Here is a 72,089-nt window from a genome sequence, read left to right as displayed (position 1 = left end):
CCTTTGTCCCCCTCCAACGCGGGGTCGGCTTTGTTATTTCGGATTTGGCAGTGTTAATGGCAGAGGGTGGGCGGATGCCCTTCCTGACGCCACCACAAACCCCCCGGGGTGGAAGTAATGTACTCCAGCTGTCTACGTCCAGTGTAAGTCATGAAACAGTGCGAACGTTTTCAAATGTCCGTGAGTCGTGTAACTGAGGCGGAACGTGGGGACCAGCCCGGTATTCACCTAGTGGGATGTGGAAAACCACCTAAAAACCACATCCAGGCCCTCATCGTAAATCCGCCGGGCGGATTCAATCCGGGGCCGGCGCGCCTACCCGAGTCCAGGAAGCAGTGCATAAGAGCTCTCGGCTTCCCTGGCTGGTTAACTCACCACGTCAAACCTCAAAGGTAATTAACTCTCACGATCGGTACAGCATTTATTTAAACAAACCTGATTATATCCTCATAGTGGCGCTACTAGCGCCAGTCTTATGCGACTGGCACGAAATTTGAACAGACATCGTCTTGGAGATGTAGAAACACGCCTACCAATTTTCGTTAATGTCACACAACTCCTTATTGGTACTGTGATTTTTTTCCGTCAGTGTAGTAGCAGAGATCAAAGATCGGAAATGAAATAAAAGAGTGATTCATGTGAAACAGCCGCGCGGTATTAGCCGAGTGGTCGAGGGCGCTGCACTCATGGACTGTGCGGCTGATCCCGGCGGATGTTCGAGTCCTCCCTGGTTCATGTGTGTGTGTGTGTTTGTCCTTAGGATAATTTAGGTTAAGTAGTGTGTAAGCTTAGGGACTGATGACCTTAGCAGTTAAGTCCCATAAGATTTCACACAGATTTTGAACATTTTGAAACATTTGTTGGGCATAATGAGTGTCCATGGTGTACCACTTGAATACAGTTAGGAACACCCCCGTTATATCCTTTATTGGGTTTTGTGTGATTTACCGAAGGCGCCAAACAGTTAATTAGTATGAATATATTGAAACGTCCCCTTTGAACAATTTTACATGTGAAACGTCCACTTAGAACAATTGTACAAGACTGTGCTTAACCTGGCACACAATAATTTTAGCGCAACGCAATCTGACTATCAAAAATCCCTGCAAAAGAATGGCCCTGACAAACATTAAACTATACCTTTCACAAATCACTTACCTCACAAAAATCTTCGCTGCTCGAACTACTGCAATACAGCGAGAGCCACTACTGCCAGCTAAATAAAAGATACAAACTACTGAAGGCACTAACTACTGATAGTCTTAGCAAATGAAAGATTCTAATAGAGAACAAACAATGTATTTACCTCAAGATTCATAATATATACAGCAGTTCATGACATTTTTCAAAACTCCGCCATCTCTCTCCCCACATCCACCACTGCTGGCGGCTCACCTCCAACTGCCCAGCGCTACGCGCTGTTCGCATCCAGCTATAGCAGTTCATGACAACAATGGCAGACAACAACAATGCAAACTAGCCACATACTGCACACAGCACAGCCACAGAGAGCGCTACGTAACGTTGCCAATAAGAAAACATAAGCATCAAACTTACATAAAGAAAACATAAACAGCCTACTTACATAGAGAAAACATAAACAGCCTACTTACATAGCCCCCATGCTCCCCACAAAAAATTTTACAAAATGTTTTTTTTTTGGGCAGTGGCCAATAAAGATTTGATAAAATTTTTCATAATTAAAATAACAAAGATATCAAATGCACACACTTATTGATACAATGTTGGTCAACAGCTAAAATTTTTTCACAGTCAATAAAGACAGTCCTGATCATTCATCATAAGAGTAAACCTGCAGTTTGTTTGCTCAAAGTCTGAGCAGTAGAATACAATGCACACGGAAGTAGTGGATTTCCATGCAGTCTTGAAGAAGTAGTATTGTCCTTCCAACGGTAGGACAGTGCTGACTCTTGACATGCTGACAGGTAATGGGCCACAACAGAGCAAACCCACAGCAGAGTCAGTCGACGTTTCGAAGAATATTGGTAGGTAGGTCATCACAGAGTAGACCCACTGTAGTCCTGGTAGAGATTGTGGTATTGGTGGGCCACCAGAGGTGCAGACCCACTGTAGTCCTTGTAGAGATGGCCAGCAGCCATCTGTTGCGACTGTGCAGGTGCACAATCACCATTGAAGAGTCTTGCGGATAATAGAGCAAGTCCATAACCACCACTTGTGCACTCACAAAGTTTTTGGAATTGTCCTTAGAACCAGCAATGCTGTTATCCAGTCCCTTGCTGAGTTATTAACACACGTGCAAACACTAACAGTCCCTACTTCTCAATATTGTCCATATACTATGACCAACAGAAACGTGTGCAGTGAAATGGAACTTACAAGTTACTTGATGAACTGCTGTCAATTACAATTTTATAACGTAAGAATACAATTACAAAGGTACAAAATACATCATTAAAAACATAACAATACAGATAACATTTGTAGTACAGGCTTTACAAAAGAATAGAAATAAACATATACATCAGTGTTACAAGAATTGTGACATGAGTACAAAAATAAAAGATCAGAATCACTTTTAAAAATTCAACTTCACACATGAGCATGAAAACAACACAGAATAAATAATGTCTAAGCATCTTTACAAAGAAAATAACAGAGTATTAGAAAAATTCTACAGCATAGCTTTCATCAGCTAAACACATAAAGACAGGAAAAACACAAATACACACAGGTACCCAAACACATAGTGGGATAACACAAAAGGAAAGGACAGGGTTTGTTTTCAGTGTAACATTTGGTACTGCAGTCCACCCCACAACTTCATTCGATAGATCTTTCGTCTTATTTCAACATTTGTTTCCACCAAAAAAATCCTATTTAAGCATGCTTTCTGTATTTATATGTTCACACATTGCTTACCTCATCATTTATTTCCAAGAAAATCCTACCTATACCTCCTTCCTGTATTCTATTCATATTTCTTTCAAAATGATTATTTCTGATTGTACAACACTCATTTGGGCCCAAATCTTTTTCATGTAACCTTGCAATGCATACTTTACCTATTCTCCATAGTCAGTTTCTTATATAGTCTACCCCCTCTTAAGCTAACTTAAATCTACTGAGCTCAGATATATACCAAGGGACGAGGCAATGCAGCATCACAAAACACAGTTAATATAAACAGCAATGAAAAAAAAAACGCAGATTTGCAAAGCAAGCAGCATTAAGAAATTAGCAAAAGTCAAATTCAATAACACTATGCCTGGCAAACAGCAGCAACTTATACCTAAACATGACATAGCGCAAGCAGAAAAAATATTACACTAAAATGGCCATGTCTAATACCTATGTCACATCTTAACATTAGAGTGATGCATCACAAAAACTTACGCTAGTAGATAAGTTACCAAATCATAAAAAAATAATTTATGCAATTCCTGTGAAGGGAAATGTCTTTTTGTGCTCCCTCATTTTTTGGATAGATCATAAAATTATTTACTGGATCTGTAGGCATAAAATATTTATATTAGTACATATATTAAATTTTATTTTAACCAATGCTGCAGTGCAGCTAGAAACTTGATATTAAACAAAATATGTAAATAAATACATAAAGCAAGCCATATGGCATTTTTCTCAACTAGCAAGACAATAGCTGTGAAATGTTTCGCATCGTTTCATTAGGCATTTCAATAAATATCATAAATTACGAGCTCCACAGTATGCTTTCAGTAGCGCGTACAATGGCCTTCCCTTTCTGTTTTTTTCTACCTGTGCTTCTAACGAGGCACTCAAACTAATGGCTTGTTCTCCAGGTGTCTGACACAGCTGTGTGCCCACGACGCACATGCAGGTGGTCACTTAACATTCTTATGGAAATATTTACGACAGCAGTTTCCACTACAGTGACAGTCTCATATAAAAACATTTCACAGGTCAAGAATTTTATTGACATAAACATACCTCAACAGCATAATACACATCGTCGTCGTAAAAATAACATCATAACACCTCAGTCAAATGTCAAAAACGTCATAGCTTCCTCCAATGATTTCAAAACCTAAAGAAAATTCTCTGCTCATTTCGGTAGTGTCATCTACCTCAAACGTACTTTAAAAATTATGATCTCATACCAAAATACATCATTCAAAGCTCTCATAGTATCACAATGGTACCAAAAAAATATGAACAGTGCAAAAGGTACAGACAAAGTACAATTTCTTAAGTGTGAAGTAATCCAACTCTGTAATTGCGTAAACATGTGTCACTGACATAGTAAAAAGATGTTTGTTTCTCTGTTAAATGATCAGATAGCTGTGTAATTTATGTGTTAGAGAAATATGGTACCGATGTGTTAAATTGTATAAGCAAATACCATATTAGCTAGGGCTCCTTGTGCTTGCCAGACACATGGTACACAAAGCAGGCGTGTACCCCCCTGAGGTTTATTGTAATTGTATCCTCAGGTATTACAGCTTATAGCAATGAAATGAAATGTGTCACGAAAAACTTTCTTTGTAATTCAAAAATCTCTAAAAATAAATGTCTTAAGTACAAAATTAATCACTCAAATACGTGTCCAGTAGCGCTAAATGTGCGTCTTGCTCTAAGATAATCTCTGGGAAGTGTCGTAGTTATTGTCCTCCGAAAGCTAAGTTCTGCAGAAGTCAATGTACTTACCTCATGATACACAAAAGTGGAATGCTTTGCGTATAGATATCATACTTATTACGCTTATTGCCGTGATGAAGAAAGAACTGTGCTGTAACGTATTGTTGTGCTACAGAAAAGGCTGTCTCATTGTAGCAATAGCACAAAAGTCACCACTAAAACATGTCTCACTTTATAGAAGAATTCAGAAAAAACTGTGCAGATATAAAACAGATACACCGCAAAAGCGACATTGTAAATTGTCACTCATTAGTAACATCGTGATATAATCGTGTAGCTGTCACATAAACTAACCACTGTGTCATCTGGCATTTCACATAAAGCACCTCAAATCCAGAATCCACTCGTAAGCAAACCAAAATGTTGCATGTTAACAGTTTCTCAGTGTGACAAATTGTACAAGTAGCGTGAAGTGAAAATTGCAAAGACTAAGTTCAAAAGCAGATTATCTGTCAATAAATGGTTTTACATGAGAAATGTGGTGTAAACCTTTACTCTTCCTAGTACGCAGAGTTTCAACTTCAACGCAATTATCATGTGGTATACGTCGGATTCTGTAAGGTCCATTGTAAACTAGAAAGAATTTGTGACTCAAGTGTTTCTTCTTATGTGACAATGAATGAGCTTTAATGAGAACTTTCTGACCAATATATAATTTCTTTGCATTTGCTTTACCGTGTAGTTTTCTCCTTTTGTCTGCTGCAGATTTTATATTTTTTAGAGCCAAATCAATTATGTCTTTGTGTCGAAGTTTACGTGTATTCGGGAAAGGTACAAGCTCTCTGATTCTGTTCGGAGGTTCTTCATTCTTCAGTACAAGAGTAGGTGGTAAAGCAGTGGAATCATGAGGCATTTCATTCAGCACATTTTGAAATAAGTGTAAATATCTGTCCCAATGCTGATGCTTTCTGTGACAATAAAGTCTGCAAAGCTTATTGATTTCTTTCATAATCCGTTCAGACGGGTTACAATGTGGTGAATACAATGAAATAAAAACAGGTTTGATTCTATGATTCCGAAGCATGCGTGACCAAACAGCAGATCTGAATTGCGGTCCGTTATCTGAAATGACTTTACTAACGTGTCCAACTTCACGTAAGAAATTTTTAACAAAGGCGTTGGATACAGACCGTCCAGTGGCTTTACGTAACGGAGTGAAAGAAACAAATTTTGAAGTAAGTTCAACAGCGACTAGAACGTACGAAAATCCATTCGATGTTCTGACAAGGGGTCCCAAGAGATCAACAGCAGCAAATTCTTTTAATTTAGAAGGAATAATAGGAAATAACGGAGCACGATGTGAGATAGTAGATGGTTTCGCCTTTTGACAAAGTTTACAAATAGACAAGACTCTTCGAATTCGCTTTTCCATATTGTTAAAATAACAAGTCGTTCGAAGAATATGATAACATTTTCGTGGGCCAAAATGTGCGTAGCTGAAATGAATGTACCAAATGAGCTTATTAACAAAATCGTCTGGAATGCAAAGTACCCATAGCTTGTCATCAACAGTGCAGCGTTTGAAGAGTATGTTGTTTCTAACTAGGTAATAATGCCGAATCTGAGTGTGTGTCTTTTCATGCCATTTACCTTTGATGTCTTTCCAAATCGGATCTTTATCTTGTTCATGAGCAATGTCCTTTAAAGATGTGGTGATGAAGTTTTCAAAGGCGACTTTCTGAATGTAAAGAATACTGAAATTTTTCTCGAGGTTGCCTTCTGTGTTACTTTTCTCAAGCCCAGCCGGTGCGCGTGACAGCGCGTCCGCAACAATGTTCTCCTTGCCGGGAATGTAGACTATTGTGAAGCGGAATTCTTGCAGAAACAATGCCCAACGTTTTAGCCTGTCATGATTTAATTTTGAAGACATAAGAAATTGTAATGCACGATGATCACTGTATACTTTTACGTGCTTACCAGAAAGAAAGAAACGGAATTTGTTAAATGCCCAAACGATAGCTAAAGCTTCTAATTCAGTAACGGAATAATTTTTTTCAGATTTTGTTAGCACTCGGCTAGCAAAAGCAATGGTTTTCTGAACAGTAATGTCATCTTCTATGGCTTCTTGAAATAAATGGGCACCAAGACCAACTTTGGAAGAATCAGTGCTAAGGCAGAAATCTTGTGACAGATCTGGATGAGCTAGTATTGGCGCGTGAAGTAACGCTTCTTTCAAAGAATTGAATTCCAACTGTGCTTGTTCGTCCCAGTTCCAAATAGTATTTTTTCCAGTGAGAGAACAAAGTTTTGGTGTAACTAGAATTTGCATATTCAGAAAACGACGGTAAAAATTTACGAGACCTAGAAAACTGCGGACTTGTCTTTTTGTGGATGGAACTGGAATGGCTCTGATTGCTTCTAACTTTTCAGGATCCGGCTGAATGCCTTCAGAAGAAATAATATGTCCCAAAAACTTCACCTTTGACCTACCGAATTCAGACTTTTCCAAGTTAACTGTAATTCCAGATTCTGCAAAAATACGTAACAAACTGTTGAGGATGCGGTTATGTTGTTCCCATGAAGCTTCTGCTATTAGAATATCGTCCACATATAAGGTTATGTGACGTTTTAAGAACTCAGGTAATATGGAATTTAACCCACGAATGAATGCTGCCGAAGAAATGTTCAAACCAAAAGGAAGTTTCCGAAACTGATAACAAACGCCGAAACAAAGGAAAGCTGTGTATTTTCTGCATTCTGGATGAAGTTCTATCTGATAAAAGCTGGATCTGAGATCAATGGAAGACAACACTTTTACACCATTAAAATTTTGAAGAAGTTCTTCCATCGTCTGCGGCCTGTCTGTTTCAGGAATAATGATAGTATTGATTTGTCTCGAATCTAAGACAAGTCTGATCGATCCATTTTTCTTCTCAACAACATGTAACGGATTGTTGTATGAGCTTGCTGCAGGCTCAATAATGCCCTCGTCAAGCATAGATTGTATTTCTGTTCTAACACGGTCCCTATAATGTGCTGGAATTACGTATGGTCTAACACAAAATTTAGTATGCTCACGAACACGAAATTGGTATTGAAATCCCTTGATTGTTCCTGTTTTGTGAGTAAAAACTGTGGAATGTGCTTGTAAAATCTCAAAAAGGTCCTGCCTATCAGTGTCATTACAATTCTCAATTGTTTGAATTTTATTCTGAATTAACTCATTAATTTCAAATATGCCGTCGATGTCATCCCTGTCAGTACTTGCAGAGTGATTGTTAGTGTCTAGTTCCGTATAAAATTCCGAACTGTTATCTAACAGAAGGTAAAGCCGATTAATTTCCTCATCATGGTTTGAGAGCCAGTCTTCAAATTTCAAAGCTATTGACTTACCTTCTTTCTCTAAACTTATTTCAGCATCGTGAAAGCTTAAGATTGCTTTATATTCATTCAAAAAGTCTACTCCCAGTATAATTTCCGTCGACAATAATGGAACAATAAGGAAGTTCATAGAGAAGCTGTGGCTTTGACAAAAGAATTCTAAATTGGTTTGTTGGCGTACATCTACACTTTTTCCAAAGATTGCACCTTGTAATTTAATCTTACGTAACGGAAGTGTGGGGCAATCGTTCGCTTTGTTGCATTTGCTAAAAGCTGTTTCGCTAATTACTGAAATGGGACTGCCAGAGTCAAGTACTGCCGTAAATTTTACGTCATTTACAGTAATGTGAATCACAGGATATGCAATGGTGTTACGTGTTACGTCGTGTTCCTGGAGTAAGATGTCCCTAATGTCTTCCATTTTTACGTAATTACTAGCTACGGTAGCTGCGTCATCAGTTTCATAAGTACGTCTTGTGGCTGCCAGTGGTGTGAGTCATCGCCTATTGTCTCTTTGTTGGCGCGCGTCGTTATTGGGATTTGGAGACCTAACTTCTACAAATTCATCGTGACGAGAGTGCTCTGCTCTATTTAAATCTCGCCAGTTCTGATGCAATTCAGGTCTGTCGTTACGATCATATCGTCTGTCGTCATGTCGGTAGTTTCCATAGTTTCTTTCTTGTCGGTCACATGGTGGAGAATTTCTCCTTGAATCGTAACTACGCGCTGGACCGTGGCGTCTAAAGTTATTCTGTCTCCCTTGATAATAGTTATTTTGGTTCCCATATTGTCTGTTTCTCTGATTGTCTCTGTGATAGTCATTACAGCGGAAAGGTGATCTTTCCCTGTAACTATTACTCTGCCAGTGGTTATCATATGGGTGGTGTCTGTTTTGGTCACGATTTACGTTGTAAGAATAGGTTTGTCGTGGCCATTTATTGTTTCTGTCGTCACGGAATTGTGACGGATGTGACCTGTAATGATTGTTTTCCTGTTTTCGCATCCCGCGACTGTCTGTGTCAATTTCCAGTTCTTGTAACAGTCCCTGAAAAGCTTCAATGTCGTCTTTGCAACGTCCTGCTAAAATAATATGTCTCAAATGTTCAGGCAGTTTGATTAAGCAAATGCGGATGAGTTCTGAGGGGCTGTATGGGTTTGACAGGTATTGATTCTTGTGCAACATGTCTTCAAAATATTTCACAAGACTGGAAAATTCAGATTGTTCAAAGTGTTTCATCATCATGATGCTATGTTTTACGCGATCTTGTGTAGCTTGTGACCAATATGCTGAGAGGAACGCATGGTAAAATTCTCCTTCACTGTGACAATCGTGAATGACCGATCGCATCCTTACAGCTGGTTCATTCTCCAAGTAGCCACACATAAATTCTAATCTGTGTTCTAATGACCAGTTGGGAGGAAAACAATGAGAGAATTGATGGAGCCATGCTTGTGGATGAATGTCGTTGGCAGAATTCTTAAATGTTTTGAATTTACGTGTAGTAATGAACAGCTTATAGTCAAAGTCATCATGTCGGCGAGTCACATATCGCTCATTGTTACGTCGTGTCGGCGGTTCCATCTCAAAATTCGGTGCACCTTGCCAATTCCTTTCATAATTACCGAAATGCCCTGTGTTATTATTTTGTGGCTTTTCCGTATTTATATGTCCCTCTTCCCTTATTGGGGCGCGAGTGTCCTCTGAAATACGTAATTCTTGTATTACCTGTGTCAGCTGATCTTGTACTTCCCGCATTTCTCTTTTGTATTGCGTATTAATTTGATTCTGATTTTGTTTGAATTTTCTTATTTGTTCATACTCTTCTGTGTCAGTGAAGGCTACGGGTCTTGTGTCATTCAGATCATCATCTACCTTTGTAGATAAGTTAGTGACCTGATCCGAAAGTTCAGCTACTTTCTCCGATAGTGAACACATTTCCTCAGTGTGTTTTTCTGAACCAAGTTTCAGAGTGTCCATTTGTGTTGAAATCGAATCTACTGTGTTCTTTAAGTTGTCCTGAGTTTTTGCCAGTTGCGTAACCGAATCGGTAGATGCAACTGAGTCAATTTTAGCCCACAAGGTCTCATGATTTTCATGAACAATGGTTTGCAGCTCTTTTATGGCTGCTTCGTGATTCTGTAATGCATTTTCATGCCGCGAAAAAATAGGCTGAAAATGCTCACAAATTTGTGTTTTTACGTCATTACAGACTTTTTGACATTTCGATTCAATGTTATGTAACTCAGTAGTTAAATCTTCACGTGTTTGTTCAAGTGTGGTGTCTAACTTCCGAAGATTTTGTTCCATTGTGTCTAACTTTTGCTGTGTTTGTCTCTGGTGTTGTTCCATTGTGTCTAACTTTTGAAGATTTTGTTCCATTGTGTCTAACTTTTGAAGATTTTGTCCCATTTGTTGCATTAATTGCAATAATAATGTATTAGTGTCTGGAATCTGTTTCTCTATGCTTTTTGGCAGTGGATTTTCACCGGCAACATTCACATTTTGACAAGCAGAAAATGTGTCTTGACTCATTTGAGAAAACGGTGAGGACGCAAAACCTGAATCTACAGTATTTGCAAAATTGTGTCCTATCATTTCGGATTCCTGAGGCGAGCTGTTGCCGACCGATCGATCGATAATGCTTCCCTGTTCACTACCTGTTTGACTGTCTACGCCATTGTTTGACGCCCGCTCCATTTCCCTATGCACAGTTACCAAATTACTACTTTGAACATTAGTTAACTCATTACACAGTGGCGCTAACACATTGCTTTCGTCTTCACTGTCGTTTCTCAGTTTACTTTGGAGCCGAGTGTTACGTTTTTCACACGCCATTATTGTGACAATATTTCACACGATAACACAGAAAAGCACAATTTGAATAGCAAAAATAAGAGAACACATTAACATAGCACTGAAAATAATATCTAGTTAATTGCAGCTGCGAAATACTTGGTGCAAATCTACATGCATGCCACAACTGTTTTACATTACCACAATGAAAGACTGCAACTACAAAGGAGATTCTCTCTACAATTACGCGCTAGCAATAAACAAAAGCTACACTAAATACACAAACTACAAGAAAAAATCAGAAGATTCCAGTGAGGTATCCTAGGCTAAGGGTCGACATATGAAACGTCCCCTTTAGAACAATTTATACTGACTGTGCTTAACCTGGCACACAATAATTTTAGCGCAACGCAATCTGACTATCAAAAATCCCTGCAAAAGAATGGCCCTGACAAACATTAAACTATACCTTTCACAAATCACTTACCTCACAAAAATCTTCGCTGCTCGAACTACTGCAATACAGCGAGAGCCACTACTGCCAGCTAAATAAAAGATACAAACTACTGAAGGCACTAACTACTGATAGTCTTAGCAAATGAAAGATTCTAATAGAGAACAAACAATGTATTTACCTCAAGATTCATAATATATACAGCAGTTCATGACATTTTTCAAAACTCCGCCATCTCTCTCCCCACATCCACCACTGCTGGCGGCTCACCTCCAACTGCCCAGCGCTACGCGCTGTTCGCATCCAGCTATAGCAGTTCATGACAACAATGGCAGACAACAACAATGCAAACTAGCCACATACTGCACACAGCACAGCCACAGAGAGCGCTACGTAACGTTGCCAATAAGAAAACATAAGCATCAAACTTACATAAAGAAAACATAAACAGCCTACTTACATAGAGAAAACATAAACAGCCTACTTACAATATGACCGTGTGCGTAATGGATGAAAGGCCATCGGTTTTTCTGCTGTGGTTTCGGGGGTATTTCAGCAGAGTGCGGCTGTTCTCAGACGGAATAGTCAATGATTGAAAGTTTTTCTATTATTAAAAATCACAAAAGTTGCGATATACGAACTGATATGTATTTTCTATTAACACACAAATTCTGAGGCAGTTGCTACCTTCGTCTTACATGTTTAATTACGGTTATGTCTTTTATTGGTTGCTGATTTTCAGTACCTCGTCTCACGCCATGATGATGGTTAACATTCACAACAATCCTCACTGCAATCCATGGCTGTTGCTGGCCGACGCGGTTGATGCGAAACACGTAACTCGGCACTTGTCACTTTTGGTTTTATATCACTCGCGAATCGGTATTGATGAGGGTCAACCCCACGATGATAAGGGGACGCGCACTCCGGTGAATTTACAATTTACTCCTCGCTCGGCACATCCACCATTGACACCGTACTCAGCTCGACCGCCATTCTAATAAGATACCGAGTCTTCCCAGTACTGCTTTCACCCGACACTAATCTCACTGCCTCCTGCAGCGCTCGACAATCGACTCCTGTCTGCTATAGACCTGGGTGTCGGATACTAATATCTATGTTCGTGGGATCACGGATCCCTTACAAGCTGTAATGTTACAACAGAGGCTCGAAGTCTGCACCATCAGACGCCACGCATGCCTGACTATTATGGACCACTGACTGCCGGACATGCTCGACCACACCGGAAGTTTCTTTTTGTGGCAACTGCGCAAACGATTCTTGCGACGAGATCCGTTTCAGACTCCACAGGATCGCTATACATGACACAGTGCACTGCTCCCCACAGAAAGAAATCAAGCCTCGAGAAATCCGGTGAACGTGGGGCCAAGGAGCTGGTCCACCACGCTCAGTCAATCTCTGCGGAAATTACTTGTTCAAAAGCCTACGAAAGGCCAGTCCAAAATGAGCGGACACCCTAAGATGTTTAACCCACATGCTGCGCCTCGCATTTGCTGGAATATCTACAACCATTCCGGGAAGGACCTGTTCCAGAAAGGCCTGATAATTCGCGTGGAGGCTTTATGGTACCCACAAATGCACAGTGTGGTGATGCTATCGCTAGTGAATGTGGCCTCATCAGTGAACAACACATAATTTGGGAAATTCACCTCTCGGCCACTTTGTTGCTGAAACCACAGTGCGAAAAGTACACGTGCACGATGGTCATGCTCGTGGTCGTGTGGTAGCGTTCTCGCTTCCTACGCCCGGGTTCCCGGGTTCGATTCCCGGCGGGGCAGGGATTTTCTCTGCCTCGTGATGACTGGGTGTTGTGTGATGTCCTTAGGTTAGTTAGGTTTAAGTAGTTCTAAGTTCTAGGGGACTGATGACCATAGATGTTAGGTCCCATAGTGCTCAGAGCCATTTGAACCATTTTGAACGATGGTCATCCCGGTGCAATGACAACATCCTTCGGAGATTAAAGGTATGTAAGGACTTGGCGTTCATAATACGCTGACGCTACTACGATATATTCGTGCGTTCGAGACAACGACACGTATGCTGATACTTGGATAAGTTTTCAAGGCATCCAACACGCTTTCTTCCCTAACGATGGAACGCGCCGACCGTGATCTGCCCTTACTAGCCCTGCCACTTCTTAATGACCTGTACTTGCGCAAATTTCGAAGTAGACGTGCAAACGAACTGTGGTGCGGGTGATGTCTGTCCGGAAAGCGTTCTCCATTCATGCGCTCAGCAGCTCGTCCATTGCGCACAGATATTCATACATTAAGTGAAGGTCTGCAGGGTCACCGTGTTTCATTTCAGTCTGCGTCCTTATTTGCCTATGCAGTAGTAGGAAACAACGCCGCTTTCATGCTATATCCATCACGCTGCATATATCTCAATCTGACGCGAAATGTGCCAGTTACTGTACACAATATTATATTAGTTCATTACCGGCACCTCAGTTATTACATATTCTCCATTTCCACGAGGGCTTTGAATTTACATCAATATCACACTTAAATAGTGTACTGTGATCCAAAGCATTAAGGTCAAAGGTATGAGGGTGGTAAAGAATTCTAAACTACAGGGTGTCGCAAAAGGTACACTATAACTTCAGTGTGTTGTAGCACCCAGACTAATTAAGATATTCAGGCCATATTTAGCTTACGTGACTGAGAAACTCACAAACTTTTGTTTGGATGTGATCCAGGGTGTAGTGAAAGAAACATAATGACAGAGGTTCACGAAAGCCTCAGTATGTGGATGGTTTATTCAAGCCAAATCGGACACGCAGTTTCAAAGGACCTTCCAAAAACAGTATAGGAAGCATCCACCCACGCTGATACTGATAGGCCGGTGGTAGGGGAATTTTATGCAGACAGGAAATGTTGATGTGACTCCCTGAAAGTGAATGTTTGGTATTGTTTGATAGGTAATCGCATTATTAGACCACTCATTTCTCAGATTAAAAAAAAAAATTAATAAAATAAAAAGTTTATCCCAGCACTTACCTTGATAAGCTGCAGCTATTTTCGTTTCCACAGTTGGCTAACCGCCAAGACACAGTCATTTTCCAACAATTTATTGTGTCGCCACAGTGGGTTCAGACTGTGCGAGGTGTTCTAGACCAGGGTGTTTTCTGATCGCTGGATAGGCAGAGGTGGCCTCATAGGTCACCTGACATCACAAAAAACTTGTTCAAATGGCTCTGAGCACTATGAGACTTATCATCTGAGGTCATCAGTCCCCTAGAACTTAGAACTACTTAAACCTTACCAACCTAAGGACATCACACACATCCATGCCCGATGCAGGATTCGAACCTGAGACCGTAGCAGTCGCGCGGTTCCGGACTGAACCTGACATCACACCGATGGACTTCTTTCTATGAGAGTGTGTCAAGGACAGAGTTCAACAAACGCATGTAAACCACACCAGTTGTTTAAAGAACGGAATTGTTGCAACCATTTCCGCAGCTGATGTGGATAGGTAGTGCCGAGTATGAATAGAGCTTGAACACAGAGATTGGATGTTGTGCGTGCCACCAAAGGTGCATATGTTGAAACTGACTGAAAGGCATAAAAAATTTGTGAGATAGTGTGTCATATAAACCAAACATGGTGTGAATATCTTAATCAGTTTGGATGCTATAACACATTAAAGTTGTACCGTACCTTTTGAGACACCCTATATTTTGAGGCAAGGAAGACACGACTGTAAACGAATCTTTCGGTCGATTTAACGTCTCCAACGAACGATGCGCGTCAAACACGTGTATTTGAACTGCGTATATCCTTAGTGTTATTTACCACCGTTTACTAGAATGCTGAAGATAAGGTGGGTAGATCACGTAACTAATGAGGAGGTATTGAATAGGATTGGGGAGAAGAGAAGTTTGTGGCACAACTTGACTAGAAGAAGGGATCGGTTGGTAGGACATGTTTTGAGGCATCAAGGGATCACAAATTTAGCATTGGAGGGCAGCGTGGAGGGTAAAAATCGTAGAGGGAGACCAAGAGATGAATACACTAAGCAGATTCAGAAGGATGTAGGTTGCAGTAGGTACTGGGAGATGAAGAAGCTTGCACAGGATAGAGTAGCATGGAGAGCTGCATCAAACCAGTCTCAGGACTGAAGACCACAACAACAACAACAACTATTTATGACACGCCGTATTACTTGGAATATTACTTGTTACAGAAATTTACAGACATGCGTTTGATGTATGATGCAGCAGGAGGCTATGCACAGTAATGTTGTAATAGAAGCGTTTATATTTTTACACATGAGTTTTCATATTTAACGACTTATGTATGGAGAATAAAATAGCACGAAATATAAGAGTGTCGGCAGCGGCAAGCAATTCTAGAAAATATAGGCCACATTTAACACAGGACATTTGTCAGTTGCTTGTGTGAGGGCCTACCTACGTGAATGCGATTCCGATTTGACCGGAAACGTCTGAGGCGGGTAAAACCGCACATTCGGCACCCTCTGTCTACAGCAGGAAAATACTTCGGGAACTCAAATGGGAATCACTGGACGGAAAAAGACATACTATTCGGGGAGCACTACTGAGAAAATTTAGTGAATCGGCGTTTGATGCTGACTGCAGAGCGAGTGTACTGTCGCCAACGTACATTTCGCGTAAAGAACATGAAAATAAGGTTAGAGATATTAGGGCTCGTACGGAGGCTTATAGACTGTCGTTTTTCCCTAACTCTGCGAGTGGAACAGAAAGCAAAGTGGTACAGGATACCCTCCGCCACGCACCTTAGGGTAGCTTGCGTAGTGTGTAAGTAGATGCAGAGGTACACAAAATCCGCCATAGTTCGTGAGTCGCCATGTACAACCGGTAAAAAAATTCTGGAACGTTGGACGAAACGATTGTAATAAAAGACATTACCGTTATTTACACTCTCGCATAACCACAGCTGCGGTCCTGTGTTCGCAATAGTAGTATGTAGTGAAATCATGGTGACGGCACACTTCGATTATACAGGGGAGAGATCTGTGCCTTGGCACACTATTCATATTTTGGTCTCTAGCCGGCCGTATGATACAAGATTAACATTTTTTTAAAATTTCATTTTAGAATGATGGCATTCACTTTTTATGTGCTGCAATCTTTATCAGAAATTACAAATGACTATTCCGGAAGGAGTATATTCGCAGTGACCCAAATCGTCTACCCTGTACGGTCAAAATTTTATGACCATCAAGTAAATATAACGTCTACGGTTCGTATCACGTGATGTACGTTACGTGCTGGTTCAAATGGCTCTGAGCACTATGGGACTTACCACCTGAGGTCATCAGTCTCCTAGAACATAGAACTACTTAAACCAAACTAACCTAAGGACATCACACACATCCATGCCCGAGGCAGGATTCGAACCTGCGACCGTAGCGGTCTCGCGGTTCCAGACTCAGGCGCCTAGAACCGCTCGACCACAACGACCGGCTTATCTCAAATTACAAAATTTTTTTTTCAACTTATTCAAGTATATGTTACAGCCTACTAAACACATGCAGAATCGAAAGCAAGTGACGCACGGAAAGGACATGGTGTAAATTATTAAATTATTCCCCCCCCACAATGAACCATGGACCTTGCCGTTGGTGGGGAAGTTTGCGTGCCTCAGCGATACAGATAGCCGTACCGTAGGTGCAACCACAATGGAGGGCTATCAGTTGAGAGGCCAGACAAACGTGTGGTTCTGAAGAGGGGCAGCAGCCTTTTCAGTAGTTGCAGGGGCAACAGTCTCGATGATTGACTGATCTGACCTTGTAACACTAACCAAAACGGCCTTGCTGTGCTGGTACTGCGAACGGCTGAAAGCTAGGGCCGACCGGAGACAGATTAAGGAAAGACAAACCTACGATTCTAGCATTTGTAGACTTAGGGAAGGATTTCACAATGTTGACTGGAATACTCTCTTTCAAATTCTTAAGATGGTAGGGGTAAAATACAGGGAACGAAAGACTATTTACGATTTGTACAGAAACTAGATGGCAGTTATAAGAGTCGAGGGGCATGAAAGGGTAGCAGTGGTTATTCAATCTGTATATTGAGTGGGCAGTAAAGGAAACAAAAGAAAAATTCGGAGTAGGAATTAAAATCCACGGAGAAGAAATAAAAACTTTGAGGTTCGCCGATGATATTGTAATTCTGTCGGAGACTGCAAACTACCTGGAAGAGCAATTCAACGGAATGGACAGTGTCTTGAAAGGAGGTTATAAGATGAACATTAACAAAAGCAAAACGAGGATAATGGAATGTACTCGAATTAACTCAGGTGATGCTGAAGGAATTAGATTAGGAAATGAGACATTTAAAGTAGTAAATGAGTTTTTCTATTTAGGGAACGAAATAACTGATGATCGTCGAAGTAAAGACGATGTAAAATGTAAACTGGCAATGGCAAGGAAAGCGTTTCTGAAGAAGAGAAGTTTGTTAACATCAAGTATAGATTTGTCAGGAAGTCGATTTCGAAAATATTTGTATGGAGTGTAGCCATGTATGGAAGTGAAACGTAGACGATAAATAGTTTGGACAAGAAGAGAATAGAAGCTTTCGAAATATGGTGCTACCGAAGAATGCTGAAGATTAGATGGGTAGATCACATGACTAATGAGGAGGTGTTGAATGGAATTGGGGAGAAGAGAAATTTGTGACACAACTTGACTAGAAGGAGGGCTCGGTACGTAGGACATGTTCTGAGGCATCAAGGGATCACCAATTTAGTGCTGGAGGGCAGCGTGGAGGGTAAAAATCGTAGACCAAGAGATGAATACACTAAACAGATTCAGAAGGATGTAGGTTGCCGTAGGTACTGGGAGATGAAGAAGCTTGCACAGGATAGAGTAGCATGGCAAACCAGTCTTAGGACTGTAGACCACAGCAGCAACATACCCCACAATCAGGAACAGCGAGTTTAGTTTAATCCCAGAGCTAAAAAAATTAGAAGTTGGATGTAGTAACGGTACTGCATAAGGACTGAGGAGGGTAAGAAACACTCCAGCCGGAAAGATGTCCTCCTTAAAGGCAAAGGAAACGAAACTTACATACAAACATAAATATCTACTACGCTCGTCGAAGTACATAAAACAAGCTAGAAAAGGAGGAATGATTGAATAGACTAATACTGAACGAAAACAAACAAAATTACAGGAAGTGTTCACACTGCAACACCTATGTAACTTGGGTGCCATCGTCTCAAGCTCACGTTCAAAAATATTTGGCGTAGTACATACGATTTCACGTGGCAGATCCTCGCGTTATTGGCCTGGTGTTTCATGAATCACACTCCCAGAAATATGCGGGGGGATCGGAGGGTTGCGTTACACGATCGAGGTGACAAAGCTACAGGCCTTCAAAGCCTCAGTTTTCTGTGTAGTGACTGGTCGAGGTTTGCAGACATTGGTGTCTACCTACCAGGCACTCTCTGCAGTATCTGCTAGTTTTTCTGTATTACTATGAAACACTACACCATTGTTTTTAAATGGTTACAGACTGCTAACGACACATTTCATAAGGAAGCAAATTCATTGTTAGGCTGTCCAGTTACTTCAAGAAATGTGTTTAGGAAGACTGAACAGTGAAGCTGCAGATGGTCGTTATTACTTGTTTCAAGTCAAAGTATACTTTCAATACACAAAGGAATTAAAGAATTAGCTGCCTGTGGGTACTGATTTAAATCAATGAAGAAAGTTGAACATTTGTGCCGGACTATGATACAAACGCAAATCTGCTGCTTGCTAGGCGGATGCGCTGACCATTACGCCTTCCCGACGTAGTGGTCACCGTAGCTGCTCGGACTACCTTAGCAAACCTCGTGTCAAACCCAAATTCTCAACTTACCACACGCTACTAATGTAGTGCCCCTTGTCCATTATGCTCATACTTGCGGTATTGCGTCGATTCCCGTAAGACTTCGATCATGGTGTGCATCTGCAGGAAGGAATCATTGGCTGTCCTCGCCGTAATTATATGTGTCGTGTCTGTTCTTTCGGACAAGTCCGATAGAACAGACACCATATATAAAAAGTATTCTTTGTGTCTATGAGTGAGTATTATTCAAATGGTTCAAATGGCTCCAATCACTATGGGAGTTAACAACTGGTTCAACTGGCTCTGAGCACTATGGGACTTAACATCTGAGGTCATCAGTCCCCTAGAACTTAGAACTACTTAAACCTAACTAACCTAAGGACATCATACACATCCATGCCCGAGGCAGGATTCGAACCTGCGACCGTAGCAGTCGCGCGGTTCCGGACTGAAGCGCCTAGATCCGCTCGGCCACCACGGCCGGCGGGACTTCACATCTGAGGTCATCAGTCCACTAGACTTAGAACTACTTAAACCTACCTAAGCTAAGGACATCACACACATCTATGTCCGAGGCAGGATTCGAACCTGCGACCGTAGCGGAGTATTACTCCACATATCATATAAATGAAGAGGGTGCTCTAAGTAACATGGGTTTCTCACTTCTCACCACCTTGTATTACGTGGCAACCAATTCAGTTTTTCATCGATATGCATATTGAACATACTGAGTATCCTATTTTACATAATTCGTCCCCACTGGTCACAATTGTCGACTAAGTTACATCCTGTCTCGTGAACAAGCTCGTAACATACGTTATTTAATGACAGTTTGAGAGTAAGTAAGAGCAAAAGATATAATTGCCACGAAGAAATAAGGCCATTTAAAGAATAATAACAGACACAGTGCACTACTCATGATTTTATCGATGAACCTAGAAAGTATTGCTGAATATTAGAGTAGAACGGTTCTGCCTGTGTGGCAGTGGCATCACATGACCAGAACCAGTATGACTCAAACACTTTCCCAACCGCACCACCTGACATAGTCGAAGTCAGTCTCGTTTTCGGGAAATAACCTTTGGAGTATAATCTCGTATTGCTGTTCTGTGCTAGATGAAGTAGTTTGTCGTTATCTTCGTCCGACCTACACTGAATGACAAGTCTGCATCGACGTACTGACAGTAAGGTGTGATTGTGCCTGTCATGTTGTGGAAGAAGGAAAGGGAGAGGTGGAAACCCGCTGCCGGCACATACCTACTCCTCTCTAGGAATCTCTAGGCACCGGTGAGCTTAACGTCCTCATTCAGTGGACGATTTGCCATCAGATTTCACATGCTGTCAGCCCATGCAAAGCTGGAAGAATGTGGAATTTAATCCAGAAAATCAGCGAAACGTCTCCATACTGGAGGTGAAAATTTCTTCGTAACCAGCAAACTTGCATTAGTGACAACGGCTACAAATACGGTTATACTACCTCTGTTATCGAAAGAAAGGTCCATATGCAGAATACCCTCATAACGTTGTCATCTGTGATTCTTCATAAATGATTCAGAATATCTGAACAACATTTTCGATAGCAGATAGTGTGTAAAAAGATGTTAGTGAGCGTCCAAGTCACGGAAATTCTCTTTCAACTTCAGGGAGCAGACGCTAAAAGACGGACATTGAACATCACCGTGTGATTTGCTGTTAACATTCCGAGAGCGTCCGTTCCTAGAAGAATTAATCAGTATTGAGCCATGAGGCTGGATCAGCGATATTCCCGCCGCCGGTATGGGTCCTCTTTCCGGTGGTGTGCGCAGAGCGCGCGGTGGTGCCACCTACCGGGCCGATCGGGGAGCGAGGGGGTAAGCTCTAGCAAGTGGCGAAGATTTTGCTTTGGGACGCCTAGCAGTAACTTCGTTTGGAAAGTCTGGCAGACAGTACAGGCGCCGTGCGAAGCAGCAGGAAGAGCACATCTAAAAGGGTCTGTTTACCCAGGTGACGGTGCCGTAGCAAATATCGCCGGCGTGGAAGCAGTCACGTCACTAGGAAGCCGTTGGTGGTATTTCGCTTCCTGCTTGCCTCCTGGCATCGGGATCTGCGGCGGCTGGCTTCGTGAACAAGCAAGAGGGCAAGGGCCTTGCTTGTGCTGTAAAGTGTGGCCGAAATCGACTACTGGGTTCAGTGCTGTTGACTTCATTTTCTTGGCCGACCGTTGCTACTCCTACTGAGTCTGTCCTCGAATGTGTTAATTTCAACTTTCTTAGTACGCAATGTTCTAGTGAGACCTGTATGTGATGTGATAATTAACATTAACTAGGGCCTGGAGTGCTGATACATTCTGTTGCTACTGTCAGTGTTAACCGCGATAGAAAACAAAAAAAAAAGGTTCAAATGGCTCTGAGTACTATGCGACTCAAGTTCTGAGGTCATCAGTCGCCTAGAACTTAGAACTACTTAAATCTAACTAACCTAAGGACATCACACACATCCATGCCCGAGGCAGGATTCGAACCTGCGACCTTAGCAGTCGCTCGGTTCCAGACTGGCCGGCGATGGAAAACAGTTTGGCTGGTCCTTGTCTAAGTTATTGTACTAATACGATCTGGTTATTGTATTAATACCACACGACGAAGTTAAGGTGGCCAATTGCTATAGATATACGTGGATAAAATTTTCCATGGATATATTTCGCTGCGAATTGCAATAACAATACTGCTACGTTTCTATCTGAAGTGATAGTGTGTCTGATTCGAAATGAGTAGTTTCATAAATTCTTACAAATTACTGAGAGGCCAGTTGTTATTGTGTTTAAATAGTTTGAAACTGATTCTATAATGAAAGTACAAGAATTCCTTTAATGACAGTATGTGGACGTGGTAACTGATTCTGATTTAATCACGAATTTAAGTGTCTATTTGCTGTACGTCGCCTTGTGTTTTCCGTCGGGGGGGGGGGGGGGGGGGTCGGTCTCGATATACCGTTAGCCTGCACGCTAGTTACTTGCATTTGATTTCGTTTTATCAGGACTTCTGCTGTTTGTCTTGGTAGCGGGTGCGGGTCCAGGGTTGCGTCCTGCTTGTGCTGTTGTGTATTTTCTTCCCCCTTTGCCCGCGCGTGCCGGGTGGCCGTGTACCTAGTTCGCTCGCGGCTTAATGTATAATTGACCTTACGCACATAAGATAATAGATTTGTACTGCTTAATTGCTGTTCACTAATAGGATGATTAATTCTACAGGTGATGTCCTGTAATGAATTATTGTTTCTAGTTACTTAAGGCAGATGTCAGCCTGTTGTAGATACTCACTAGTTCTGGGATTTTTCATGCCCATTCGTGACCGTTGCTGCTCCCGTTTGGGGGTCCATGCCGAGCCCGTATTGGAAACAGCTGATTGAGCGGGCGTCCGCTTCTGGGTGTAGTTTGTTGGATCCCACGAGGTTGCTTGGTCACATGAAATTTCATATCCTACATTGCCTACCATTTAAGAGACATGGTTGTGTGCCGTGGTATCTGATTTGTTGTTGCCTGTATTCTGAATTACTTTGGTAATACAAATCACTGCAGTAACTGAAGACTACATTTCCCAGTTAAATTTTAGTAAATTGTTCTTCAGGTTGATCATAGTCCTGAGTAAATAATTAACTCGTTTCACTAAATGTGTAATAGGCCATAAGTGCTGTGGTTTATGAATGTTTAAATTTTGAAGTAACTTCTTCTCACCTAAGTGGTAATTTTAAAAATGTGTTGATGGTTTTATTTGTTATGTCTTGTTAAAATGTGCTAAATAAATGTTCAGTGCAACTGTCGATCGTTATTACCTTATGTCACTTGGTCCAGTCCTACCACCCTACAGCCTATTGTGCTGAGCTTGTGTCGTTGTGTAAAAGTTGAATTCCATGTTGTGCTGATACATCAAGTATATTGCTTCCTCCTGCGTATATCACTTCATCAACAGTACGGAGTCACCTATTAGTGGAAATTAATATGAGATGTGTCCACACCTCGCCTATATCGCGACTCTGCTGAGGACACTTTTAATGAGGTGTCTGAATATCTCTGGAGGAATGGCAGCTCATTCTTTTTCAGGAGCCGAAACCAAAGATGTTGGACGCTTGGGTCCGGAGCGAAGTCAACTTTCTCACTCTCACCAAAAGGTTTCCATTTGGCTCATTTGAAGATTCCGGGCAGGCCAGTCCATATCAGAAATATTGTCCACAAACCATCGCCTCACAGATTCTGTTTTATGACAGGGAGCATTTTGATGATTGCTCAAACATTCGTCTCGGAACTGTTACTATACTGTACGCAGTATACGTTGCCGTTAAATGTGTCCATATCCTTCGATATTTAGTGTTTTCTTTAGCGCAATAACTAGACCACACCCTAATTAAGAAAAAGAGAACACCACCCCCATTCCATCACACTTCTTCTTCATGTGCCGTCTCCTCTAAGAAGGTTGGCTTTCATCATGGCAATTTCTGATCTTGATTTGGCTGATCTAAGGAGTTCTGACGTTGAGCAGTTGTACCAATTTTTTAAATTGTCAATCCAGGATGTCCGTCTTCTACCCCTCGTTCTCTTCCCACAAATTTTCCCTTCTAGTATTATTTGCAATATTTTGTAATTTACTCCCCTAATAACATGGCCTAAATATTGTAGCTTCCTTACTTTAATAGTTTTAATTAATTCTTTTTCCTTTCCCATTCTTCTTAGGACATCTTGATTAGTAATCCTCGACACCCAACTAATTCTAAGTATTCTTCTATATGCCCACATTTCAAAAGCTTCTAAACTGTTCATGTCCTTCTTTTTCAATGTCCACGCTTCCATTCCGTATAGTAATTTTGAGAATACATAGCATCTTAGCAACCTCATTTTTGTGTTTAAACAAATGTCTCTCGAACAGAATGCATTTTTCATCTTATTAAAAATACTTCTGGCCTGTCCTATTCTCGATTTAATTTCTTCTGAGCTTTCAATCTCCTCATTTACAATTGTTCCGAGATATTTAAATTTACGTACTTGATCGACTCTTTCCCTATTGATTGTAAGATTTTCTTGTTGGTGTGTTTTAGATATCACCATGAACTTAGTCTTGCTTACGTTAAGAGTCAAGCCAAATTCTTCACTTTTTTCTGCGACTTTGTCAAGAAGTAATTGTAGATCTTTGAGGTTTCCAGCTAGTAGTGCAGTGTCATCAGCAAACCTAACATTGTTAATGTTTAGCCCATTCACTTTAATGCCAGCTATTTCATCTGATAGAGCTGCCTGGAATATGTCTTCTGAATACATATTAAACAATAAGGGTGAGAGAACGCAACCTTGTCTCACACCCCTCTTTATTTCTATATCATTCGATAACTCATTTTCTACCTTCACGGTTGCGGTTTGATTGTAGTAGAGGTTATATATAATGCGGATGTCTTTCTTATCAAGTGTTTTCTTTTCTAACAATTCTATGAGATGATCATGACGAACTTTGTCAAATGCTTTATTATAATCCAGGAAGCACACATATAGTGGCTGATTAACCTCCATACATCGTTGCGCTAATATGTTAAAAGCAAACAATGCTTCTCTTGTACCGAGGGAACTTCTAAAACCGAATTGTGTTTCACTTATACCTTCTTCTACTTTTTGGTATATTCGTTGGTGTATAACTTTTAGAAATATCTTTAAGGTGTGACTCATTAAGCTTATTGTACGGTGATCATTACAAGTTTTGGCATTAGCCTTTTTGGGTAATGTAACAAAGGTAGATGTCAACCAATCCCTAGGAATAATTCCCGAATTATAAATATCATTAAACAATTGTACAAATATATCTATATGGTCTATTCCTATGAGTTTCAGGATGACATTTGGTATCTTATCCGGTCCAGGGGCTTTTCCTGTCTTTGATTTGTTGATAACATGTAATATTTCTTCTTTCGATATGCTTGGTCCTCGTTCTCCGATCATGTTATCATAAAATTTTTGATCTTTTCTTGTATCTTCCATCACACTACTTCCTCTGTAAATACACTACTGGCCATTAAAATGGCTACACCAAGAAGAAATGCAGATGATAAACGGGTATTCATTGGACAAATATATTATACTACAACTGACAAGTGATTACATTTTCACGCAATTTGGGTGCATAGATCCTGAGAAATCAGTACCCAGAAGAACCACCTCTGGCCGTAATAACGACCTTGATACGCCTGGGCATTGAGTCAAACAGAGCTTGGATGGCGTGTACAGGTACAGCTGCCCATGCAGCTTCAACACGATACCACAGTTCATCAAGAGTAGTGACTGGCGTATTGTGACGAGCCAGTTGCTCGGCCACGATTGACCAGACGTTTTCAGTTTGTGAGAGGTATGGAGAATGTGCTGGCCAGGGCAGAAGTCGAACATTTTCTGTATCCCGAAAGGCCCGTACAGGACCTGCAACATGAGGTCGTGCATTATCCTGCTGAAATGTACGGTTTCGCAGGGATCGAATGAAGGGTAGAGCCACGGGTCGTAACACATCTGAAATGTAACGTCCACTGTTCAAAGTGCCGTCAATGCGAACAAGAGGTGACCGAGACGTGTAACCAATGGCACACCATACTCTCACGCCGGGTGATACGCCAGTATGGCGATGATGAATACACGCGTCCAATGTGCGTTCACCGCAATGTCACCAAACACGGACGCGACTATCATGATGCTGTAACCAGAACCTGGATTCATCCGAAAAAATGACGTTTTGCCATTCGTGCACCCAGGTTCGTCGTTGAGTACACCATCGCAGGTGCTCCTGTCTGTGGTGCAGCGTCAAGGGTAACCGCTGTCACGGTCTCCGAGCTGATAATCCAAGCTGCTGCAAACGTCGTCGAACTGTTCGTGCAGATGGTTGTTGTCTTGCAAATATCCCCATCTGTTGACTCAGGGATCGAGACGTGGCTGCACGATCCGTTACAGTCATGCGGATAAGATGCCTGTCATCTCGACTGCTAGTGATAAGGGGCCGTTGGGATCCAGCACGGCGTTCCGTATTACCGTCCTGAACCCACCGATTCCATATTCTGCTAACAGTCATTGGATCTCGACCAACGCGAGCAGCAATGTCGCGATACGATAAACCGCAATCGCGATAGGCTACAATCTGACCTTTATCAAAGTCGGAAACGTGATGGTACGCATTTCCCCTCCTTACACGAGGCATCACAATAATGTTTCACCAAGCAACGCCGGTCAACTGCTGTTTGTGTATGAGAAATCGGTTGGAAACTTTCCTCATGTCAGCACGTTTTAGTTGTCGCCACCGGCGCCAACCTTGTGTGAATGTTCTGAAAAGCTAATCATTTGCATATCACAGCATCTTCTTCCTGTCGGTTAAATTTCGCGTCTGGAGCACGTCATCTTCGTGGTGTAGCAATTTTAATGGCCAGTAGTGTAACTGTTGACACTATACATGATGGCAAATAACGTTTTCCAAGCATTTGCCAAAACCAGACCCTTCCATCGGACTGTCACAAGATATAGCATGATTCATCACCCCAGTAGTCCAGTGTCTAGTGGCGCAGCGCTTTACACCATCTCTATCCTCGCTTAACACTGACTACAGAAATGTGCGGCCTATGAGAAGCTGCTCGGGCATCGCACTACATTCTTTTTAACTCCCTACCCACAGTCATTGTGCTAGTTGGACTGCTAGAAACGCTTTGGAATTCACAAGTGATTCCTTGCGTTTCTTTTACGCGATCTTTTACAACCACATTGTGCACTGCTCCACGGTTGCTGTTCGTCAGTACAAGAGACCTGCCTGACTTTAGCTGTGGTTGTTTCTTGGCGTTTCCACTCCACGATCACATCGCCAACAATCGACCTGGGCAGCTGTAGAAGGATTGAATAATCCTTGATGAATGTTACTCGGATGACATCCGACGCGTAGTCCACTCAGCTCTCCTGATCGACTCATTTTAGGTTTACTACTTCTCCACTGACTACACGGTACTCCCCGCCTCCTGTCGTACTGGCGGGTCCGTCTCTCGTTACAGTGAAGGCAATAGTAGAGGGATTCAGGCTTACACGGCGGCTTGTCAGTGAGCTCACTGTAAGTGGAGTTGTATGGTGTATCTGCAAAACAGTAGCCTACAGGGCAAAGTGAGTGTGTTTTCCATCTACACAGGAACGAAGTTTTCGGCAGGGTTTCTATGTAAGCATATTAACAATGACTTAAGCTGGTCTTACAATAGACGTATTCGCCACCTTCTGTAACGAAAGTACACGTATTTCTAGATAGCAAAAGTGTGTTAGTGTCGTGTTATAACAACATTTGTGGTTCCCTATTTAATGATACACATGTAACGCATCAGAAAGCTAAATGCTGAACTTGTTTTTTATAGATAGTAAAAATGATCCATGTATAGGCCGAAACTGATAACTTAAAGTTTTGGCACAGCTGATGATGTAACTGTATAGAAACACGTATCAGCTGTTTTTTTAACCCAAATATCTGCCGGTTTCGGTCTTGGACTATCTTCCCGGATGAAGGGATAAAATGGTTTAAGCCACCATATTGCATTAGTCATTTCTTAAAATGTGTCGTGCATGCCACGAATGTAAATATGACACAGGACTTTAAAAGTAAACATACGAATATTGAATGTATACAGAGCAGTTACATAGAAACACTGCAGCTAAGTAACGCCAGCTTCTAAAAACATTAGTAATGATCGCCTTACCCGTCAACCATTCGCGACTGGAACAGTAAACGGGGGAAGTAGTAGTGATACAGAAAATACCTTCTTCCACACATTATATGGTGCCTTGCTGAATAAAGATGTAGGTCCACTGCTTGACATTTTACTAAATGAAACGTTTCACAGAGATATTTTGCGAATGAATAAAATATGACCCACAAGTCTGTCGACACACTGCAGCGTTATTCCATTTATCCGATGTTTACATCACAAAGAATGTGAAACAGCATCGTTTCGCGAGCTTCATACATTCGTTACCGGGCTGTTTACGAAATCCTCACATCAAAATTGGGGAACGTCAATTTACTCTTTAAAAAAAGGAACCAATTGCGAACGCTTATAGTTGGTAAAAAACTGTTTTGTTCCAGCTTCTCTTCAGACAAAAAGTCAGAAATATTACTGTAAGGCGGATTAATCATCTCCTTACGTAATATACTTGTTAGAAACCACGTTATGATATCATGCGCTGTCTATGCAATATTGGATATGTTCGTGTTACGTAGTACACCGCCGGTATTGATTTCTTCGTGGCATTCATGTCGTCATAACCTTCGATTTCGATTGTACAGACCAGTTCACTTCAATCGAATCAGCACCTCGAGATAACGAACATGTCCATCGCGGGAATACTATCCAGTTTCTGCAACACACGATGTCTTGTTTTTCTATTCGATCTCTCATTCATAAAGCCAGATTACTTATATTCTGAAAATGTGTGCCAATTTTACAAGCATACAATAATATTGATTTAATGTTGCAGTGTATTTCTTCATCATTTTGTCAGCACAAGGCGCCACTGTGGTTAATGCTTGTGATCTGTACCGAGTATCCCCTCTCGATATGCAGATCGCTCCACTACGATTCAGATGTAAGGTAATGAGATAAGAGCAAGGAAAAGGAACAGCTGGGAGACCCTCACAAATGAATTGTAGCTGTGGGTCTTGCGTAAAATTAATAATTTTGGGTGTAGAAGAGCGGACTTCTGTCTACTGAAATTAAAGTGGAATTCATTAAAATCGCGGTTTGTCGGCAGATTCTGACTTCATATGAAACAATACAGGACACGAACATTCAAATCTAATTATCTCACTGACTGGCGATGAACCCAGAACTTTGTTATTCCTCTAGCCAGTGGTGCCATTTTTATTAGATTAAGCAAGCGGTGGGATACTGCTGCTTCAGGAATTGGCGAGCTCCATCGTATAACAGAACTTCATTTCTAAAATTCGCGAAAGCCACCCAGTCAGAACACGGCCTGGTTTTCGCACCGGTGCTTCACGTGGGCGGTTCCTAACCAGCGGCGCCATCGAGGCGACGGCAGATTACAAAGTTGCCCCTTCAACGGTGGTGTTGTGCATTTCCCACGTTATGAACAGATCTTATGATGGACCTTGTGTGTGGGGCCCTGCAGTCGGGAGACGCGGTTTGGGTAATGTCGCAGCCTCGCCAATGAGCTATATAGACTGTGAAAGGGGCGCGACAGCTTGGCGCTCCCAGTTTGCTGACATGTTGATCTTCCCAAACAGCGTTTGCCAACCGCCCACGTTTGACAACGTGACGAAACGGTAGCCGACCAATGCCATACAATGGCCCAGGTACCGACTAGTTCCGGAGTGCAGTCCCGAACTCCCCTTTGACGTCCTAAGACTGCTGCGACCAAAAAATACATACATTCTTACTGCGGAAGAAGCATTACTCTAAAATATTCATCATCATCTCCTTCCGAGGATTATGTGTGTAATCACCTCTTCCACACTCTTATCATCCATTCATCTATCTCTTATGTGGTCTACCTAATTTTCTCTTTCCACCTTTTTTGGTTGTTTTCTGTCATTTTATAAACATCATACCTCCATTTTATTATATTCTCGTCTATCTTGTCATTAAAGGAAAAGACTTTTAAATCGGTCTGATTGTTTCATACCTTATTTTATTTTATCCATTTTATTACGGCCCCTTACGTATCTCATGAACATCATTTCTTCCGCTTGTAAACGTAATTTTTCTTTCTTTTCTTTTTCTCTTTTTGTTACTGTCGATGATTGCGAACCATATACAAGAATAGCTACAGACATAACTTTAGAAAATTTCTTTAAATTCCTGTCTGTATCAAAAACAAAGTGCCAATCACTTCACGAAATTAATTCAAGTGCTTAAAAAATTTAAGCATGCTGGATACAGCCGGACGTATTTCATCAGCAATCATGATAAAAGCGCAAGACTCTTCGAAGTAAGGAGCATACAAGAAAAAAAAAATGGTTCAAATGGCTCTGAGCAGTATGGGACTCAACTGCTGAGGTCATCAGTTCCCTAGAACTTAGAACTACTTTAACCTAACTAACCTATGGACATCACACACGTCCGTGCCCGAGGCAGGATTCGAACCTGCGACCGTAGCGGTCACGCGGTTCCAGACTGTAGCGCCCAGAACCGCTCGGCCACTCCGGCCGGCAAGGAGCATACATATAGTAAAGGCAAATAGTCTATTAAATTTCGGGCATGCAGCCACGCAAATAAAAATTTGGAAATTTTATTTGCGCGGCTGCATGCCCGAAATTTAATGGAGTATTCATTACGCAGTGAGAAGTTGAAAATGCACATAGTAAAGGCAAATCTGAAACAGTTAACCACCTCCCAGCCTGATCTGAAAACCCCGACCGTCATCACACGTGACCGGTGACAGCACAGAGGACGGCGAACATTCGACGTGAGGCTGCAAAACTTAATAATGTCGTGTCCTTATTCTACGGTAAAGGTTAGCTGACCCCTCAGTTAATACGAAAGTGGAAGGAGAATGCAGTTGAGCTTCTTTATTGGTGGAATATTTAATTTTGTTTTATCGAATACGCTCGTGAATCAGGTGCTGTCCGCTGCCGTGGTGTGATTACGAAGTAAAGCAACTGTTAATCCGAAAACTGGGATCATAACATAGTGGTTTACTAGATATAGATTTATGGCGGTAATACACTTTTCTTCAGTCTTTGCTGCGGTCTGCTACGATTTCCTGCCCTATGCCAGTCTATTCACCTCTGAGTGGCATTTACATCCAACGTCCTCAATGTTTTTCTATGTATTCCAGTCTGTGTTCATCCCTACAGTCTTTGCCCTCTAGTAACACGAAAGATTTTTCTTTATGTCTTAACATTAGACCTATAATCCCGCCGTTTCTTCTAGCTAGTGTTATCCACACATTACACTCCTCCTTGGTTCAGCGGAGAGCCTCATTTCCTGTTAGCTCATTAAATTTTCAGCGTCCTTCTGTAACATCACATCTCGTACGCGTCGATTATTTTCTTTTCCTGTTTTCCCACAGCCCTTGATTCACTGCTGTACAAAGCACTGTTCCAGATGCATCTTCTCAAGACATTGCCTTCTCACACTGATCCCTACAATTGACACTGGTAGACTTCATGTGATAAGGAATGTTCTCTAGGTCTGCGCTTCTCAGCCCTCCTTGTTTCCCTTCTCTTGTATTTTTCTGCCAAGATACCCGAATTTCTTCGCTTCATCTACCTTGTAGTCCCCAGTTTTGATAATAAGTTTATGACTAATCTCATTTCTGCTACTCCTCAATGCCTTCATCTCTCTTCGGTTTACTCTGAATGTATATTCTGTACTCATTAGCCTGTTCATTCAATTTAACAGGTCTTGCAATTCTTACTCTCTTTCACTAAGGTTTGCAAAGTCATCGGCGAATCTTGTCATTGATATCCTTTTAGCCTGAATTTCAATTCCACTTTTCAATCTTTCTTTTATTTCTGCCATTGCTTCTCTGATGTAGAGGAATAACAGGGGGCCATGACGCTACATCCCTGTCTTATTCCCTTTCTAATCCGAACACTTCGTTTTTGGTCACCTACTCTTATTTTACCATTTGGTTGTCGTACGTATTATATATAAGCCTGTCGCCTACACGTATTTCCTTGAGAATTTCGAACATCTAGCACCATTCACATTGCCGAATGCTTTTTCTAGATCGACACTGCTATAAAAAGCTCTTAAATTTTCTCAATTTTCATTCTCAAACGCAATGTCAGAATCGCGTCTTTCGTGCTTTTACCTGAAATAAAGTTGAAGTTATCGCCATCTAACTGATCCTAAGCCTAGTCACACAATAACTGAAGAGAAGACAATCCACTGTTCTGATTAGTGGATAGTGACGTGCTCGCGCTGTTAGGTACAATTGTCTTGCTCAAAGCCGGCCGCTTTGGCCACGCGGTTCTAGGCGCTTCAGTCCGGAATCGTGTGGCTGCTACGGTCGCAGGTTCGAATCCTGCCTCGGGCATGGGTGTGTGTGATGTCCTTAGGTTAGTTAGATTTAAGTAGTTCTAAGTTCCAGGGGACTGATGACCACAGAAATTAAGTCCCATAGTGCTCAGAGCCATTTTTGTAACTGTCACCACCCTAGCGAAGTGTCAATATCCTCTTGGCATCACTGAAACAGTATTTACGTTCCTGGGTCTATCTATTACTGGTCTGTTCGACGCACGCCATCTTAACCCCTATAATACGGTAAGAATCGCAACATGACGACTTCAGTGTTTTGTAGATACCTTCTATGGAAATGTGGACTAGTCACGACTTTATCTGACTCGGACTTCACGCTGAGCTGCTGAGTTCCGTTAAGCGGAATTAATTAACTGGTGGATGGGTAGAGACCAGAGGAAGACAATGGCGCAGTACATAACCTGGAGTGTAGTCCTGGACAGCAGGACGAGACTTACACTGAGGTGACACAAGTCATGGGATAGCGATTTGCACATATACTGATGGAGGTAGCATCGCGTAGACGGGATATAAAAGGTCAGTGTATTGGTGGGAGCTGTCATTTGTACTCAGGTGATTTATGTGAAAAGTTTACGAACGTGACTGTGGCCACACGACGGGGATTAACAGACTTTGAACGCGGAATGGTGGTTGGAGCTAGACGCATGCTACATTCCAGTTCAGAAATCGATAGCGAATTCAGTATTTCGAAATCCACAGTGTCAAGAGTGTATCGAGGATACCAAATTTCAGGCATTTCCTCTCACCACGGAGAACGCAGTGGCCGACGGCCCTCACTCAACGACCAAAAGAGCCGCGTTTGCGTAGAGTTGTCCGTGCTAGTGTACAGTCAACACTGCGCGAAGTAACAGTAGAAATGCATGTGGGACGTATGGCGCAGGTATCCGTTAGGACAGGGCGCCGAAATTTGGCGTTAGTGAGCTATGGCAGCAGATGATTGGCTTCAGTTTGGACTGAAGCACGACATCGCCTGCAGTGTCTGTCTTGGGCAAGTGCCAATATCGGTTTGACCCTAGACGACTGGAAAACAGTGCCCTGGTCATATGAGGCCCGATTCCGGTTGGTAACAGCTGAATGGTAGGGTTCGAGTGTGGCTTACACCCCACTAAGACTCAAGTTGTCAACAGTGCATTGTGCAAGCCTGTGGTGGCTCCTTAATGGTGTGGGCTCTGTTTACATGGAATGGACCCAGTCCACCTGAACCAATCGTTGACTGGAAATGATTATGTACGGCTACTTGAAACCAGTTACAGCCATTCATGGACTTCATTTTCCAAAACATCGATAGAATTTTTATGGATTACAATGTGCCATGTCACTAGGGTGCAGCTCTTTGCAGTTGTTTTGAAGAACATTCTGGACAGTTCGAGCGAATGGTTTGGCCACCCAAATCGCCCGACATGAATCCCACCGAACATTTATGGGAGGTAATAGAGGGGTGAAAAAATCCAAATGGCCCTAAGGATTATGGGACTTAACATCTGAGGTCGTCAGCCCCCTAGACTTAGAACTACTTAAACCTAACTAACCTAAGGACATCACACACACCCATGCCCGAGGCAGGATTCGAACCTGCGACCGTAGCGGTCTCACGGTTCCAGACTGTAGCCCCTAGAACCGCTCGGCCACCCAAGCCGGCTTATCGGTGGTCTTTTCTGGTTTAGGAAGTACTGAGTTATCTCCTGAAAAACAACAGAATGATAAAAAACTTAACAGTTTTTCAATGGAAGATTAAACCGGAACATGTAACTCATATACAGTGGAAATATTTACAACTTTCGGCATGTAGTTATTCTAACAATGAAACACGTATATGCACGGAGGAGAGTAAATGTAGGATGGCAAGTAAAAAGGCTGCGTTCGTGAAGACGATGTAATTTGTAATCAGTAGTCGTAGCTTGGGTTTACGGCAACAGTTTGTAAAATGCTCTACGTTGATCATTATCTAGTACGGTCCGAAGACTAGACCGTTGGTGAAAGAACGCAAAGTAATAACTGGGCAGTGTTAAGATACGATGGTGCTGCAAAATACGAAGTGGACAAATGAGTTCACAAACACCGGTGAATTGAGGAATGGTGTCAGACACTGGTTGTGATCCGAAAGCGGAAATTTAAATTCGAAACATCACGAAACCGAAATTTCTTCTGACGATGCCATTCTGGATCTACATTTACAGTCACCGAAGCACTTCAAAGTGGATAGCAGAGGATAGTAACTATAATGTACCTTAGGGTTCCTTCCTGTTCCAGTCGTGGATGGAGTGTGGGGGTCAATGCCTGTTTATTTACATGAAGAGCATTCGCAATTACGAATACGAACAACCATCAGCTGCATAAGGGAATGGCGACAATGAAAATTTATGTCGGACCGGGAGTCGAAACCGCATTTTCCGCTTCACACGATCGGTCGCCTTAACCGCTCTGGCTGCTCGTGCACGACTCACGACCAGATACAATCTTCCGTATGTCACCGTTCCTGCGTCACAGCGTTTACATATGTAATTCCGATGCAGGGGGAGGGGGAGGGACATATTAATTCATAGTCGCTTCCTGGTATCGCCGGATCAATACGATATTGAATGGCTCTGAGCACTGTTGGACTTAACTTCTGAGGTCATCAGTCCCCTAGAACTTAGAACTACTTAAACCTAACTAACCTAAGGACATCACGTACACCTATGCCCGAGGCAGGATTCGAACCTGCGGCCGTAGCGATGCCCGAAGGTACATTGCATCGTTCTTCTTAACACAGGTACTGCAGTATCGTCTGTTTATTTTCCTCTGTGCGAGTTATTAGTCTAATTTTACTTGGGGTCTCTACGAAAATGATATATCGAGAGCTGAAGCATAATTCTAGGATTTCGCTCTGAAAGACGCGTTCTGTATATTTCTTAAAAGGTTTTCACGAAATATTTGGCGTGTTTCTTAGCCTGTGAACCAATTGGGATTTTTGAACATTTGTGTCGATTCGTGCTAGCCTTATTTGCAAACCCCCCCACGCCCCGCGTCACACTTGACCCAGTGTGATCGTTCTGTTTTATATGCCAATGCACTACTAATATTAGCCATACATACAACGTGGCTGACTGCAGTTTGGACTTCTTAATCATGTAGTCAATGACTGCATCCATATTTATGTTTCGTGAAGGAGTACGTGGCATTACATCTCTCTATAATGAGAGATAGCTGACAATTTTTACATATGTTCATATTTTACCGTTGTATGAGTCGTTATTAGTAGACACACATTTAATTTGTAAAATGTGAAATTTTCCCGGCGAGTCAGCTGTTCAAAAAGATTTCGGGCTTGCAGCCGGTCGTCGTAAACTTCATTGCCCGATATTTCGGCTGGACAACTGCCAGACATCTTCAAGTGAGCCGAACGAGGACTGACGAAGACTTTTTTTTTAATTTCCTTTATTGAATTTCGATTTCCCCCGAAGGGGGCGGGCTGGCAGCAGCTTAGAACGCTGCTCTACAGCCTACAGACTTTTTTACAAACGTAAGAAGAAAAGAACAATAAAAACAGGCGATAAAACGGCGGAAAATTGTGGAAAGTTAAAACATAAAGCAAAGGGGTTGGCAATGCTAATAAAATACACAGGAATCAGACAAGTAACATAGCAGACACACAATTAAAAAAAAAATAACATAGCGACAGTCTGGTTTCTGTTCTCAAGAGATAAAAAATCACACCCAGTGACAGTATGACGTCCATTCGCAACACTTCCCAAAAGACACACAACACAGAACACTCACTGTAAAACACTGCACTGAAATGTCGGCACAAAGATGACAGTCCCTAGCCAAGGGCAGATGGGGGGGGGGGGGGGGACGACCTGGACAAATGAGAGGGAAAACTAGGAGGGAGGAGAGGAAAAAACGAAAAACGGGGGGGGGGGGGGAACCAAAGGAGGGAGAGGACTCATAAGGGGGGGGGGGAGAGCAGGGCAGATGCGAGAGGGAATGGGAAAAGGCAGAGGAGGGAAATGCAAAAGGACTTGGGGGAGAGAAGGGGGCAGAGAGAGGGGAGGTGGGGAAAAAAGATGGAAGGGGGGAGGGATAGGAGGGATAAATGAAGGGAGAGAGGGCATCGTCTGGGAGGGGGAGTTGATGGAAGCCACCTTGGGAAAGGAGATGAAGGGTATAGAGATGGAGGGTAGGGGGGACACAACAGTGAAGACGTGGCAGGGGACGGGGAGGGGAGAGGAGAGGAGCAACCAGGGGGTGAGGGAGGATGAAGGCGGCGGGAGGTGTAAAGGATGCGGATATGTTCGAGGAATAGGAGCAGATGGGGGAAAGGAATGAGGTCATAGAGGATCCGCGAGGGGGACGGGAGGCGGAGTGCATGACGCTCAAGGATCTGGAGGGACTTATAGAATTTGGGTGGGGGGGGGGAGATATCCAGGTGGGACTGGCATAACAGAGGAAGGGATGGGTTAAGGATTTGTAGGTGTGGAGGATGGTAGAGAGGTGCAACCCCCACGTCCGGCCAGAGAGGAGTTTGAGGAGTCGGAGGCGGTTGTTGGCTTTGGATTGGAGGGAGCGGAGATGAGGGATACAGGTGAGGTGACGATCAATGGTGAGGCCAAGGTAGGTGAGGGTGGGGGTGAGGCGGACAGGACGGGCGCAGACGGTAAGGGACAAATCCAGGAGCCGGAAGGAGCGAGTGGTACGACCTACGATGATTGCCTGACGAAGACGTTCTCCGCTCCAGCTTATATAGTGCGCTGATAGTACTGCCGCGCATGCGTTGCAGTCACGGAGACACAAGAGCCACACCGCCCAACGGCAGCGCCCTCGCTGGTGGAACTGCAGTATTCAGCTGCCGTCGGTATTGTCGCTGGCCGCAGCTATCGAAGTCTTCTGGCGTCTTCGTCTCGAGCAAATTTCGGAGATGACGGAATTCCATGCGTTATTCATTTGGTAATCACTGTCACGGTTCATTAGATTTACCGCAATGCGTATTTCAACGGATTCTTTGATAATGGAGTCCAAAAAGTTGTTGCTGTGGCCAAAATCAAAGTTTTGTCGTACTCCATTCAATGTCCATTAGAAATACAATGTTCTGCAACTGCAGACTTACTGGGTACGACGAAACTTCGATTTTGGCCACAGCAACAACTCTTTTTGGGACTCCATTATCAAAGAATCCATTGAAATAGGCATCGCGGAAAATCTAATGAAGCGTGACAGTGGTTACCAATTGAATAACACATGGAATCCCGTCATCTCCGAAATTTGCTCGAGTCGAGACGAAAACGCCAGAAGACTTAGATAGCTGCGGCCAGTACTGCAGTTCCACCGGCGACGGCGCGACCGCTGGGCGGTGTGGCTCTTGTGTCTCCGCGACTGCAACGCATGCGCGGCAATACTATCAGCGCACTATATACACTCCTGGAAATTGAAATAAGAACACCGTGAATTCATTGTCCCAGGAAGGGGAAACTTTATTGACACATTCCTGGGGTCAGATACATCACATGATCACACTGACAGAACCACAGGCACATAGACACAGGCAACAGAGCATGCACAATGTCGGCACTAGTACAGTGTATATCCACCTTTCGCAGCAATGCGGGCTGCCATTCTCCCATGGAGACGATCGTAGAGATGCTGTATGTAGTCCTGTGGAACGGCTTGCCATGCCATTTCCACCTGGCGCCTCAGTTGGACCAGCGTTCGTGCTGGACGTGCAGACCGCGTGAGACGACGCTTCATCCAGTCCCAAACATGCTCAATGGGGGACAGATCCGGAGATCTTGCTGGCCAGGGTAGTTGACTTACACCTTCTAGAGCACGTTGGGTGGCACGGGATACATGCGGACGTGCATTGTCCTGTTGGAACAGCAAGTTCCCTTGCCGGTCTAGGAATGGTAGAACGATGGGTTCGATGACGGTTTGGATGTACCGTGCACTATTCAGTGTCCCCTCGACGATCACCAGTGGTGTACGGCCAGTGTAGGAGATCGCTCCCCACACCATGATGCCGGGTGTTGGCCCTGTGTGCCTCGGTCGTGTGCAGTCCTGATTGTGGCGCTCACCTGCACGGCGCCAAACACGCATACGACCATCATTGGCACCAAGGCAGAAGCGACTCTCATCGCTGAAGACGACACGTCTCCATTCGTCCCTCCATTCACGCCTGTCGCGACACCACTGGAGGCGGGCTGCACGATGTTGGGGCGTGAGCGGAAGACGGCCTAACGGTGTGCGGGACCGTAGCCCAGCTTCATGGAGACGGTTGCGATTGGTCCTCGCCGATACCCCAGGAGCAACAGTGTCCCTAATTTGCTGGGAAGTGGCGGTGCGGTCCCCTACGGCACTGCGTAGGATCCTACGGTCTTGGCGTGCATCCGTGCGTCGCTGCGGTCCGGTCCCAGGTCGACGGGCACGTGCACCTTCCGCCGACCACTGGCGACAACATCGATGTACTGTGGAGACCTCACGCCCCACGTGTTGAGCAATTCGGCGGTACGTCCACCCGGCCTCCCGCATGCCCACTATACGCCCTCGCTCAAAGTCCGTCAACTGCACATACGGTTCACGTCCACGCTGTCGCGGCATGCTACCAGTGTTAAAGACTGCGATGGATCTCCGTATGCCACGGCAAACTGGCTGACACTGACGGCGGCGGTGCACAAATGCTGCGCAGCTAGCGCCATTCGACGGCCAACACCGCGGTTCCTGGTGTGTCCGCTGTGCCGTGCGTGTGATCATTGCTTGTACAGCCCTCTCGCAGTGTCCGGAGCAAGTATGGTGGGTCTGACACACCGGTGTCAATGTGTTCTTTTTTCCATTTCCAGGAGTGTATATAAGATGGAGCGGAGAACGTCGTCGTCAGTCCTCGTTCGGCTCACCTGAAGACGGCTGGCAGTTGTCCAGCCGAAATATCGTGCAATGAAGTTTACGACGACCGGCTGCAAGCCCGAAATCTTTTTGTACACAAATTTAATTTGCTTACAACGACTCGTTATAGGTAGCATAGTGACCTGTGGGAAGTGAGAGAGAACAATTTATACTATTCGCCGAAGGTGCTCCAGGCCGTGAGAGTAGAGGTCTCCAGTTATTGGATAAATTAAGAGAAAAAGAAAGAAGATGGAAATATTGGAGAAGAAAACTGACGAACAGTTTCCCCAAATCTGTTATTAGTGAGAATAGTTAATAATAACATGGGGCCCGAGAGGCTAAAGATGAGATGTATAAGGACATATTTCGTCGAGAAACAACGGCGTTTGTGTGCGGAACGTTAAGAAGTCAGCGGTTGTGAGCGAGACGTCAGTGACCGGTGAACTACGATTCCCCGTAGTAGTAATAATGATTGCCGATGCGTATCAACGACGAAACTGTTGCAACAGCTCACCGATGAAATCTTCGGTGTGGAGAATACGCCGACGCATAAAGCTCATGCCCTTTCGCTACCCCCCTTGTAAGGTTCGCCCACGTACAGTACCCCCACAGTCGCAACACGGCGGTCACGTTGGGCGCACATTCCGCGCCGCAACTGCGACAAATGGAAAGCAAGAGTAATGACGTCGGGAGAGGTGAGGAGGGGAAGGGAGGGGCGGGAAGGGGAAGGGAGAGGAGAGAAAGGGGCGGGAGAGGGCGACTGCTAATCGGGCAGCGGCGTTTTTGCGAGGCGGTGGCATTCCTGGCGCATCCCGGCTCGCTTTTATGGCGCCCATATATTTTCGCGTTCATTTCTGCAAGCCCGGCGAACAAAGGCGACGGGAGAGTGCAAGTGCAAGGCGGGCTGCAGCGGCGGCGGCGGCCGCCGGTTCGCGTGTGTCTGATTTAGGAACGAGTATTTTTCTTGCGTCCGTCCGGCCAAACGGGTTTCGGTTTTTCGTATTTTCGTGACGTGTCGGCGCGGCCAGGCCGAGCGCAGCGCGACGGCGCGGCTGCGGGCGGCGGGCGGAGTGGGGGGACCAGTCGCGGAGCGCGCGCGGTGTTTTTGACCTACCTCAGGGCGGCGCGCGTTGCGCACCGCGCGCCGGGGCGGCGGCCGAGGCTCGGCGCAGCCGCAGCCGCAGCCGCAGCGGAACAAAGCCGGCTGTCGCGCGCCACCTGGCCGCCGGGCGCTCGCCCCCGCAGCACGCGGCCGCGCTGGCCCACTGCCGTCTTCGGCACGCAGCTCCGCATCGCGGAAACCAGCGCTTGATTTGTAAAATTAACCGTGCAACCTGAAACATTCCACTTCGTTCGTCCTTTGGGGGTTCCTGTAGCTAGTCCTGTCGTGGCAGCGGTCAGAGTCCGTGATCTCTTAACCCCTGTTCACACGATACACCTTCTTGTCTCAATTGACAACTCGAGACAAGTGAGTCAGTGCAGCGCCCCCGGTATTCTACTCCTGTACTGAAGCCCGTCTGTTTCGAGTGGTCATTTTCGTTTACACCTCATCGCCAATATTGTGCGTCTTGTGGGAGCTGTCTTCTGTGCAGTTTGGCATAAGAACCGTGAAACTGTGGTTATGAGGGACTACAGTTTTTACGAAAAAAATCGAAATGTATTAAGAGTATGTAAGAGGAAAAGATGACTATACAGTTTTTTAATTAGAAATGCGGAATATTTAGCGGGAGTTCTTGTCAACGGCAACGTGCTAAATTCTTTACTCTCCTGAGGGCTGAAAGACTACGAAAAGTGACACCAATACATCTCAGAACATATACATTTATTTGCTTGAGAAAATATATACTTGCAGACAAAAAAAAAATGTTCAAATGGCTCTGAGCACTATGTGACTTAACATCTGAGGTCATCATTCCCGTAGAACTTAGAACTACTTAAACCTATCAAACCTAAGGACATCACACACGCCCATGCCCGAAGCAGGATTCCAACCTGCGACCGTAGCGGTCGCGCGGTACCAGACTGAAGCGCCTAGAACCGCTCGTCCACTCCGGCCGGCACTTGCAGACGCATCAAACAATATCTCGAACGCAGTAAACAGCGTCTTTTTCCTTTATCTTTTGTATCTTATTTTCTTGCTAAATGCCAAATAACAAAGAAAATCATTTCTTTTTCATTGTTGAAATTATTGTCTTTAAAGCACTTTTCCTTATTTACGTTCTTATTGATGTACAATAAGGATTTTTCTCGGTGAAACGTAAATACCTTTTTGCTTTCAGATATTTCATCTCTCTTACAGGAGAATACTAGCTGGAAAAAAACACCATCACCTGTAACTTTTCAATGTGCCACGAAAACAAAACAATAAAACGCAATAAAAACTGAGAAGAAACGAAAGCACAAAATACATTTCTATAACATAAGTGAGCTCGGCCAAAATAGGTTAACTTCCAATGTTAACAGACGCCGTCATAGTCCCTTGCTTCTAAGCGTGCGCAGTGTGTAGAATATTCGGAAATTTGAAGCGTTTGGCACAATCGATGGATTGTTTGCTGATTTACACGCAGCCGTGGAAGGCGCACTCTCTTCTGCTAGTCGGTTTTGACCAGCAAGTCGCTAGTGTAAACCGGGTGCTTACAAGGGAACCTCCCCATCGCACCCCCCTCAGATTTAGTTATAAGTTGGCACAGTGGATAGGCCTTGAAAAACTGAACACAGATCAATCGAGAAAACAGGAAGAAGTCGTATGGAACTATGAAAAAAATAAGCAAAATATACAAACTGAGTAGTCCATGAGAAGATAGGCAACATCAGAGTAATGTACGCTAAGGAGCGCCGTGGTCCTGTGGTTAGCGTGAGTAGCTGCGGATCGAGTGGTCGTTGGTTCAAGTCTTCCCTCGAGAGAAAAGTTTTAATTTTTTATTTTCAGACAATTATTATCTGTCCGTCCGATGCGATCACTTTTTTGGGAGTGATTATCACATCGACAAGAAAACCCAAATCTTTTTACCCATTCGCCAAGTGTACAAGTTAGGTGGGTCGACAACATATTCTTGTCATGTGACGCACATGCCGTCACCAGTGTCGTGTAGAATATATCAGACGTGTTTTCCTGTGGAGGAATCGGTTGACCTATGACCTTGCGATCAAATGTTTTCGGTTCCCATTGGAGAGGCACGTCCTTTCGTCTACTAATCGCACGGTTTTGCGGTGCGGTCGCAAAACACAGACACTAAACTTATTACAGTGAACAGAGACGTCAATGAACGAACGGACAGATCATAACTTTGCGAAAATAAAGAAAGTAAAATTTTCACTCGAGGGAAGAGTTGAACCAAGGACCTCTTGTTTCGGAGCTGTTCACGCTAACCACGGGCCCACCGCACTACTGATCTAACATTATCCTTGTATTACATGTTCCACATGGACTACTCAGTTTGCATATTTTGCTTTTTTTTCATAGTTCCACACAACTTCTTCCTGTTTTCTCGATTGATCTGTGTTCAGTTTTTCAAGGCCTATCCACTGTGCCAACTTATCACTAAATCTGAGGGGGGTGCGATGGGGAGGTTCCCTTGTTAGTGCTGCTCGGTAAGCGAGACAAATCACGTGACGTATTGCTCCTTAGACTTCCTTCCAGAAGTTTGTGGGCGCGCCTCGATAATTTCTAGGCCCTGCTACAGCTACTTTATAAAGCCTTCCTTACATCCGCGAGACAGAGTTAAAACAGTCACCTCCGCTATACCGCTATTCAGTGCCCTGAAACCATGTGACTACCTCCAAAAGCGCCCATGTCTGACCTCTGGATTGAACAGCAAACACCGCAGTCAGTCACAACACCGTCACTAACCACTTTTTCCCGTCTCTTCTGTAAAGAACACAGGAGCACAGTCAAAGTCAAAGGGCGTAAGGACATACACTTCAAATTGCTGTTGGACCAAACTTCAGTTTATTCCTCTTCTAGTAACGCTAGCAAAGTCAACAGTTACACAACGCTTCCGGTTAGACAATTGCTCCACATATCAACATCCACCTCGAAAACCAGCAGTTGATTAACACGTTTCCTACGCGCGCAAAAGGGAACGCACTTCCGAAGACTTCTGAACTTTTCACACCGAGAGAAGAACCTTACTGCTTCCTGGCTACGAACTCCGAAATGCACCTCCTCACCACCTCCGCCCCGTAGGGCTCGCAGACGACTGCACGCCATTCTTTTCACATGCAGGCGTTTCGACCAATCAGCCTCTAGAGCAGAAAGTTGCCCTATCATTATCCATTTCTTGCTAACACTCATGGTACTACTGTGACGTACTGCTGCCTGCCGACGCTTGCAGAAGTTTGTTCCCGAAGGGTACCAGGAAATACCGGCCATTCTGTGGGAAACAACATCGCGTTGGCGGACCACCCAGTGGGCCAAGGTGAGCACCCGTTAGGCCGATTAAGAGAAGCCCACCCTTTATCTCCAGACTGGAAATAGTTGCAGTCCCACGCACACTGTCGAACTTCCGCTCTCACTCACATCGACTGGCACTCGCCGAATGTTGCCGCTCGGAAATGATCCATTACAAACCCCCTTTCCCTTCCAACCACAAAAATCAGTAGTTTCGGTTTTTGAAAACTTGTAATACAATTTACAATGAGAAATCATTTCATAAAATCTTCTCGGGTGATCAGCCAAGTGGTTTCGTCGTCTTGTCACACCATTTCGGTGAGTTTCGTATCCATCATCTTCAGGTCAAGATTTTTGCATAATACGACCTGTGGCTGTAACATAACGGGACTATTTCTGTAAAACATTTTCTTTCGAAAGCATACATATTTATTTATTGCCAACCTGAACGTACTCCGTTCTCTATCCCCACAACGCTCCATGCGAATTTTCAGTTGATGGAAACTGTGCTGGAAATCTTCCTCTGTGAGTTTCGTGATGACACGTGCCACTTTTTCTTTCACTGATTCAAGGACTGACCTCCTGTTCCCTTTCATGCATCTTTGACCTTGTAGAATAGAGAAAAGTCGCATGGTTCTAGGTCAGGAGAATAAAGTGGATGTAAATACATAAAACTGCAACCAGTCACTTTTTGATTAGTTCTTTATTCTATGAACCGGTTTTCAAACCTTTTCAGGTTGATCTCCAGCTGGTTTTCTGGATGTTACGTATGTACACCTGGCGTAATTCTGGGTGCTGGTTTGCGACAATATAGGTGGCTTTTTTCTGTTAGTGTCCACCTGTCTGCATTCATTTTGATGGCCACTTGATACATCACTTCACACACGTTTATTCAATCTGTATAAATATACAATGTGATAGCAAAACTTTTCCAGCATCCAGCAAGTGCTGTACAATTGAGGACACTTACCTCTCCTGCTCTTCTCAGTACTTCTCCCGCTGAGAGTGTCTGCCGAAGGTATGGTATTCTGAATATTCACCTCCAACATCACTTTTCAAAAGCTGCAGTCTTCCCTTTTTTCTTCTTTTTTCAATGCCCCTTGTTTTTGACTCACAAATGCATATCCTCCACGAGAATCGTTTCGTAGTTGGCAGGCAGGACTGAATGTCAATTTTGTTCTTTTCTAGACAACTGGTTTTATTCCAAGGCTGTTTTCCACTTCTTGTGTCAAGAGGCTTGCAGGTACCAGTCGTCACCCTGACACTTACGACCATCTGTTATTATCCGTCTCCTGAGCACCTGATAACTTTTATTTTGTTGATTTTTACCTGATTGTTTTGTATTAGGATTCGACTCATACGATGAAGCGCCTTCGACTTCATTTCGTTTCTCGCTGAAGGAAGCAAACAAATGATAACTCCACATGTAAATCTAATAATGGATGCACAGAATTATGGACCAGTATCACTGATGTTGTTCTGTATGGACGAACACTGTCAGTTTCAGCATGCTACTAATACGGAGATGACGTTTAACTGAGCGGAAGAATGCTATCTGACAAAGGAGCACCAAAAACTGACACAAGATAAGAGGTACAAACACAAGCTGTCTCTCTTTTTGATAGCCATCTTCCCATATTTTGCCATGTGCTCGTTCATTTTGATCGTATGAAGATGGTTAAAATCAACTGAAAGTATACGCCGTCTTGGCCAGTACGATATTTATGAAAATAAGTACTGTACATACGTTGCACAAAATATGTCTGTGGAAGAAGAAACAAGAAACTGAGAAGACCTAGCAGCTCTAATACCACATACAGGGTGTTACAAAAAGGTACGGCCAAATTTTCAGGAAACATTCCTCACACGCAAAGAAAGAAAAAATGTTATGTGGACATGTGTCCGGAAACGCTTGCTTTCCATGTTAGAGCTAATTTAATACTTCTCTTCAAATCACATTAATCATGGAATGGAAACACACAGCAACAGAACGTACCAGCGTGACTTCAAACACTTTGTTACAGGAAATGTTCAAAATGTCCTCCGTTAGCGAGGATACATACATCCACCCTCCGTCCCACGAAATCCCTGATGCGCTGATGCAGCCGTCCACATTACGAGCACGAAGAGTCTCTACATTTGGTTCAAATGGCTCTGAGCACTATGGGACTCAACATCTTAGGTCATAAGTCCCCTAGAACTTATAACTACTTAAACCTAACTAACCTAAGGACATCACACACACCCATGCCCGAGGCAGGATTCGAACCTGCGACCGTAGCAGTCCCGCGGTTCCGGACTGCAGCGCCAGAACCGCACGGCTACCGCGGCCGGCTCTACATTTGGTACCGGGGTTGCGTAGACAAGAGCTTTCAAATGCCCCGATAAATGAAAGTCAAGAGGGTTGAGATCAGGAGATCGTGGAGGCCATGGAATTGGTCCGCCTCTACCAATCCATCGGTCACCGAATCTGTTGTTGAGAAGCGTACGAACACTTCGACTGAACTGTGCAGGAGCTCCATCGTGCATGAACCACATGTTGTGTCGTACTAGTAAAGGCACATGTTCTAGCAGCACAGGTAGAGTATCCTGTATGAAATCATGATAACGTGCTCCATTGAGCGTAGGTGGAAGAAACTAAAATGAGCTCTAACATGGAAATTAAGCGTTTCCGCACACATGTCCACATAACATCTTTTCTTTATTTGTGTATGAGGAATGTTTCCTGAAAGTCTGGCCGTACCTTTTCGTAACACCCTGTATACATAGACTGATATGATATATAGTATGTTTCTACCTGTCGCCCACCTTACATACAGGGATTAGCTGTGCGCATGTTCCGTCGGCAAAAAGTTTATAGCAACCGCATCGTTTCATTCTTCCATCTGTGACGGTCCTCTTTGTTTAAAACTTAGTGCAATGTTAACGCCTTTAATATGTGTGACGCGATGATTTTTATCATATGCCTTCTTTTACGATCAAGATACAAACGAAAACTGAAACTTTGTGTATAATCTTCTTGAATGCACAATATTTTACTCTCGGGTGAAGGGATGAAAGCGAATAGGAAAGAAAGGCCACCTCTGGATGTTGTTCCTAAATGAACAGTTATCCAGTCAGAGCTTTACTTGCTTAACGCTCCTGGGTGCAAATAAAGATGGCTAAAATTTAGTACCATACGGACAAGTTTTTGGGATGTAAACAATATTTTCCGAGGCTCACGTAACCTGAAACAAAAGTTTCTACATCTAAAGACACTGAAGCAAAAACACAATGAATGTTCTGATTGCTGTCACGTCTTCGTTTGAAGTATCGGTACAACGATGGGAATTCACGATGTTCAGTTGTAGAGCACTATACGATAAGTTCGTTGATTTGAAAAAAGCGTATGGGGCCTGAAGATGGTAAAATTAATTGCCGAAACTGGTTGCTTTCAGAATAAAATGAAAAATCTTGAAGTGTACGGCTGTTGGTGAAGTTTACTGACATTGAAAAATATGAAAGTCATGACGTGTGTGTAATTGATAGTGGGTGAGTGTAATGGATGCGTTTATGATATAATGTCAGGTTTGTGTTGTGGTATGATGATGAGAGAAGGGAGAGGATAAACCCGATGCCGGCACATAGCCTACTACTGTCGAAAATAACCAGAGGGGCCCCTGAGCTTAACGTCCCCATCGAACAGACGGGTCACCGTCAAAAGTGTGGCATTTCCTCGCTTCTGTGGAGACATTTGGAATTTAATACACAACACTGCGGAAAAGACTGGTGGTCAGGAGTTTTACCACCTCTCCTCCCCTTTCCGATGAAATTCTGCCAAATTTAGTCCCGCACCAGGACTCGAGCCAGCTTACCCTCGAGTCGAGTGCCACCAAAGGCTACGGACGCGCGGCTTACTTTGCGTGTTTTCACTGCAGTACTTCAAATGAATCCTAGAATGGTTCCTTTGCCGGTCCCTTGTTCATTGTTTTCCGCTCCACGCTAGTCCTCCATCGGCATCGAAGAGATGGTGAACTTAAGCTTCGTCGCTCCTTCCCTCCCTCCACCGGCCGGGCTGGCCGAGCGGTTCTAGGCGCTACAGTCTGGAACCGCGCGACCGCTACGGTCGCAGGTTCGAATCCTGCCTCGGGCATGGATGTGTGTGATGTCAAAATGGTTCAAATGGCTCTGAGCACTATGGGACTTAACTTCTGAGGTCATCAGTCCCCTAGAACTTAGAACTACTTAAACCTAACTAACCTAAGGACATCACACACATCCATGCCCGAGGCAGGATTCGAACCTGCGATGGTAGCGGTCGCGCGGTTCCAGACTGTAGCGCCTAGAACCGCTCGGCCACTCCGGCCGGCTCCTTAGGTTAGTTAGGTTTAAGTAGTTCTAAGTTCTAGGGGACTGATGACCTCAGAAGTTAAGTTCCATAGTGCTCAGAGCCATTTGAACCTTCCCCCCCCCCCCCCCCCCCCCCACCCTATCGTAATCCACACGTGTTCAGTGAGTGACATTTGCTGAGAAGAACACGTGGGAATGCGAAGCATTTAGTGATTGGGTGTTATCTTATCAGAATTAAGTTCATGAGTGTGTCGGAGAATTGGTATCACTCGGCGCTCGGAAACTTCCTAGCGTTAGCCGTTGCTGTGGAAAGCGACGCAAGATCACTTCTAGTCTTCGGCGTGAAAGTTCATTTCATTGGACAGAAGATAACGCTTCTTCACTGACCTACCTCACTTCAGACGAGTTTGATAAGATCACTTGGCAACAGATTTTCAAGCAAACTGAAATAAACAGCGCCGACGTTTCGAGATTGCAGTCCAAAGAGCTTTACAGATAATACCCCAAAACAACGTTGAATGCTAGTCATTTGATTATGTTTTTTTCTCTTAGCTGTTTTGTTTTTTCGGTGGTTTTCTCATGGCAACCACGACTGTATATGCCACTAGCGAAACTGTCGCCGCTTTGCTAGCAGAGGCTCGGGTGCGCGCGTGTACGCCGGTCGGCCTTGGAGTTGGGTTAGGCGCTGCCACAGGGAGAGCGGCCAGCACGTGGCGCGCGAACAACGCCCTCTGCCAACATAACGCCTTGCCTACTCTGTCCCTCCAGTACGTTCCTACTCGCCATAATACACTCCTGGAAATTGAAATAAGAACACCGTGAATTCATTGTCCCAGGAAGGGGAAGCTTTATTGACACATTCCTGGGGTCAGATACATCACATGATCACACTGACAGAACCACAGGCACATAGACACAGGCAACAGAGCATGTACAATGTCGGCACTAGTACAGTGTATATCCACCTTTCACAGCAATGCAGGCTGCTATTCTCCCATGGAGACGATCGTAGAGATGCTGGATGTAGTCCTGTGGAACGGCTTGCCATGCCATTTCCACCTGACGCCTCAGTTGGACCAGCGTTCGTGCTGGACATGCAGACCGCGTGAGACGACGCTTCATCCAGTCCCAAACATGCTCAATGGGGGACAGATCCGGAGATCTTGCTGGCCAGGGTAGTTGACTTACACCTTCTAGAGCACGTTGGGTGGCACGGGATACATGCGGACGTGCATTGTCCTGTTGGAACAGCAAGTTCCCTTGCCGGTCTAGGAATGGTAGAACGATGGGTTCGATGACGGTTTGGATGTACCGTGCACTATTCAGTGTCCCCTCGACGATCACCAGTGGTGTACGGCCAGTGTAGGAGATCGCTCCCCACACCATGATGCCGGGTGTTGGCCCTGTGTGCCTCGGTCGTATGCAGTCCTGATTGTGGCGCTCACCTGCACGGCGCCAAACACGCATACGACCATCATTGGCACCAAGGCAGAAGCGACTCTCATCGCTGAAGACGACACGTCTCCATTCGTCCCTCCATTCACGCCTGTCGCGACACCACTGGAGGCGGGCTGCACGATGTTGGGGCGTGAGCGGAAGACGGCCTAACGGTGTGCGGGACCGTAGCCCAGCTTCATGGAGACCGTTGCGAATGGTCCTCGCCGATACCCCAGGAGCAACAGTGTCCCTAATTTGCTGGGAAGTGGCGGTGCGGTCCCCTACGGCACTGCGTAGGATCCTATGGTCTTGGCGTGCATCCGTGCGTCGCTGCGGTCCGGTCCCAGGTCGACGGGCACGTGCACCTTCCGCCGACCACTGGCGACAACATCGATGTACTGTGGAGACCTCACGCCCCACGTGTTGAGCAATTCGGCGGTACGTCCACCCGGCCTCCCGCTTGCCCACTATACGCCCTCGCTCAAAGTCCGTCAACTGCACATACGGTTCACGTCCACGCTGTCGCGGCATGCTACCAGTGTCAAAGACTGCGATGGAGCTCCGTATGCCACGGCAAACTGGCTGACACTGACGGCGGCGGTGCACAAATGCTGCGCAGCGGCCAACACCGCGGTTCCTGGTGTGTCCGCTGTGCCGTGCGTGTGATCATTGCTTGTGCAGCCCTCTCGCAGTGTCCGGAGCAAGTATGGTGGGTCTGACACACCGGTGTCAATGTGTTCTTTTTTCCATTTCCAGGAGTGTACATTAATTCCACCAGCACTCTCCTGCGGCCTCTCACCAATCCTGTCCTTCAGCCATGCGCAGCATCCGCATTCAAATCAAACACATCGCAACCGTTGCGTAGCCACACGCGACCAAATATTAGTCGCCCCGTTGAAAAAGCACACTGATTGCTTTCGAGCTCTGTAGATGGTGTAGGACTAGTAGCAGGTGGTGACGTGCCGTCCGTCGCTGACGTAAGTGATAGCAGTAAAGTGATGTGTTTGTTGTTGTCGTTTTCTTCAGTCCAAAGAGTGGTCTGACGTCGCTCTCCAAAGGTTTGGCCTTCCTCTTTAATTTTTAGCCGCCCTCCCCACTTCCTCAATTACCAAATTGATGATTCTTTGATGTCTGAACGTTTGGCCTATTATCTAAGACCTTCTTTTAGTCACTTTGTGCCATTGTACCATTAATTTCTGTTCTTCCAGTTCTCTTCGCTACATCATCTTCGGTTATCCAATCCATCCATCTAATCTTCAGCATTCTTCTGCAGCACCTCTTTTCAGAAGTTTCTATTCTCTTCTTGAGCATACTGCTTATCTTCCACGTTTCACTTCTCTACAAGGATAAGCTCTAGACAAATCATCATCATCATTTAAGACTGATTATGCCTTTCAGCGTTCAGTCTGGAGCATAGTCCCCCTTATAAAATTCCTCCATGATCCCCTATTCAGTGTAAACATTGGTGCCTCTTCTGACGTTAAGCCTATTACTTCAAAATCATTCTTAACCGAATCCATGTACCTTCTCCTTGGTCTACCCCGACTCCTCCAACCCTCTACTGCTGAACCCATGAGTCTCTTGGGTAACATTGCTTCTCCCATGCGTGTAACATGACCCCACCATCTAAGCCTGTTCGCCCTGACTGCTACATCTATAGAGTTCATTCCCAGTTTTTCTTTGATTTCCTCATTGTGGACACCCTCATGCCATTGTTCCAATCTACTAGTACCTGCATTCATCTTACATCTACATCTACATCTACGTTATTACTCTGCAATTCACATTTAAGTGTTTGGCAGAGGGTTCATCGAACCACAATCATACTATCTCCCTACCATTCCACTCCCGAACAGCGTGCGGGAAAAACGAACACCTAAACCTTTCTGTTCGAGCTCTGATTTCTCTTATTTTATTTTGATGATCATTCCTACCTATGTAGGTTGGGCTCAACAAAATATTTTCGCATTCGGAAGAGAAAGTTGGTGACTGAAATTTCGTAAATAGATCTCGCCGCTACGAAAAACGTCTTTGCTTTTAATGACTTCCATCCCAACTCGCGTATCTGCCACACTCTCTCCCCTATTACGTAATAATACAAAAGGATCCCACACCGCGCAGCAATATTCTAACAGAGGACGAACGAGGGTAGTGGACTTGTTGCATCTTCTAAGTGCCCTGCCAATGAAACGCAACCTTTGGCTCGCCTTCCCCACAATATTATCTATGTGGTCTTTCCAACTGAAGTTGTTCGTAATTTTAATACCCAGGTACTTAGTTGAATTGACAGCCTTGAGAATTGTACTATTTATCGAGTAATCGAACTCCAACGGATTTCTTTTGGAACTCATGTGGATCACCTCACATTTTTCGTTATTTAGCGTCAACTGCCACCTGCCACAGCATACAGCAATCTTTTCTAAATAGCTTTGCAACTGATACTGGTCTTCGGATGACCTTACTAGACGGTAAATTACAGCATCATCTGCGAACAACCTAAGAGAACTGCTCAGATTGTCACCCAGGTCATTTATATAGATCAGGAACAGCAGAGGTCCCAGGACGCTTCCCTGGGGAACACCTGATATCACTTCAGTTTTACTCGATGTTTTGCCGTCTGTTACTACGAACTGCGACCTTCCTGACAGGAAATCACGAATCCAGTCGCACAACTGAGACGATACCCCATAGGCCCGCAGCTTGATTAGAAGTCGCTTGTGAGGAACGGTGTAAAAAGCTTTCCGGCAATCTAGAAATACGGAATCAACTTGAGATCCCCTGTCGATAGCGGCCATTACTTCGTGCGGATAAAGAGCTAGCTGTGTTGCACAAGAACGATGTTTTCTGAAACCATGCTGATTATGTATCAATAGATCGTTCCCTTCGAGGTGATTCATAATGTTTGAATACAGTATATGCTCCAAAACCCTACTGCAAACCGACGTCAATGATATAGGTCTGTAGTTCGATGGATTACTCCTACTACCCTTCTTAAACACTGGTGCGGCCTGCGCAATTTTCCAATCTGCAGGTACAGATCTATCATTGAGCGAGCGGTTGTATATGATTGCTAAGTAGGGAGCTATTGTATCAGCGTAATCTGAAAGGAACCTAATCGGTATACAATGTGGACTTGAAGACTTGCACGTATCAAGCGATTTGAGTTGCTTCACAACCCCTAAGGTATCTATTTCTAAGAAACTCATGCTAGCAGCTGTTCGTGTTTCAAATTCTGGAACATTCCATTCGTCTTCCCTGGTGAAGGAATTTATGAAATATTTCTTCAATAACTCCGCTTTAGCGGCACACTCGTCGGTAAGAGTACCATCGGCACTGCGCAGCGAAGGTATTGACTGCGTCTTACCTCTTGTGTACTTTACATACGACCAGATTTTCTTCGGATTTTCTACCAAATTTCGAGACAATGTTACGTTGTGGAACCTATTAAAGGCATCTCGCATTGAAGTCCGTGCCAAATTTCGCGCGTCTGTAAATTTTAGCCAATCTTCGGGATTTCGCGTTCTTCTGAACTTCGCATGCTTTTTCCGTTGCCTCTGCAACAGCGTTCGGACCTGTTTTGTGTACCATGGGGGATCAGTTCCATCTCTTACCAATTTATGAGGTATGAATCTCTCAATTGCTGTTGCTACTATATCTTTGAATTTGAGCCACATCTCGTCTACATTTGCATAGTCAGTTCGGAAGAAATGGGGATTGTCTCTTAGTAAGGCTTCTAGTGACACTTTATCCGCTTTTTTAAATAAAATTATTTTGCGTTTGTTTCTGGTGGATTTGGAAGAAACGGTATTGAGCCTTGCTATAACGACCTTGTGATCACTAATCCCTGTATAAGTCATGATGCTCTCTATTAGCTCTGGATTGTTTGTGGCTAAGAGGTCAAGTGTGTTTTCGTATCCATTTACAATTCGCGTGGGTTCCTGGATTAACTGCTCGAAATAATTGTCGGAGAAAGTATTTAGGACAATCTCGGAAAATGTTTTCTGCCTACCACCGGTTTTGAACAAGTATTTTTGCCAACATATCGAGGGAAGGTTGAAATCCCAACCAACTATAACCGTATGAATGGGGTATTTGTTTGTTACGAGACTCAAATTTTCTCTGAACTGTTCAGCAACTATATCATCGGAGTCTGGGGGTTGGTAGAAGGAGCCAATTGTTAACTTAGTTCGGCTGTTAAGTATAACCTCCACCCATACCAATTCGCACGGAGTATCTACTTCGACTTCACTACAAGATAAACCACTACTGACAGATACAAACACTCCACCACCAATTCTGCCTAATCTGTCTTTCCTGAACACCGTCTGAGACTTTGTAAAAATTTCCGCAGAACTTATTTCAGGCTTTAGCCAGCTTTATGTACCTATAACGATTTCAGCTTCTGTACTTTCTATTAGCGCTTGAAGCTCAGGGACTTTCCCAGCACAACTACAACAATTTACAACTACAATTCCGACTGTTCCTTGATCCAAGTACGTCCTGTATTTGCCATGCACCCTTTGAGATTGCAGCCCACCCCGTACTTTCCCGAGGCCTTCTAACCTAAAAACCCGCCCAGTCCACGCCACACAGCCTCCGCTACCTGTGTAGCCGCCAGCTGAGTGTAGTGAACTCCTGACCTATTCAGCGGAACCCGAAACCCCTCCACCCTATGGCCCAAGTCAAGGAAGCTGCAGCCAACACGGTCGCAAAACCGTCTGAGCCTCTGATTCAGACCCTCCACCCGGCTCTGCACCAAAGGTCCGCAGTCGGTTCTGTCAACGATGCTGCAGATAGTGAGCTCTGCCTTCATCTCGTAAGCAAGACCGGCAGCCTTCACCAAATCAGATAGCCGCTGGAATCCAGAGAGAATTTCCTCAAATCCAAAGCGACACACGTCATTAGTGCCGACATGTGCCATCACCAGCAGCTGGCTGCACCCTGCGCTCTTCTTGGCATCCGGAAGGATCCTTTCCACATCAGGAATGACTCCACCCGGAATGCACACGGAGTACACACTGGATTTCTTCCCCTCCTTAGCCGCCATATCCCTAAGGGGCCCCATTACGCGCCTGACATTGGAGCTCCCAACTACCAATAAGCCCACCCTCTGCGATTGCCCGGACCTTGAAGGCTGACAATCATCCTCTGAAACAGGGCAGGCTGCTGCATATGGCTCAGCTAGAGATAGCACCGGAAACCTGTTTGTCAGACGCACTGGGCAGGCTTTCTGATCAGCCTCCGGGGACGTCTTTCGCTGCCTGCCACGCCTTGGAACGACCTCCCAATCAACCACAGGCGAGGGCTCAGCCCCACTGCGGGCAGCAACCGGGGCAACCATAGCGGCAGACCTATCTGGGGTCAGACGGGACGAGGTTGACATCCCCGTGATACCCAAGTCCAGCTTCCCACAGTGGTGCCCATTGGCAACAGCCTCAAGCTGCACGACCGAAGTCAGCGCCACCTGCAGCTGTGAGCGAAAGGATGCCAACTCAGCACTCATCCGAACACAGCAATCACAGTCCCTGTCCATTCTAATCGCTGTTGAACAACAGTTACTGAAACACGAGTCCGTACCTAGATAACGCAAGGGAAACACGCAAAGAATGTATGAACTAACGTGTACAAATGCCTAACGACTGCGCTACAATCTGCCTGAATTTACGATTACAGTAACTAAAACTCGAAATTACACATCCTATATGAAACTATGTAACAAATAAGTGAGCTAGGAGTATACGACTTGCTGCTGGCAGCTGCTTATCCAACGGCTAGCTACTTTCATATCTGTTCGAACGGTTCAAATGGCTCAGAGCACTATGGGACTTAACATCTGAGGTCATCAGTCCCCTAGAACTTAGAACTACTTAAACCCAACTAACCTAAGGACATCACACACTTCCATGCCAGAGGCAGGATTCGAACCTGCGACCATAGCGGTCTCGCGATTCCAGACTGAAGCGCCTAGAACTGCACGGCCACGCCGGCCGGCTTCATATCCGTAACCTCAACCTTATTGATAAGGTAACCTGAATCCACCCAGCTTTCGCTCCCATACAACAAAGTTGGTCGAAAGATTGAATGGCGCACAGATAACAGTCTTGGTACTGACTTCCTTCTTGCAGAAGAGAGTAGATCGTAGCTGAGCGCTCACTGCATTAGCTTTGCTACACCTCGCTTCCAGTTCTTTCACTATGTTTCCATCCTGTGAGAATATGCATCCTAAGTACTTTTCTTGCACATTTCTTGCTATTGCCAGTCTGCATTTCACATCCTCATTTCTTCGCCCATCATCAGTTATTTTGCTAGCCGAATTGCAAAACTCATCGACCAGTTATTTTCTAATGTCCTAATATAATTCCCTCGGCAACGCTTGATTTAAATCAGCTATATTACACTACCTTTGTCTCACTTCTGCTGATAGTCATCAGGTAACCTCTTCTCAAGACACTGTCGATTCTGTTCATCAGCTCGTTCAAATTCATCGCAGTCTCCAGCAGAGTTACTGTGTCATCGGCCAACCTCATTGTTTCAGTTTCTTCTTCCAGAACTTTAATTCTCTTTCCAAAATTCTCCGTGACTCCCTTTACTGCTTGCTCTATGGTTTTTTTTTTTTGGTCATCAGTCTACTGACTGGTTTGATGCGCCCCGCCACGAATTCCTTTCCTGTGCTAACCTCTTCATCTCAGAGTAGCACTTGCAACCTACGTCCTCAATTATTTGCTTGACGTATTCCAATCTCTGTCTTCCTCTGCAGTTTTTGCCCTCTACAGCTCCCTCTAGTACCATGGAAGTCATTCCCTCATGTCTTAGCAGATGTCCTATCATCCTGTCCCTTCTCCTTATCAGTGTTTTCCAAATATTCCTCTCCGATTCTGCATAGAACCTCCTCATTCCTTACCTTATCAGTCCACCTAATTTTCAACATTCGTCTATAGCACCACATCTCAAATGCTTCGATTCTCTTCTGTTCTGGTTTTCCCACAGTCCATGTTTCACTACCATACAATGCTGTACGCCAGACGTACATCCTCAGAAATTTCTTCCTCAAATTAAGGCCGGTATTTGATATTAGTAGACTTCTCTTGGCCAGAAATGCCTTTTTTTGCCATAGCGAGTCTGCTTTTGATGTCCTCCTTGCTCCGTCCGTCATTGGTTATTTTACTGCCTAGGTAGCAGAATTCCTTAACTTCATTGACTTCGTGACCATAAATCCTGATGTTAAGTTTCTCGCTGTTCTCATTTCTACTACTTCTCATTACCTTCGTCTTTCTCCGATTTACTCTCAAACCATACTGTGTACTCATTAGACAGTTCATTCCGTTCAGCAGATCATTTAATTCTTCTTCACTTTCACTCAGGATAGCAATGTCATCAGCGAATCGTATCATTGATATCCTTTCACCTTGTATTTTAATTCCACTCCTGAACCTTTCTTTTATTTCCATCATTGCTTCCTCGATGTACAGATTGAAGAGTAGGGGCGAAAGGCTACCGCCTTGTCTTACACCCTTCTTAATACGAGCACTTCGTTCTTGATCGTCCACTCTTATTATTCCCTCTTGGTTGTTGTACATATTGTATATGACCCGTCTCTCCCTATAGCTTACCCCTACTTTTTTCAGAATCTCGAACAGCTTGCACCATTTTATATTGTCGAACGCTTTTTCCAGGTCGACAAATCCTATGAAAGTGTCTTGATTTTTCTTTAGCCTTGCTTCCATTATTAGCCGTAACGTCAGAATTGCGTCTCTCGTCCCTTTACTTTTCCTAAAGTCAAACTGATCGTCACGTAGCGCATTCTCAATTTTCTTTTCCATTCTTCTGTATATTATTCTTGTAAGCAGCTTCGATGCATGAGCTGTCAAGCTGATTGTGCGATAATTCTCGCACTTGTCAGCTCTTGCCGTCTTCGGAATTGTGTGGATGATGCTTTTCCGAAAGTCAGATGGTATATCGCCAGACTCATATATTCTACACACCAACGTGAATAGTTGTTTTGTTGCCACTTCCCCAATGATTTTAGAAATTCTGATGGAATGTTATCTATCCCTTCTGCCTTATTTGACCGTAAGTCCTCCAAAGCTTTTTAAATTCCGATTCTAATACTGGATCCCCTATCTCTTCTAAATCGACTCCTGTTTCTTCTTCTATCACATCAGACAAATCTTCACCCTCATAGAGGCTTTCAATGTATTCTTTCCACCTATCTGCTCTCTCCTCTGCATTTAACAGTGGAATTCCCGTTGCACTCTTAATGTTACCACCGTTGCTTTTAATGTCACCAAAGGTTGTTTTGACTTTCCTGTATGCTGAGTCTGGCCTTCCGACTATCATATCTTTTTCGATGTCTTCACATTTTTCCTGCAGCCATTTCGTCTTAGCTTCCCTGCACTTCCTGTTTATTTCATTCCTCAGTGACTTGTATTTCTGTGTTCCTGATTTTCCCGGAACATGTTTGTACTTCCTCCTTTCATCAATCAACTGAAGTATTTCTTCTGTTACCCATGGTTTCTTCGCAGCTACCTTCTTTGTACCTATGTTTTCCTTCCCAACTTCTGTGATGGCCCTTTTTAGTGATGTCCATTCCTCTTCAACTGTACTGCCTACTGTGCTATTCCTTATTGCTGTATCTATAGCGTTAGAGAACTTCAAACGTATCTCGTCATTCCTTAGTACTTCCGTATCCCACTTCTTTGCGTATTGATTCTTCCTGACTAATGTCATGAACTTCAGCCTACTCTTCATCACTACTATATTGTGATCTGAGTCTATACCTGCTCCTGGGTACGCCTTACAATCCAGTATCTAATTTCGGAATCTCTGTCTGACCATGATGTAATCTAATTGAAATCTTCCCGTATCTCCCGGCCTTTTCCAAGTATACCTCCTCCTCTTGTGTTTCTTGAACAGGGTATTCGCTATTACTAGCTGAAACTTGTTACAGAACTCAATTAGTCTTTCTCCTCTTTCATTCCTTGTCCCAAGCCCATATTCTCCTGTAACCTTTTCTTCTACTCCTTCCCCTACAACTGCATTCCAGTCGCCCATGACTATTAGATTTTCGTCCCCCTTTACATACTGCATTACCCTTTCAATATCCTCATATACTTTCTCTATCTGTTCATCTTCAGCTTGCGACGTCGGCATGTATATCTGAACTATCGTTGTCGGTGTTGGTCTGCTGTCGATTCTGATTAGAACAACCCGGTCACTGAACTGTTCACAGTAACACACCCTCTGCCCTACCTTCCTATTCATAACGAATCCTACACCTGTTATACCATTTTCTGCTGCTGTTGATATTACCCGATACTCATCTGACCAGAAATCCTTGTCTTCCTTCCACTTCACTTCACTGACCCCTGCTATATATAGATTGAGCCTTTGCATTTCCCTTTTCAGATTTTCTAGTTTCCCTACCACGTTCAAGCTTCTGACGTTCCACGCCCCGACTCGTAGAACGTTATCCTTTCGTTGATTATTCAATCTTTTTCTCATGGTAACCTCCCCCTTGGCAGTCCCTTCCTGGAGATCCGAATGGGGGACTATTTCGGAATCTTTTGCCAATGGAGAGATCATCATGACACTTCTTCAAATACAATATGTCCTGTGGATACACGTTACGTGTCTTTAATGCAGTGGTTTCCATTGCTTTCTGCATCCTCATGTCGTTGATCATTGCTGATTCTTCCGCCTTTAGGGGCAATTTCCCACCCCTAGGACAAGAGAGTGCCTTAAACCTCTATCCGCTCCTCCGCCCTCTTTGACAAGGCCGTTGGCAGAATGAGGCTGACTTCTTATGCCGGAAGTCTTCGGCCGCCAATGCTGATTATTTATCAAAATTTAGGCACTGGCAGGGATCGAACCCGGGACCGAAGACGTTTTGATTATGAATCAAAGACGCTACCCCTTTTTTTTTTTTTAATTTTTTTTAAATTGTAAATGATGGAAAAAGGCGTCTTTCAGTTACGACAAACAAAATTAGAATGGACATCCATATCAACAACAGAACAAGAGTTCCTTCTAAACTATGAAATAGAATTTGAAAACCAATAGTGTGATGATAGATAATAAAGAAAGAAAACTGTAACCAAATCCCGCACGCCATTCCATGTGCATGGCCCATCTGCGTACAGATTCCATGTTCCAAATTGGTACAACATTTCTCAGCGTGTGGAGCCCCATGAAGGCGATCATCCTCTGCCCGGTACTCCCCAACTGTGAGGGGGGGTTATCGAAGACACTGCGCAAATAGTTCGCAAATAGTTGTCGGTATCGGGGTGTACACTCAAGTGTGCTGTGACTGTTCTGGAGAAATTGCCAGTAACCAAGCACCATCTTCTCATCATTTTGAAAGAGGTAGTATATGGACATGCCTTTAAACCATGTGAGAGCATGAGTCTTCGCAGGTGGGAAATAAGTATCCTCTGGACAAAGGAGGAGCCGTGGCTCAATTGTGCGAGGCGCGATACGTAGGTAGCAGGCGAGGATCTTCTGCACTAGCAGCCATACCTCTAACGCCGATCCACATGTTAAACGGTGTTCGTCAGTATCCACGAGGTGGCAATGTGGACAAAGGGGGGAATCCGCCATCCCAATAGCGTGCAGCCTTTGTCGTGTTACAACCTTCCCGTTCACCACCTGGTACCACGCGGCTCGTACCCGCGTGGGGAGGAACGACTTCTGGACCGCTCTCCACACTGCAGGCCATAGGGTCGTAGGGCTCTTCCTCTCAATCACATTGCGAGGGGTGGACCTTAGCAGCAGTCTGTAAAAATCTCTCGCCTTGGGAGTGCGAGTGTTGGGAAGATCTGGGTGCACGTAACTATACTCAAGAATAAATGCCGAGAGGTGCGAGAGTGAGGGTGTAATGTGTGCAACCGTGACAGGTGGCATAAGAGACGCCGGCAGCAATTCCTCTAACAGACGACCCGTAAGGGAAGCATCTTGGTGGGTCCACAATTTCATCATTGTGCACAAGTATAATGCTGTAGCCCTCGCTCGTACATTTATAAGTCCCAGTCCGCCATCAAGTGGAGGGAGGGTGAGTGTTTCGTAGCGGACTTTGAATAGGTGTCCGGCGGTAAGGTAATACCCAAACGCTGCTTGCAGTCTGTGTGCCATCGCTGTCGATATCGGTAGGACCTGGGCCATGTGGATCATCTTAGTCGCCACGTGAAGGTTGAGGTATTCCACACGCTGTAGGAGGTCCATCCGTCGAAGTAAGTTCCGGCGAACTTCTGTGCGTATTGCCTGTAGTAATCGTGCATAGTTCATGGCAGCCGTGCGGCGCACATCCTGTGTAAATGTTATGCCCAAGAACCGGATCTTGTTAACTAGTGGGAGTGGGGCTAAAGCGTCGTCCTGTAGACCTCTCCCAATGGGCATCGCTGCCGACTTGGCCACATTCATGCGGCTGCCCGCTGCCAAACCATAGCGATTGACCCATTGTATCACCGAGCGTACCTCGTCATCAGATCGGACAAGTAATAGAAGGTCATCAGCATATATTCTGCACTGAAAGGTATGATCCCTCAATGAAATGCCCGAGAGCCTGTTTTTCAACCCTCCGACAAGTGGTTCGAGTGCGATCGCGTAAAGAATCATGGAGAGTGGGCATCCTTGGCGAACTGACCGTCGGATCGGAAAGGGACCCGCAATCCGTCCATTCACCAGTACACGGGATGCAGCTCCACGGAAAAGGCGCTGAAAGATGTCGATAAAGTCAGGCGGGTAGCCCATGCGGGCCATTACGGACAGAAGGAACTTGTGGTGAACTCTGTCGAAGGTGTGGTCGAAATCAATGGAGATCAGAGCAGCTCGAAGGCGACAGGATGTGGCGATGGCTATTAAATCCCTGCATTCACTGGTTGCCGTTTGCATGTTGGTCACTCCACCCTGTGTCGTTTGCTCCATTGAGAGGAGCAGGGGCAGAACCTTCTTTATGCGGCTGGCGAGTAATCGGGCGAAGATTTTATAGTCCGAGTTAAGCATTGTAATGGGCCTGTAGTCCTCGACCGTCCGACCTCTGGAAGGCTTGTGTATCGGTATAAGGAGACCTTCCACGAATGCAGGTGGCACGTGGGAACCAGGGGTTATCAGTTCTTGGTACATGATGATCCATCGGGGCATCATGAGATCGCGGAAAGTACGATAAAACTCGAGCGGCAGTCCGTCTGGCCCGGGAGATTTGTTGAGTGCTCCCTTGTTAAGCGCGTCCTCGATGTCGTCTCGTGTAATTCCACCTAAAAGCGTCGCCGCTGCTGCATTGTCGAGGGTGTGCGACACATGCTGCAGTATGTCGTGATCGTCCGCTTCCTCGTCCTCTGTATTCACCTCGTCGTAAAACCGGCGATAGTGATCTGCGAAGGCTTCTGTAACCGCCGCCTGAGTCGTTACGACCCTGCCACCTGGCAATACGAGGTCCGTGATCAGCTGCTGTCGGCGTCGGCGGCTGTCGAGCACGATGTGATGCATAGACGGGTTTTCTCCTTCCACTCGGTCTTGACGTCGCGATCGCACTACGACCCCCTCCAAACGTTTCCTCGTAAGAGACAATATTTTACCTTTAATTCGGCGGCTTTCCATTTGTCGGTTTGGAGATGGTGGTTGGCTGTCGAGTTCGCGAAGCATCGTGTAATAAAAGTCCAATGTGTGACGATGCCAAGCTGCGGTATCTTTTCCGAATTGAGTTAGCACACGCCGAAAAGCTGGTTTTGCACAGTCCACCCACCATGCTAGAGTCTATGGGTATCGGGGAAGACGACGTTCGCAATCCAGCCATGTGTTGGCGATAATCTGACGGCATTCCGGGGCTTGAAGATGTGCCACATTCAGCTTCCAGGGTCCTCGGCTGCGCCATATCCGCTGCTGTTGTAGAGTGAGTGTGCATATGAAAGCGCTATGATCGGAGAAGGCAAGCGGCCAACGTTCGGCGTCCAATACTCCCGGTGCTAGAGCTCGTGAGACATAAATGCGGTCTAGGCGACTGGCTGAGTGAGTAGTAAGGTATGTCGGACCGGGACGGTCACCGTGCACTGTCTCCCACGTGTCGGTGAGAAGCAGGTCTCGAACCAGGAGCCGAAGTTCTTGACAAGTCGAGAAATGTGGGACTTGGTCTTTGGGGTGGAGCACACAGTTAAAATCGCCGCCGAAGATATATTGCTCGAAGCTGCTGATAAAGAGGGGGGCGATATCCTCCGAGTAGAACAGCGATCGTTCGCGGCGTTGGTCAGTTCCTGATGGAGCGTAAATGTTAATGATGCGCGTGCCCAGTGCTGTGATCGCCAACCCCCTTCCTGACGGAAGGTAAGTCACTTCTTCGATGGCAATTCCGTCGCGCACTAGTATTGCCGTACCGCTGCCATTCCGGTCCGCCGGTGACACATATGTCACATAACCGTAGAAAACGGGGAGGGCCGCTATATATACTTCTTGCAACAGGGCAATGTCAACATCCGAAGAACGAAGCATCTCACGCAGCAACTGGATCTTCACTGCCGTTCGTATCGTGTTGATGTTAAGCGTGGCGATACGATAAGCTTGTTGCCGAACCGCAGGTGTTAAGTTATTCATTAAGACTGGAATTACCTATGACGCTTCTGACTGTATTGACACCTCCGCAGCCCCCCAAACCTCACCTGCAGGCCGTTCTAGAGAGCCGGCGCCAATGCCGTGGGCCCTGTTGGCGTAACTTGCATGGTTCCGTCGTCGTCGTGGTCATCCGCCCACGTCGGGGAACTGAAAGCAAGATCGGCTTCCCTAGCGTCCTTAGGACACGGCATTGGTGCTTGCACTCCAGAAGGTGGTGGGCAGCATCTGTCCTGCATCTCGGCATCCGATTGTGCCACTGTAGATATATGTGGTTGGTCCTCATTATCGTTCGATGGTGCCACACTGCAGCAAATGGCGGCTGCCTCTGTGGTAGCGTCGTCATTGAAGGTGGAATCGTCATCCTCTGGAGGCGGTGTCGCATCCCGTTCGGAAGTTGCTCTACGCCTCCGCTTCCGTCGCTTCGGAGAGCGTTGCTTCCTGGTGTGCTCTTCTGCGTCAGACGATGGCAAAGATTCACGACGTTCCGGCACAAAGGCAGCCGTAGGCACAATAAGCGAATCGACGGCCATGCTATCTTCCTGTATGTTGTTATCCGTCGACGGAGGCGGCGGCATCGGAGTTGAATCCGTAGCTTGTGGAACGGGTGTGGCATCATCGCCCTGTATTGGAGCATGGAGCCGCGACACAGCAGTGGATGTCGGCTGTCGTGGTGAAGTGGTAGCTGTCGTGAGGGCTGCTGCATAAGTCACAGGAAGCAGCGTCGGCTGCGATGGCGGGTCCGCTTCAGCCGGTGGCAGTTGCGTGATTCGACGTTGCATACATTCTGATCTGAGGTGTCCCTCCTTCCCACAACCAGAGCAGGTCTTCGGTTGCCCATCGTAGATGACGATGGCACGGCAGCCACCGATAGTCAGATATGAAGGTACATGTCGTTTAAGTTCGATTCGGACCTGGCGGACGCCGTTCAGCACAGGATATGTCTGGAATTGCGTCCATTTTTCCGCAATATGATCATGGACCGTGCCGTAGGGGCGCAGCGCTGTCACGACGTCCTCCGCCGGTAGTTCGAAAGGAAGTTCGAAAATTCTGATCGTGCGAAGTCCCATGCCAGAATAATCGACGTGCACAGTCCCCACATTGCCATCAGCATGGCAGAAACGGAGGCCCTGTTTCGTGTCCCGAAGGATCCGTTCACATGTTGCGTCGTTGATGATCTTGACATATACGATACTACTCACAATGGACAAGTGAATGCCGAGAATTTCGCTCGCCGGGATTTTAACTTCTTCTCGTAGAAATCGTTCGACTTCGAGTGCTTTAGGCCGTGCAAATTCGTTGCGGAACGTAAATTTGAGCGTCGATTTTCTGTATTGGTGCGCCATAGTGATCTATATGCTGAGTACGGCACGCGCGAAACGGCCGAATACTATGTAAACAACACGAGCGCTCGCTCCGCGGCAGGAACACAAACAGCGCGTCCTCACCGCAGCACAGCCAAAGGCCAACTATTTTTTTTTTTTTAAACCTAACTAACCTAAGGACATCACAAACATCCATGCCCGAGGCAGGATTCGAACCTGCGACCGTAGCGGTCTTGCGGTTCCAGACTGCAGCGCCTTTAACCGCACGGCCACTTCGGCCGGCCCCCTAGGCCACAGGTGAAATAACATCGGGGTGAGGTGACACCCCTACCTTACTCCCTTTTCCATTCATGTCATCCGACCCTTTGTAAGTGCAGTCGGGATTGTGTGCAAGCTGTACATAGTATATTTTATTCACGCTGCTTTCAGTACTTCTGAGTGTGTTTTCCACTCAACGTTCGCAAATGCTTTCTCTAAATCTTCAAATACTATAAACGTAGGTTTGCGAATAAGTTGCATAGAATAATGCAGTAATATCGGTCGACGTGTTGACGTAACGGAAAGAAGTAATCGGGTTTGGCCGTGCCCACAACGACGCTGAAGTTTATTGATGTGTTGGTGTATCAACGCAAATTGTCTAACGTGCCTACAAGGAATGGTGTATTACTCACAACTATAAAAACTGTAAGAACAATGTTCCATAAGCTGTGACATGGTCCCGGATTAAAATTGTGATCGAGGAAGTTTAGGATAATTTTTGTTTCCGTCAATGATCACAAAACTTTTTGTTCTTCGACTATCGGTTTCGTTCAGCAAAGACCATCTTCAGATCTGCAGAAAACCATGGGAAATGAATCACAAATGGTGGACAAATTACATCTTAAAACAATAAGCGCTACCATAATGAAAGATTATTGCTTTCATGTGTGTTGAAATAGGCACCTGAAATATGGCGAGGCATGCCTGTTTCATAACATGTCCTAATAAATAAAGCCATAGTGGCGTCGTAGCAAAATATGCACAAGATCAGCTAAGTATTGGCGCACATATTTACAATATTTTGAGTCATACTGTCAATAGCGCTACTGTTCATAAAAAACTGTACTGTAGTAGCCACAACATATGTTTGTGCCTTAAGCTCGTTAGATGTCGCTGTTGTAAGTCTACAAATTGTCGCCAGTCATAAAATAGTACAGAATGCAACAAGTGAAGAGTGCAAAAGGTAATGTCCATAACAGGCTTGCCAAAACTGTAAGTTATTACAGTGTACGTAAACTGATCCTAACCGACAGTGACAGAGTGCGAGTGTCGCCTCTTGTAACAATCAGTTTCAAACCCACGAAGAATTACTGCTGCCAGTGAATTTAGGTCCGTTTCAACCAGTTTCTGAATGAAATTTTCGAAGGGCTGGCTCTGAGCACTATGGGACTTAACATCTGAGGTCATCAGTACCCTTGAACTTAGAACTACTTAAACCCGACTAACCTAAGAACATCACACACATCCATGCCCGAGGCAGGATTCGAACCTGCGATGGTAGCGGTCGCGCGGTTCCAGACTGAAGCGCCTAGAAGCGCTCGGCCACACCGGCCGGCAAATTTTCGAAGGGAACAGCATTCGACGGATATTTGGAGTCAGGCACTGCACACAAGGTAATTTCTTACAGACATACAGAGCTACACGTCTTCAGTGGCCAGAACATCAGCTGCACACTAACTGCCTGGAGGGTTGTCCGAAGAGTCTCGATTGTGCCCCTCGTCAGATGATACAAGGCGTTGAAAGCACCGAAGAGCCAGTGAGGTATTTAACCTGCATTGTCTTCAGGGAGAGTAACATAGCATAGGCTAACGCTTTCAGGTTTCTGTGAACATGAACTGGGTTGATTATTTCAAGATTTACAGTAACACTTTCTTCTAGATATTGATGATAATGTCACCTGCTGCTGTGCTCGCATATCGCTAATTTTGTTACGATTAGTGACATTGACTAAGTAAACTACTGTACATGCAATAACATCAGCTGCCCTCAGGTGTCTTTGTGTTTGGGTAAGCATAGCTCATCTACATCTACATCTACATCCATACTCCGCAAGCCACCTGACGGTGTGTGGCGGAGGGTACCTTGAGTACCTCTATCGGTTCTCCCTTCTATTCCAGTCACGTATTGTTCGTGGAAAGAAGGATTGTCGGTATGCCTCTGTGTGGGCTCTAATCTCTCTGATTTTATCCTCATGGTCTCTTCGCGAGATATACGTAGGAGGGAGCAATATACTGCTTGACTCTTCGGTGAAGGTATGTTCTCGAAACTTTGACAAAAGCCCGTACCGAGCTACTCAGCGTCTCTCTTGCAGAGTCTCCCACTGGAGTTTATCATCTCCGTAACGCTTTCGCGATTACTAAATGATCCTGTAATGAAGCGCGCTGCTCTCCGTTGGATCTTCTCTATATCTTCTATCAACCCTATCTGGTATGGATCCCACACTGCTGAGCAGTATTCAAGCAGTGGGCGAACAAGCGTACTGTAACCTACTTCCTTTGTTTTCGGATTGCATTTGCTTAGGATTCGTCCAATGAATCTCAGTCTGGCATCTGCTTTACCGACGATCAACTTTATATGATCATTCCATTTTAAATCACTCCTAATGCGTACTCCCAGATAATTTATGGAATTAACTGCTTCCAGTTGCTGACCTGCTATATTGTAGCTAAATGATAAAGGATCTATCTTTCTATGTATTCGCAGCACATTACACTTGTCTACATTGAGATTCAATTGCCATTCCCTGCACCATGCGTCAATTCGCTGCAGATCCTCCTGCATTTCAGTACAATTTTCCACTGTTACAACCTCTCGATACACCACAGCATCATCTGCAAAAAGCCTCAGTGAACTTCCGATGTCATCCACTAGGTCATTTATACATGTTGTGAATAGCAACGGTCCTATGACACTCCCCTGCGGCACACCTGAAATCACTCTTACTTCGGAGGACTTCTCTCCATTGAGAATGACATGCTGCGTCCTGTTATCTAGGAACTCCTCAATCCAATCACACAATTGGTCTGATAGTCCATATGCTCTTACTTTGTTCATTAAACGACTGCGGCCAACTGTATGGAACGCTCATGATGTGCGCTCTGCTCTTCCCCGCCCATGCTGTCACAGTGCAGGATGCGTCGGCATCCTCAACGTCGCTGCCGAGCAGTGTGTACGGAAGGCCAGGGCAGGAGCGCGCATCGATCGTATCGTGCTATTGGAGTAGCTATACATTATACAACGTGTACAATATGCAAAAAACAGTGTGGAAGTATGTGTTAAACACGAAGATTGTATGAGCATTGTATTCATTACTTTGAATTGTATCGTGTAGCGCATATCAATCAATAAAAGCATATTCACAATTACGATAAATATCAAAAGTGTTAGTTGAATAGCTTTTTCAAAGAGCAAATGTTTTTACCTGATTCGCAAAATATTCTTGAAGTCAATAAGAATCTTGTACTACAAACTTTCTAAAGGAGCCTATATTCTTTCTTAGGGTTCAAGCTATCTCCATACCAAATTCCATCCAAATCGCTTGCGCGAGTTCGTCGTGAAAACGTAAGAGTTACTTTCATATTTACAATATTAGTGTCCATAAAGCTTTCAATTACGATATCAGTTTTCTTTGTGATCCGATTTTGATGGAATTAAGCCTGTAAGATGACCCAAGTTATGCTGAAGTTACCTTGTGAAAACCCCATGAAGATTCGGCTAGTAGTTTTGGAGAATCGTGTTCAGACAGAAACGACAGTGTTACAGATTTATTATTATTATTATTGTTATTACAGATGAGTATGCTGTGGACACTCCCTTCCTCGAAGATGACAATAGCGGTGTTCACAAGCTGCAAGCAACTTTCCTCATTTGGTGTACATTCAGGCATGCTACCGCATCTCGACGGCGTTAAGTACGTATGGCATACCGGGAAAAACTAGTGGAGCCTCATTATTGTCAGCAGTTCGTGGTCTCGCGGTAGCATTCGCGTTTCCCGAGCACGAAGTCCCGGGTTCGATTCCCGGAAGGTGAGGGATTTTCACCTGCCCCGAGATGAGTGGGTGTTGATGGGTCGTCTTCATCATTCATCCCCAATACGGTCGGAGGAAGGCAACGGCAAACCACCTCCACTAGGACCTTGCCTAGTACGGCGGTGCGGGTCTCCCGCATCGTTCCCCCTACGCTCTGTCAAGAAGCATGCGACTTCATTTCCATTCCATTTCTTTTCTTATTATTGCCGAATCGAGGCCATTATCGGGGCTAGTCTCTCCTCGGGTGACAAATTTTCGTCTAATGTGAGCCTATTTCCCCCTCACAATAGCTGCAGATTTAGGCAAGAACTTAATTCCTCGCGGTATCTGCATCTGCATACATTTTTCGCAAACCTTGTATCACTATTAGCCATTTCCTATCCTATTCCACTCGCAAACAGAGCGAGGAGAAACGACTGTCTATATGCTTCCGTATGGGCCCGAATTTCTCATATCTTGTCTTCGTGGTCCTTACGCTAAAGGTCTGCTGGCGGCAGTAGAATCGGTTTGCGATCAACTTCAAACTTCGGTTCTCTAAATTTTCTTGGTAGTGTCTCCCAAGAAGAACGTCGCCTTCCCTCCAGCATTTCCTATTTGAGTTCCCGAAGCATCTCCGTAACACTTGCGTGTTGTCCGAACCTACCAGTAACATATCTACCAGCCCGCCTCTAAATTGTTTCTATGTTTTCCTTTAATGCGACCTGGTACCGATCCCAAACACTCGAATAGTACCCAAGAATAGGTAGCATTAGCATCCTATCTCCGGTATCCTTTACAGATGGACCACACTTTTCCAAAATTCTCCCAACAAACCGAAGCCGACCATTCGCCTCCCATAATCCTCACATGCTCGTTTCATTTCATATTCCTTAGCCACGTTACGCCCAAGTATTTAAACGACATGACTGTCAAGCAGGACACTTCTAATGCTGTATCCGAACATTACGCGTTAATTTTTCCTACTCATCCGCATAACATTACATTTTTCTACATTTAGAGCCAGCTGCCATTCATCACACCAACTAGAAATTCTGCCTAACTAATCTTGTGTCCTGCTGCTATCAATCGACGACGACACCTTCCCGTACATCACAACATCGTCATGAAACAGCCGTAAATTGCTACCCACAATGTCAGCCATATATATATATATATATATATATATATATATATATATATATATATATATATATATATATTTTATGGACATGTCACTAGACTTACCCCCACACGACTCACCAACAGAATTCTCACTTACATAGAAAAAGTCAAATCAACAACACCATGGATTAGCCAAGTAAAATTAGATTTACAAAAAGCAAATATTGAACTTAAAGATGTCAAAGATAGAAAAACTTTTAGAAATAAGGTGGAAAAGTGGATTGTATTGTATATTATATATATATATATATATATATATAACAGCGGTCCCATCACACTTCCCTGGAGCACTCCTGACGGTACCCTTATCTCTGATAAGGCCAAGGCCGCGGCCAAAGACAACATACTGGGTTCTACAATGAAGAGCCAAAGAAACTGGTTCACATGCCTAACATTGTGTAGGACCCCCGCGAGCACGCAGAAGTGCCGCAACGCGACGTGGCATGGACTCGACTGATGTCTGAAGTAGTGCTGGAGGGAACTGGCACCATGAATCCTGCAAGGCTGCGCATAAATCCGCAAGAGTACGGAGGTTTGGAGATCTCTTCTGAACATCACGTTGCAAGTTATCCTAGATATGCTCAGTGTTCAAGTCTGGGGAGTTTGGTGGGTAGCGGAAGTGTTTAAACTCAGGAGAGAGTTCCTTGAGCCACTCTCTAGCAATTCTGGACGTATGGTGATCCAGGTGATCAGACAAAATGCTTACATACGTGTTACCTGTCGGAGTCGTATCTAGACGTATCATGAGTCCCACATCACTCTAACTGCACACGTCCCACACCATTAAAAAGCCTCCAACAGCTTGAACAGTCCCCTACTGACATGCAAGGGCCATGGATTCATGACGTTGTCTCCATACCCATACACATCCGTCCGCTCGATAAAATTTGAAGAGACTCGTCCGATCAGGCAACATGTTTCCAGTCATCAACAGTCCAATGTCGCTGTTGACGAGCCCAAACGAGGCGTAAAGCTCTGTGCTGTGCAGTCATAAAGGGTACACGAGTGGGCCTTCGGCTCCGGAAGCACATATCGATGATGTTTCGTTGAGTGATTCGCACGCTGACACTTTCTGAAGGCCCAGCATTGAAATCTGCAGAGATTTGCGAAAGGGTTGCACTTTTGTCACGTTGAACGATTGTCTTCAGTCGTCATTGGTCCCGTTCTTGCAGGATCTTTTTCCGGCCTCACCGATGTCGAAGACTTGATGTTTTACTGGAAACCTGATATTCACGGTACATTGATGAAATGCTGGTACGGGAGAACCCCCACTTCATCGCTACCTCGGAGACGCTATGTCCCATCGCTCGTGCGCCGTCTATAACACCACGTCCAAGCTCAGATAAATCTTGATAACCTGCCATTGTAGCAGCAGTAACCGATTTAACAACTGTGCCAGACATTTGTTGCCTTATATAGGCGTTGCCGACCGCAGCACCACATCCTGCCTGTATACATTAATCTGTATTTGAATACACATGCGTATAGCAGTTTCTTTGACGCTTCAGTGTATAAGTTAAGAAGTCTTTAAGCCACTCACATGTCTGGGAACTTACTCCATATGCTCGTACCGTCGTTAACAGTCTGCAGTAGGGCACTCTGTCAACGTTTTCCGGAAATCTAGAAATTGCTGACACCGTCCTAAAACTGCACCACTTTTTGGAATTTTTGCGCAACCTAGTGTTGTGTTGCTGCAGTCATCGATCCTAAAGCGATCTGATGCAGCGCTGAATACCTGCTTATCTTTGGCTAATCTTTCCATTTCAGCGTAACTATTCCACTGTACATCCGTACCTCCTTAATGCATTCAAGTATCGGTTTTACACGTATCAGAACTGCTGCAGAGACAATTCAACCTGGAGATGGTCTTCTAGGATGCGGCTTAGCCTTAGAGCAACAGTAAAGTTTCTTCCAGCAGCGTATGTCCAATAAAATATGTAGCAAAACTTCCGTACAGAGGGGAAAGTAGGGGAGAGGTTCTGTCGGGAGAAAAGTTGTTAGGGAGGGTCGCAAGTCGTGCCTGGATAGCTTCGTCTGTAAGGTTCCGAGTTCGGATCCTGGTCCATCACTCAGTTTTTAATATTTAAAGAAAATTTCAAAATAGCGCTCACTCTGCTTCTGAACGAAAAATTTATTCTGGACACAACAGAGCTTTGAAGCTATGTTGAAGATACATGGCGTGCAGTCCTTAAATAACTTAACATATTAGAATGCTCGATTCCATTCAGCTACATATAGTGACTACAGTCGCAAAGGTTTGTGGCTTTACGCGTCACTAATGACCTACTTTCGTCGCTTAGTTTCATATACAGGGTGTAAACGATGTTTACAGCGTACCACAGTGTTGTAGATGAAGTCGATAAGAACAAATTGATGCAGGACACTTGCGGTCTATCAAGCCGAGAAGCAGTCTCAAATTGGCCTACGTAAGTTACAGCGCTTGCCTGTCGCCCGAGACGGCTTAAATCGTCCTTGAATATTAAAACGCTTTGTTCTTGCTCTTACAGAATGGAAAATTAGCGGTTGCGTAAATTTTACCTCAAAATCTTGTCAATTTTAACAGCATAAGATTAACAATTCATTTCTTTTCTTTCCCTTATCACTGCGAAACTTCTGCGCTTGCGAGGGTTAAGTTTAGATCGAATTGTAAATATAATTAGCTTCTCTATAACGTTTACAAAAATCTCATTTTTTTCCAATAACCTCATGCGAAAGTTTACATTAGTACTACAGACGAAATAGCAGACTACGCCTGTGACTTACGAGAGCGAATGCACTGTGGGCTAGCTGGCTTTTGCCGGCCAATTCGAGGTTGTTTCCCAGCTTAATAGACCACATGTATCCTGTATTAAATTA

This window comes from Schistocerca cancellata, chromosome 3 (assembly GCF_023864275.1).
Source record: "Schistocerca cancellata isolate TAMUIC-IGC-003103 chromosome 3, iqSchCanc2.1, whole genome shotgun sequence".
In the NCBI taxonomy this organism is placed as follows: Eukaryota; Metazoa; Arthropoda; class Insecta; order Orthoptera; family Acrididae; genus Schistocerca; species Schistocerca cancellata.
The sequence above is the reverse complement of the archived record's forward strand: the minus strand, read 5'-3'. Positions refer to the sequence as shown.